General features: G+C 51.1%; 2 protein-coding genes across 2 annotated transcripts; one reads left to right on the top strand and one right to left on the bottom strand.

Annotated features, from left to right (window-relative positions):
- Positions 1-9058: 9058 nt before the first annotated feature.
- On the top strand, positions 9059-45591 carry Zan (zonadhesin). The gene is made up of 45 exons (XM_046427107.2): positions 9059-9135; positions 10818-10981; positions 11174-11445; positions 11655-11742; positions 12457-12609; positions 14948-15112; positions 15457-15548; positions 15938-16016; positions 16118-16246; positions 16727-16998; positions 17217-17301; positions 17864-18276; positions 19958-20086; positions 23248-23389; positions 23559-23675; positions 24294-24418; positions 24646-24791; positions 25360-25491; positions 25804-25911; positions 26014-26183; positions 26790-26992; positions 28332-28473; positions 29221-29468; positions 29683-29863; positions 30236-30347; positions 30661-30755; positions 31116-31292; positions 32752-32957; positions 33125-33269; positions 34096-34346; positions 34446-34610; positions 34796-34920; positions 35216-35637; positions 39747-39958; positions 40767-40905; positions 41293-41543; positions 41744-41879; positions 42074-42245; positions 42502-42675; positions 42906-43045; positions 43466-43665; positions 43762-43900; positions 44262-44402; positions 45198-45300; positions 45407-45591. Exons 1-45 carry the CDS (start codon positions 9059-9061, stop codon positions 45492-45494), a joined length of 7425 nt encoding a protein of 2474 aa, XP_046283063.2. The 3' UTR covers positions 45495-45591.
- A 2301-nt stretch (positions 45592-47892) lies between these two features.
- Positions 47893-65238, bottom strand: Ephb4 (EPH receptor B4). Its single transcript, XM_046427105.2, has 17 exons — positions 64772-65238; positions 62048-62118; positions 61538-61825; positions 60645-61041; positions 58869-59024; positions 58340-58672; positions 57954-58078; positions 57432-57597; positions 55824-55926; positions 55567-55631; positions 55332-55445; positions 54965-55212; positions 51248-51463; positions 50802-50951; positions 50200-50393; positions 49961-50116; positions 47893-48901 (listed from the first exon to the last, which is right to left on the bottom strand). The coding sequence occupies exons 1-17, from the start codon at positions 64821-64823 to the stop codon at positions 48772-48774; spliced, it is 2964 nt and encodes a 987-aa protein (XP_046283061.1). The 5' UTR covers positions 64824-65238; the 3' UTR covers positions 47893-48771.
- Between the last annotated feature and the right edge of the window lie 3766 nt (positions 65239-69004).

Genomic DNA, 69004 nt, shown 5'->3' with positions numbered 1-69004 from the left:
TTGTTCTTAAGCCCGAGGGATTCAGCTAATATATGACAGCTAGGCCCTGAACATGAGATTTAGGACTCAAAACCTCAAAATCTTGGCTACCTTTTAGCCTGATTTGTTGCCTAAGGTACAGATGTCCCATGGGGTAACTGTCTCTTTTTTCTTCCCAGGATTCAGGGATACTAACCTTATTCCTTGACTTCTCTCCAAACGTCTTACTGCTTTCGATTAAAAAAAAAAAAAGCAGTTGAGACCCCAGCTCAATAACAACAATAAACAGTGGCCACTGAACCTGAACTTCCTGACCACTGCTGGGCCAGGTGTGGTGGGGGAGTGTGTTAGGGACAGTTAAAACACCATCCATCATTCCATGTTTATGGAATGCCTACTCTTTGCCAAACCTTTGCCCTAAGTACTAGGAAATGACATGACACTCAGCCCGTGCCACTCATAGTCTAGTGTCCTTGGATTGGACAGTCCCCTGGTAGAAAAGACACAGAAACACATTAACTTAGACACAGCTTGGTATGTGACTGAGTGTTGAGGGGCAGGGTCTCCAGACGCCTTGGTGTCCAGAGCCATGTTAGTGGAGAACCTGGTGGAGTCCAGAGCCCCGGATGAGAGGCACGGGAGGGTGTGACCAGATTTCCGAGTCTCCTAAGGTGCAGGCCAGGAAAGTGAGCTTTCTCTATACTGTGATGGAGGAGGAGGAGGAAGAAGAGGAGGAGGAGCCAGCATTAAATGTGTCAGATCATGACTCCATGAAATAGAGAAATACTGTCACCTGGGGAAACCAGGTTCCACTAAGTAAGTGACCAGACCAGCTGGGATCAGGAGCCTCCAGCACACTGTGGTTCTGAGTCTGCACATCCTTTAATTGTTTAAGGATGTCACCTTCTGTGTAGAGTGAGCTTGGCGACTTACAAGTTGTTTTCCCGGCCCTCCTCTCATTTGCTCTCCCAACCCTATGAGGAGGGCAGGGATGGAAGAGGATCCCCATTTAGCAAAGGAAGAAACTGAAGCATAGGTTCCACTGAGGGACCAGGCCAGAAATTATAAGTCTTGGCCAGGTCGCAAGGCATTGAGAGGAAGGGTCAGGACCAGAGGCCAGGCATTCCCTGACTCCAGCTAGGGTTCATCTTCTGCTGAAGCCCAGGATCACCAGGCAGGGGGAAAGGAGAGGTGAATGGAATGGATGAACCCATCATGGTCAATGAGGCATTAGACTCTCCATCTCTGCTACCAGCTCCTCCCCTGTCTCAGGCTCCCACTCACCCTCTGGAAGGGCAGAGAGGCCTCCTTCCCTCCTCTCCCTCCCTCCCAGCTCTCCATCTCAGCTCCAGCCTGTGACTATGGGTCCTCTCTGGCCCAAGCTTTAGGATGACCAGATGTACCTGGTCACCTTAGCTTTTACTGGAACTTCCCTGTCTACCCATCTCCCCACAGATGGTGATCTTTGCATTAGCTAAATGAGATTTTTCAGACACTGGAATCTAAATTGAATATTAACGACAGTATTTCAAGCTGGTCAATGCTAATTCTACTAAAATTCCATCATAAAAGTGTGACATTTGTGAAGGGACTATTTGCAGCAGAATAACAACTATTTCCAAATTTATGGGGCCCTCTTGGAAAAGAAAGGGAAGAGAAGGAAATTACATGCCCCCCCAAAGTCTATAGATTCCTAATTAAAAAAAAAAAACAAAACGTTGGCTGTGTTAACTTTATCTCCTTACCTGTATCTTATGGATGAAGGCACTAAGGCCGGATGTTATGTCATCTCTCATACCCCTGAGTGAGCTAGGAGGTGACTCCCAGGGCTTTTCTATTTCTCAGCATCTCTCACACTGTATTCCTGCAGCTATGAAGCTTTAAAGCCTGCCAGTCTCTGGAACCTTGCCCATTCCTGGTTCCCCCAAATGCAAAGCCAGTGTGTCACCCTCTAACCTTTCTGTCCTTCCTTGACCTCCCACTCCCCACCTCTTGGCAAATTGGAAGCTATGATCGTCTAGCTCTGTGGTGCCAAAGGAGGTCATCAAAAGCAGCCATCAGAGGACTTATTGCTCAACCTGGAGGGGCTGTGGATCAATGACCTTCTACTGCTCTTCCCTGGGTTAACTATTTCCTTTCCTTGTCCCTTCTGTTGACTACCTACTTTCTCACATGGAGGGAGAGTAGATGGGGCTTGAGATGGGCATCTTTTATATCCTCAGCTTAAACCCAAGGAAGTTGAGGGTGCTGCTCCTGATTGGATTACTGTGTGGCCCTATTGGCATTCCAGGTGTGGCTTTCAGACCTCACTGGGGCAGAAGGGGTCTTTTTGACTTTCCTCATCATTATAGTTTATTTATTTTTTTTTTCAAACAATTTTTTTAATATTTATTTTTTAGTTATTTTTTTATGGCGGACACAACATCTTTGTTTGTATGTGGTGCTGAGGATCGAACCCAGGCCACACGCATGCCAGGCGAGCGCGCTACCGCTTGAGCCACATCCCCAGCCCTCATCATTATAGTTTAGGTGTGGTGTCTGCCAAAAGCTCATGTGTAAAACAATGCAGGACTTTTCAGAGGTGAAATGATTGGGTTATGGGACCCTTAATCTAATCAGTGCATTCATCCACGGACCCAGATTAACTGGGTGGTAACTGTGGGCAGGAAAGTTTCGACTGGAGGAAGTAGGTCACAGGGGGCATGACTTTGAGGTTTAGACTTTGTCCCTGGTGCACGGAGCTTGCTTTCTGCTTCCTGGTTGCCAAGTCCTGAGCTGCTTCAGCCATAATGTTCTGCCTCACCTCAGGCCTAGAGCTATGGAGTCACCTATCCATGGACTGAGACCTCTGAAACCATGAGCCCTGAATAATAACCTTTCCCTCTTCTTTGTTGTTCTTGTCAGGTCCTGTGGTCACAGCGATTAAAAAAAAAAAAAAAACAACCCATGGGGCTGAGAATGTGGCTCAAGTGGTAGTGTGCTCTCCTAGCATGCATGAGGCACTGGGTTCAATTCTCAGCACCACATAAAAATAAAATAAAGATATTAAAAAAAAAACACACAAAACTAGACACAGGCTACAAGACCATATAGTCCCCTCCCTGACAGCTCAGGGGAATGGCTAGAACGAGTATCTTTGTCTCTTTTCCAAGGCAAAGACCAAGCACCCTGAGCCTAGCTTTGATGCTACAAGTGTTGGGGGGCTGCCTCAGGAATACCTGGGGGTTGGGTATCAGAAATCTGGGTTCATGGGGCTACGGCTATAGCTTAAGGGCAGAACCCTTGCCTAGCATGTGTGAGGCACTGGGTTCCATCCTTACACTGCATAAAAATAACAAATAAAATGAAAGCATTCTGTTCATCTACAACCACAAAATAAATAAATAAAAATTTTTAAAAATTATGGGTTGGGGTTGTGGCTCAGTGGTAGAGTGCTCTGCTAGCACGTGTGAGGCGCTGGGTTCAATCCTTAGCACCACATTAAAAAGTAAATCAAATAAAAGTATTGTGTCCATCTACAACTCATATATGTGTGTGTGTGTATATATATATATATATATATATATATATATATATATATATATATATATATATAAAATCTAGGTTCATGATGGCTTAGCACACTGCCCACCCCCACTCTGCAGCCTCCAGCTCTGTGTGTGCCCCAGGAATCAGTGGGCTTGTTTTGTTTTGTTTTTGGTGCTCCAGATGGAACCCAGGGCCCTGGGCATGCTAAGCTCATGCTTTATCACTGAACCACACCCCCCAAGCCTCACTGGGTTTTCCAAAGCAGCTATAAGTGCCCCTCAGGCTGAAATCTAAAGTAGAAATGCCATTTATGAAGCCAATAAAAGGCAGGAAAGTTCTGGCTCGAGTGTATGCCCCATGGACATTTGGATGTCCCCGATAACCCCAGAGGGACAGCTCTCAGAACTGTGGGACTCAGCAGAAGCCAGCATGGGAACCAGGGGCTTTGGAGTCAGCATCATGTTCTGACAATGACGGGGAGTAATTGATGAAATTTCTCTGGAGCTCTGTTCCCCAAACAGAAAATGAGGACAATATATTTGCAGTGAAGAGTTTGGGTTAGGTCACTCCGAAAGAACTGCTGTTTCTGGCTCCTGGAAAGCTCTTGATCCACTCCCTGAACTTGACCCTTGATTGTTAGCAGCCATCTGCACAACTCCCCCTCCTCCGCCAGCCCCTCTGATCCATCCTGCTGCCTGCCGGGGCCGCCATTTGAAAATGCAGGTGGAATCAAGTGAGCTCACTGCTCCTCAAAGCTATGGCGCTCAAGGTCCTCCAGACAGGGCACAGCCTTCTCCCGGTCCTGCTTGTACACTGTGCGCACACACACAACCCCCTTCCCCCAGATTATTCTTGCCATTCTCCAAAAATGTCATGCACTTCTTTGCCCCATGACCATCTCTTTGTCCTTTAGAAAGCCCCTCGGTTGTCATCTACTATGGAAAGTTGACCCTAACTAGTTTTCTTTCCTTCCTGTTACCAGCTACTGGGGTCATGTGTTCCTTCCACGGCTCCCTGCCAAAGCACTGTGTGATAATTGCTTGTTCATATGTCTGTCTGCCTACCCGGGGGGACCAGGCTAATGGAGGGCAGAGAGAAGTCCAGTGGATGTGACGGCCAGGACTGTGGCCTTTGTGCCTGTGGAGATTGCTCTACCCTCTTCCTATTTCACAGATAAAACAGAAGCGGCTAAATGTGCATCATGGCTTGCCTGGCCCAGCCCTCCCCACTCCTGTTAAGAGCCCTCTGTCAGTAGAATGAGGTGGCACATGCCTGTAATCACAGAGGCTCTGGAGGCTGAGGCAGGAGGATCTCAAGTTCAAAGCCCCCCTCAACAACTTGGTGAGGCAATAAGCAATTGCCTGTCTCAAAATTAAAAAAAAAAATTAAAAAGGGCTGGGGATGTAGTTAAGTGTTCCTGGGTTCAATACCTGGTACGAAAAAAAAAAAATTAAGAGCCCTCTTGTTCCTTTTGCTCTGATTTCTGGACTCTTCCATGCACTTTCTCAGAAACCCTTTTCTCCTCTCTGGCTGTTGGACTCATCTCATAAGCTTCAATCACTCCTGCCTTGAGAGGTCCTCACTTTGTCCCCATTTCTACACTTGCTCCCCAGTTACTTCTCCTTTCCAACCAGCTCCAAAACGTGTCCCTGGTCTCCCAAGGAAATCTCCTCAACTTCCACCCCCACCATCCAAACCTTCCAGTCTGGCCCCTCAAATGGCTCTCACGGAGGTCTCTCATAATGTCCTAAATCTGTTATATGGGAGTGGATGGAGACATTCTTCCTATGGAGACTCCCATAATGCCTAAGAGTGGGCATGGTGTGGGAAATCCACCAGCCCCTCCCTAGAGGTGACCACTGTCAGTGGCTCCGTGTGTGAACTTTGGGTCCCACCTCTACACCTCTACCTACCTACAGCCGAGCAGCACTTACAACAAATCATGTCCTGAGACCTGCGTCATTTGGCAAATTCCTGTGGGAACATTGCCAAGTGTATTTACACAAGATGGGTCACTCAATGTGGCCTCTTGATGCAATCAGGGATATGGAAAAGAGGATGTAGAAGGTGGGCCCTGGCATCACAGCACACTCTTAATGGGAAACTTTTTGTTTTTTGTTTTAATAAGCAGGAGTTACAAGCTGGGCGTGGTGACTCAAACCTGTGATCCCAGCAACTATACTTTGATGACTGCAGAGCAGATTTATAGCAGCATCACGGTAATGTGTGGTAATGTGTTATGTTAAGCATTAGGACGTTACCATGGCTACACCATTCCTGGTGACAGGAATTTCTCAGGTCTGTGATAACCTTATAGGATCACCATTCTATATGCTATCCATCATTGTTTGAAGGATCCTTGCATCGGGCATGACTGTGCATGTATATAAACACACACACACACAGGCCCACACAATGATTTGGGATTTTACGTGAGGTTATTCCATACATTTTTTTTTCTGTGACTCTCCTCTTACATTTAATAACACATCCAAGTGCTCTTTATACCTTAGGGCTCTATGGATTTGCTAATGTTCCTTTTTTTTAAGTCAGGAATAGACTTGAATAAACAGTATCATATTATCAAGTAATATTATGAAGCGATGTTTCTTAAAAATTATTTATGAATTTTGGCAAAACACACATGACATAAAATTTAGCACCTTAACCAGTCGCATGGTATTAAGGACATTCACATTGTTCTGCGGCCACCACTGTCATTTTTCATCTTGCAAAACCCATCTCTATGCATCAAACGACAATTCCCCCCCACACTCCAGTTCCTGGAAACCGTTATTCTATTTTCTATATCTATGTATATGGCTACTCTCGGTACCTCATGTAAGTGTTTAGCCTTTGGGGGCTGCCTTATTTCATAAGCATAGTGTCCTCAATGTTATATATATAAAACATGTGTCAGAATTAATTAATTAATTTGTTAATTAATTAGTTGATTTTCAGCTCTGGGGATGGAATCCAGGCCTAGCAAGGACTCTATCATACCCTGAGCCACATCCTAGTCCACATTTTAATTTATTTTTGGGTACCTGATACCCAGGGGTGCTTAACCACTGAGCCTCATTCCCAGCCCTTTTTTCCTTTTAATTTTTTATTTTGAGAAAGGGTCTTGCTAAGTTGTTAGGCCCTCACCAAGTTGCTGAGGCTGGCTTTGAACTTGAGATACTGAGATACTCCTGTCTCAGCCTCCAGAGTCGCTGGGACTATAGGTGTGCCCCACTGCACCTGGCTCTACCTTTCCTTCTTCTTTTTTTTTTTGGGGGGGGGAGAGAGAGGGAGAGAGAGAGAGAGAGAGAGAGAGAGAGAGAATTTTTTAATATTTATTTTTTTACTTTTCGGCGGACACAACATCTTTATTTGTATGTGGTGCTGAAGATCAAACCCAGCGCTGTGCACATGCCAGGCGAGTGTGCTACCGCTTGAGCCACATCCCCAGCCCCTCTACCTTTTCTTTTTAAGGCTAATTATGTTTGAGTGTGTGTGTGTGTGTGTATACACCACATTTAATTTATTCATTTATCTATTGTCGGATCCCTTGTATTCTTTCCACCTTTTGGCTATTATAATTAATGTTGCTAAAAACACACATGTGCAAACATCTGTTACAGATTCTGCTTTCAGTTTCTTTGACTATATATCTAGAAGAATTTCTTTATCATATATCAATATTTTGAGGAACACCTTCCCTTTTTTAATATTTTTATTTTTACATTTATATGGTGCTTAATATCGAACCCAGTGCCTCATGCATGAGAGACAAGCACTTTACCACTGAGCCACAACCCCAGCCCCACCTTTCCTTTTAATACCTGCATTATAATGTCTTAATATGAACCAGTCACATATCTACTGATAAACACTGAAGTCATCTTAATGATATTTTTTTCTCGTTGTAAACAATGCTGCAGTTAATATCTTTAAGGTATGTACGTGTTTGCACAAATGTACATGTGCTTCTGTGGGAAGATTCCTAAAATGGGAATGTTGGGTCAAAGATATGCACACATTTTAAAGAGCATATCTTCACACACCTGTAGGCCCATCTACTCAGGCGGCTGAGGCAGGAGGATCACTTGAACCCAGAAGTTTGTTACAACCTGGACAATATAGCAAGACCCTGCCTCAAAAACAATAAACAAGCTGGATGTGGCTGTGCATGCCTGTAATCCCAGCAGCTCAGGAGGCTGAGGCAGGAGGATTGTGAGTTCAAAGCCAGCCTCAGCAATGGCAAGGCGCTAAGCAACTCAGTGAGATCCTGTCTCTAAATAAAATACAAAATAAGGCTGGGATGTGACTCAGTGGTTGAGTACACCTGAGTTCAATCCTCGGGGACCAAAAAATAAAAATAAAAACAAAATTTTTAAAGGGCTGTGGATGTGGCTCAGTGGTTAAGTGCACCTGGGTTCAATCCCTGGTACCAAACAACAAACAAAAACAACCCACAAACCAAGTTAGGCACATTTTTAAAGTTTAATAGTCATTGTCAAACTATCATCTAAGAAGTTTTCACCAACATACACATTTGTTTGTTTTCTTGCAGTGTGGGGATCAAACCCAAGGTCTTGAACATGTTGGGCAAATAAATGCTCTTCTCACTGAGCTACCCAACCTAGCCCACTGACACCTGGGCTTCTCATCACCATATTTTGCCTGTGTCTGCCTGCACCCTGTCCAATACTCTACACTATCCATTTTTAAAATTTTTATCAGTATGACAGTGGTAGGTTTTTAACTCTCCAGCCTGCCCCTATTCCCACAACAGAAGCAGGCCTTTTCACAGTTGGTAGTTTTGTTCACCATTTCCCTTACTGGTTGTGAAGCAGGACATCTTTTCAAATATCTGTTGGCTGTTTGTATTTCTTCTGTGATTATCTTCTTCGATTCTTTGCCCACAGCCATTCTCCATTCTCCCTTTACAGGACCCTCTGGGGGCCTTCGCCACTGATGCCAGTTATAGAATTTTAGGTTTCAAATGATCTTCTGTGGAATTCTGCAGACAATGTTCAACCAACCGCCTTTTAGAATCCGTGGTTGCTACTGAAAAGCCCCGATGCCATGCTGATTCCTGATCCTTATTCTGTGACCTGTTCTTTTCTAGCTGAAAGTGCTTTGGATCTTCCCTTCACCCCATACTCTGAAATTTCACAATGTACCTCCCCGAGTCTCTGTATTCATCTTACTTAGGCACCTTTTAATCTAGGGACTTGAGTATTTCACTGACGGGACATTGTCTTGGTGTTTTTTCCGTTTTTAAAAATAATTTCTCTTCCTTTGTTCTCTTTGAACTATTTTTATTGGATGATAGACTTCCCAGATTCACCCTCCAAGTCTGTCTTCTCTCTTTCTTCTTTCCCTTGATTTTGATTTATCACTCTGCCATTGGGTTTTCAATTTCAGCTGAGAGCTTTCGGTTCTCAGGGCTTTCTCTTGTTTTCGGATTGATTGGTTTTCAGGGCCAGGGGAGTGGAAGAGTGGCCTGGTCTCCTCACTGTACCCTTTCCCTTTCCCCTGAGGGCCGCCTCTGAGGTCCCTCATGGCTCCTACAGTTTGGACTCTGGTGCTGCTTGTGGGGGCTGCCTGGGGCCAGGCTCCCTTGCCCGCCCCTATCTGGTAAGCTGGGCTCAGAGGTGGGTGATGTACCAAGGGGTGGCAGAGGCCTGGGAGGAAGGCAGGGAGCCTGATGGGCTGGGGAGAAGTTACCTTACAAACAGTAGAGCACTGATCCTTCAGCCCCAGAGCCTGGAATTGGGGAGAAATGAAGGAGGGTACAGAGCTAAGGAGACAGACTGAGGCTGGGAGAGGAGGAGAGGCAGGTCAGACCCTTGGAAAACAGACAAAGCTCACAGTAGGCCCAACTGATAAGTGAGACTTCAAATAGTAGGCATCTAAGAAATGATGGATGTTGCCGGGCGAGGTGGCACACACCTGTAAATAAGCAGATAGGGAGGCTGGGGCAGGAGGATTCTAAATTCAAAGCCAGCCTCTGCAACTTAGTGAGATCCTAAGCAATTTAGCAAGATCCTATCTCAAAATAAAAAAAAAATAAATAAAAAGGGATGGAGATGTGGCTCAGTGTTTAAGCACCCCTGGATTCAATCCCTAGTACCAAAAAGAAAAAGAAAAAAAAAAAGGATGATGTAGTGTCCTGGAGCTTGTGGTGGGGGTGGGGAAGTGGGCTGAACTTGAACAAAGAAAAGAAAGGGCTGTTCTATGTGGGCAAGAGCCTTCTCTGTGGAATTGGTGAGATGAGGAGGAAGGACCAGGGAACATCTTTTTTATAAACATCCATTAATATGTTCAGTCGGGTGTAGCTGGCAAGATATCACCCACTACCCACTAGCAACCTGGGGTCCACACATCTCTACTCTCTGGGCAAAAACTTGGGCTATCTAAAAAAAAAAAAAAAGACCTCAACCCAAAGGAAGGAGACCCCAGTATGAAACCCAGACACTGCATGAGAATTCCCACGCCCAGGAAACCTGGTCTGAGATGGGAGGAGGTAGAGGAGGCCTGCTTTTTAGGAGAGTGGGAAGAACTTTAGGGGAAGAGGCTGAAGGTGACCTTCCTGAAATCCTGAAGAAGACAATGCACGCTGACTGTGTGAACGCTGACATACTCAGGGTAAAAAAGAGAAAAAAAATCATCTGTCCATGACTGCTCAGAGAACTCTCAATCAGAGTCTTCTAATTCTCCGGAATAACAAGAGTGATATTTTTGCTTTTTCCAAACCAATCCCAAGGACACAGAAGCCCCAGGATTTGAAACCTGCTGCTTTCAACCCAAGGGAGAAATGTGAGTTGGAACCCGGATGACTCAGGCCTCCTCTCCCTCCCTAGGACTGAATGCTAATCCCTAGCCCAGGGTGGCCACCTTTAGTTATCCTTGGGGCAGAGTGGTGGCATAAACATAGGACCAATGTGCAAAGGGTGGCCCTTGGACCACAGAGGGCAGAGGGAACAGTGGGGCAGAGCCTCATGTTTATGAGGCAGAGAAAGGAGGGGACAATGGAGCTTTTTCTGAAGGGAGGCAGCTCAGGAAAGGGGTGCAGTCTGGAGTCCGAATTCTTGAGTTCCAATCTCAGTCCTATGATGACAACCTTGTTGTCTGGCCCATTCCATTCCCCAGCCCTGAATTTCTCCCCAAAGATCTGTCTCCCAAATCTCTGCTTTGGATCCCCCAATCTTAGTGACAGCCTTCTCTAAATTTAGTGACCCTGCTGACCTCCATCTTCCAGGGTGGGTCTGTGGTCTTGGCCCCTGCCCTCTGCCCTCTGCCCTCTCTGAACCTCACAGGAGCCCTTTCTTTCCAGCCATTATCTCCCAGTGTGATTTTGACGATAATTCCAAACCCCTCTGTGACTGGTCCCAAGAGTTCACCGATGATGGGGACTGGATCCGAGCCAGTGGTCCCTCCCCATCTGGCACCACTGGGCCCCCTGGGGGGTACCCTAATGGAGGTGAGGGGCCTGTGGGAAGCCTCAGGTTTAGGGAGGGCAGATGGCAGGGGTCAGCAGGGAGCTGGGCACAGGCCAAGGTGTATGAAGGGAGGGGGTGCTGCTGAAGCCTCAGGCACACCTGGGCTCTGAGCAGGGGTGGGAGGGCAGTGTTGGGGACCAAAGGCTCCAGCATCCTGGGCTCTGCCTCCCCAGAGGGCTACTATCTGCACATGGATTCCAACAACTTCCGTCAGGGTGGAGTGGCCCGCCTGCGCAGCCCTGACATATGGGAGCAAGGCCCGTTCTGTGTTCGCTTCGCCTACCACATGTTCGGGCTGTCATGGGGCTCCTGGCTCCGACTGCTGCTATTCATGGGCAAACAGAACAATCGCCCCAAATTGCTCTGGAAACACACAAATACCCAGAGCCTTTCCTGGATACCTACCTCCGTCACTGTGCCCGCAGGACTCAACCTGCCCAGCTGGGTAAGGCCGAGGGAAGAGCCCCAGGGCCATCTGTGTGGGGGGGGGAGGGGATGCCAGGGGTATTGGAGGACCCAGAGGGCTGGGGCAAGGAGGGGGTGTGTGGTCCCTGCCATCTGAATTCAGGAAAATCAGGAGCTAAAGGCAAAGGGACAGGAGGCCTGGCCAGGGGCCTCACAGAATCAGGGATTCCCTTGTCTCCCATCCTGCAGCTGACGTTTGAGGGGATGAGGGGCAACACTCCCTACTTGGACATCTCCCTGGATGCCCTCGCTATCCATCGGGGAACCTGCAATAGGGGTGAGTCCCTCTCCCTCCCTCTCACATGCTTCTCTTTTCCTGGCTCCTGCAAATCTATTTTGGCTCAGCACCCAGGTTTCTCATGAGTCAAGACTACTGGCTTCCTTCTGCTACCTCACCCCACACCTCTGATTCCTGAAGAAGCCATACCCCAAGGAAGGTGCTCTTCCAACATGCAGTTGTGGGGATACCTTGTCTAGAGTGACCAACCAGCCTGGCTTTCCCTGGGCTGTCCCTGTCTCAGCACTGAAAGTCCTGCATCTCAGAAAGCCCTCCCTTCCAAGAAAACCTGGACATTACCACCACAATCCATCTAGTATTAGATGGATCTTTCTAAACTGACCCTAGAGACTGGAAGGGAGAAAATTCAAGGAAAGGAAAATTCCAGAAGCTGGGCGAAAGGAATCAACACTCATTAAGCAAAGGGACTGGACTAAACGCCCCATGCTCATGATCTGACGACCCTAGGAAGCAGAGGGGCACTGTCATTCCCAGTTTATAGATGAGAAAACTGAGGCTTGGGCAGGTCAAGTTACCTGTGTCAGGAACGCGGCCCATAGGCAAGGGGCCAATTCTGGCTGGAAAGCCAGCCACGGCTCATCATAGATCTGAGATTGGAACTCAAGAATTTTCTGGCTCCAGACTACATCCCTATCAGAGCTGCCTCCTTCTCCTTTCAGAAAAAGCTACATTGTCCCCTTTCTCTGCCTTCAGTATGCATGATGCAAATGTGCAGTTTTGACACTATGAATGATCTCTGTGGCTGGAGCTGGATCCCATCTTCCTCTGGGGCCAAGTGGACACAGAAGAAAGGGTCATCGGGGCAGGCAGACGTGGGACCTAATGATGATTTCTCCAGTCCTGGGAGTGAGTACTGGCCATGCTTTTATCCTCGGGGCTTTCCAGGCTCTAGTGACCTCTGCACGCCCTACAATAGCTGCCATGGGTCTGTGTAGGTGAACCAGAACAGATTCAAGCCTTTTTCAGCTCAGGTTTCAAGAAGCATGCTCTGAGCACCCCCAGCTTTCCCACTAGCTCCACCTGGTGGACCCAACACAGCCTGCTCCTTACCTCCTTTCTTGGCATCTTTCCTTCCTTCCTTCCTTCATTTGATATTTACTGAGCACCTACAACATGCCCAGCAGTGTCTTAGGCTTTTGATAATCAGTATGCAAAACAGACAGGGAGTGGTGTTGGTGAGGAACAGGGAGACAGATATCAAAACAAAGAAGGAAATTACAGTAAACAACAAAGTTTTGGTGTGACAAGTGCGTTGGGAAAAATCAGTTGAATAAGGGAAAGGGATTGTGGAAGTGCAGGGGTAGGAAAGTTGTGAATTTTAACTGGAGTGACCCGGATAGGTCTCCTTCAGATCACAGCTGAACACACTTGAGTTGAGGGAATGAAGCATGAAAATATTAGGAGTGTGGAAAAACATTCCAGACAGAGAAGCCTGCCATGCAAAGGCCCTGAGGTATCCCAGGCCAAGGGGGAAGAAGGGATTTGAAGTATAGCCATGGATCTAGAATGAAGAGTCTTAGCTCAGATGATAGGAAAGGCAAATCATATGGAGCCTTGAAGGCCATTGTCAGGACTATGGCATTTATTTTGTGTGAATGGGAGGGGGGCTTTGCAGAATTTGGAAGCGGTGTGACTTGATCTGATTTATTTTTGTAGTGCTGGGGGTGGAACCCAGGACCTCTCACACTCTAGACAAATGCTCTACCATTTTGTTAAGAAGCCACTGAAGGGCCGAGACTGAAGCTCAGTGGTCGAGCACCTGCCTAGCACGTGGGAGGCACTGGGTTTGATCCTCAGTACCACATAAAAGTAAAATAAAGGTATTATGTCTATCTACAATAAAAAGTATTTTAAAAAGCAAAAGAAAGGATTGAATTAAAAAAAAAAAAAAGGAGCCACTGAAGAGAACCCGCAAGAGTAGCCTTTGGAGGATATTTAGGGGGTTTTATTTAGCAGGAATCCAGGCAATACAGTCTTCCTGTTTTTCCACCAAATGCTACATCATGCTTCTTTTCCCACCATCTCTCTGTTCTCTTGCCTGGGGTTTTCCTTCCTCTTCCTGCTGTTCACTCCTTCCCTCTCTCTCCCTTCTCATCTCCTCTCTCAATCTTCTCCACACAGCCCACATTTCCAAGCCTTCAGGGCCCAGCTTTGTAGGTCCAACAGAGCTCACGGGCCCTCATTTCCTTTCTGAGAGTCCACTTCTTGTTTCTTCTCAGGCCTCTCGTCCCTTCCTTTCTGCCAGCTCGCCTTTGCATCTCTCAGCATCGTGTCCCATGCCTAGCAGTTTCAGCAAACGCTGTTTTTCTTTTAGTTTCTCTATTTTTTAGTTTTGTCTATCACATATATAGATATATAAATTTCTTCCTTCCTTCCCTCCCTCCCATCCTCCCTCCTTCCTTGCTTCCTTCCACCTGAGCCACATTAAGGCAGGGTCCAAGTTGCTTAGGACCTCGCTACATTGCTGAGGCTGCCTTTGAACTTGGGATCCTCTCGCCTCGTCTTCCTGAGCCGCTGGGATGGATGACGGGCGTCTCTTTCTTCTCTTCCATTTCTCACGTCTCCTCGCTCTCTCACTCAGTTTTCCCATCCCTTTCCTTCCAATTGTTTCCATTCTCTTCTCTGCTGTCCCTCTCTGGCTTGTTCCCTTATTTTAGCCTCCTTCTCTGCCCGCGCTCACCTAGGGGTACGCAGAGAGAGGCCGGCACCTGAACGGACGCATGCGCGGTCGGCACGTCCGCAGCCCCGTCCCTCTCCCGGCTACTCGTTACGTCACGGAGCGAAGTTCAGGCTGATTGGCTGCCTGAGGGAGCGGGTGCGGGGCGGGGGACCTGCGTGCCCTCGTGCGTCGGTCTGGCCCTTCTAACAATTTGTGCGAATGGCTGTGTAAAAAGAGGGCTCTGAGGGGTCAGCATCCGAAGCACTAGATTTCGGAGGCTGCTTCTGAGAGGATGCTCGTGTTTCCTAGGGCGGCGCCCTCGTCCTTATCTAGTCCAAGCACTGGAGGGAGGGTGGAAGGCCTCAGCCAGTCGTGACTTGGGGTACGCCCACCTCAGCGCTGCCTGATTCTAGGTGGCTGTTGGGGTTCCCTAGGACCAGGTCCCCATCTCAGGTGGGGTCCTACCCCTGCGTAATACCCCCTTCAATTCCAGCCACCCTACTTTATAGGACTTTTCTTTCATAGATGGCCTCTACATGCTCCTGGACCCCAAAAATGCAAGGCCGGGGCAGAAATCTTCCCTCCTGAGTCCCCCGAGCCGCTCCAATGGCTGTCTGACCCTTTCTTTCTACTATATCCTGCGGAACCGGTCTCCTGGAGCAGCCCTCCTGGTCTACGCTTCCACCTTGGGTTAGCCGGGTAGGGGTGGGGGTGGGGGGGTGGGAGGGTGGAGGATGCATTGTATTTCCACTAGCATCTCCCATGGTTGGGTTGATGGGGAAATAAGCGGGAAGGGAGGAGGAATGTCTCAGGGTCTAGGGAAATCTAAGATATGTGGGAGATTTTCCATGAAGTGGAAATGAGGACACTGGATTCTAGAAAAATGGATACATAGAGAGGGAGAGAGAAGACTTGTTTACATTTGGGGCAGCGTGCTTAAATATTTCTTCTGCAACTCACCCTTCTGGGTATAGGTTTGAAGTCATTCCTCAGCTCCTCTAAGCTCACTTCTCTCACCAATTTTTCCATTGTAGGCAGCATCCGGAAACACACTCTTTTTTCAGGACAACCTGGACCCAACTGGCAGTCTACTTCTCTCAATTATACAGGACAGGGACAGATACAGGTACAGAGGATCATGGGGTCAGATCTTTGCACATGGTAGGTACTCCCAAGGCACCAGGAGCAGAGGCCCTGGGTCTCTGAATGGAATAAGGTCAGATCCGGAGCCAAGTTTGGTGGCACAAGCCTGTAATCCCAGAGGCTGGGGAGGCTGGGGCAGGAGGATCTCAAGTTCAAAGCCAGCCTCAACAAAAGCCATGTGCTGAGCAACTCAGTGAGACCCTGTCTCTAAATGAAATTCAAAATAGGGCTGGGGATGTGGCTCAGTGGTCGAGTGCCCCTGAGTTCAATCCCTGGTACCCACCCACTCCCAAAAGAAGGATCAGATTGGGCTTTGGAGGGCTGAGGGTTTGTCCTGTGTACTTACTCCAGGCCCATTCTCTCTCTCTCCAGTTTGCCCTGGTGGGTGTGTTTGGAAGGATCCCAGAGCCAGCGGTAGCAGTGGATGCAGTCAGCCTTGCTCCCTGTGGGGGTGAGAGCAGGGCTCTGGGAGGCCCCCTGGAGTTGGGGATGGTAGGGACAGCAATGGAGAGCACTGCCCCAGTTTCTCAAACCTCCCTCTGGACCTACTAGACAGCTTTCCTCAGTGCAACTTTGAAGACAGAGCCCATCCCTTCTGTGACTGGACCCATAAACCAGAAAGTGGCGGACAGTGGTCCTGGGGAAGTAGAACTATTCTCAACAACATCACAGGCCTTGTGGGTGAGTTCTCTTATCAAGGTGAGGAGATTGAGGACCTCTCAACTCAGTGAATTGCTGAATCTGCAATTGATGGAGGACATTGGAGGTGGTGAAGAGGAGCCAGCAGTGTTTATTGGGAAACTGTTATGGGTCCAGAGCTGAAGAGATGATAGTAGACACAGTTAAGGGTTCTCATGGCTGTAGGATTACTGCAATTCCCTAAGAAAATGAGTCCTCCCACTTCATTAAGTCTAAGCCTTCAAAATTGACAATCTCATATCTCAGCTGAGGCATTGATGGGTACATTTATGGTGTCTAGGTTGCAGGTTTTGTTTTTTTCCCCCATATTCTCCAGTTAGAAATCCAAAGTCAGTAGGAAACAATGCCATCATGTGAGGTGTTTGGTTACTTGCTCAGATGCCCACTTAGAAAGCCAGAAATAGCAAATAGACTTGCTGTTGTGCGGGTGTCTCATCTTGCTGGCTCCCCTCTTTTTCCCAGGGGATCATTTTATCTACTTTGAGGTGGACAAGGTCTCCAAAGCAGGGCAGTCTGTCAAACTGACCAGCCGGCCCTTCTGTGCCTCCGGGGATATCTGCGTGGAATTTTCTTACCACATGAATGGCCCTGGAGAGGGCAGTACACTCATTCTCCTGCTGAGCAGCCCTGCTGGAAGTTCCCCTTCTTCTCTGTGGAACCGTGTTGGGCCCCAGAGCCCTAGCTGGCTCAGTGCTTCTACCACCATCTCTTCAGGACACCGGCAGCCCATGCAGGTGAGAGATGGAGAGTGGGCCCCGTATGTGTCTGCATGGCCTGTGGTGAGGGGGTTCAGGGCTAGGTGGGGGACTGAGAAGGTGGAAAGGGAGCAGAGAAGAGATGAATGAAGGATTCAAGGCCCTGGGTAGGTTGGACCGTTGGGGTGCCAACAGGTAGTGGACACACCTGGCAGAGTTGTTGAGTTGCCATGGAGTCTTTTCATTTCTCTCTTCAGCTGATTTTTGAGGCCATCCGGGGTAGCAACCCCGCTTTTATTGTTGCTGTGGGTTTCATCTTGATCAGTCAAGGTTCTTGTCGAGGTAAGACAAAACCCTGGGCTCTAGGAAGGGTGCTAGGCCCTGGCATGATCACCCTGGCTCCTCTATAGGAGCTGTGTAAAATGCAAGTCCTCTTGTGCCTAGGACTCACATAGCGGATGTGGGTTTTTATGTCCTTCCCACCTCTACTGTCCCTGTACTGCCAGGATGCTTGCTTGAGCGAAGGTGTCTTTGATGCCATGAATCTCTGGAGCAGCATCCAGAACGCTTTCCCTAGTGATCCTATAGGCAAGACCTGTAGACTCGACAGGTCTTTCCCCTCCTCGTCATTTTTGTGTTTCCCATACCTGACACAAAGCAGGTGTATGTGGGGAGTGCTGTTTGTTGAGTGTTTGTTAAGTGAGTGAAGTTGTGGGTTGGGAATGGAAAGAGAGGTGGGTCCTTTGAGCCCACCAACTCCGGCTGGCTGTGAGTGAAAAGTGGGTGATATGATTTTGACTGAATCCCAAGGATTTGTTTTTCTTTGTAGACACAACAGCAGCAGGGCTTTCTACTGCATCTCCAGGTTCACAAACTGAATCATTTGAAACCAGTGTCTCCACAGAAGCACCCACCACTACCACAGAGAAACCCACTGAAACCACTGAGGAAACCACTACCCCCACTACTACCACTACCCCCACTACTACCGCTACCCCCACTACCCCCACTACTACCACTACCCCCACTACCACCACTACCCCCTCTACTACCACTACCCTCACTACTCCTACTACCCCCACTACCCCTACTATCCCCACTACCTCCACTATCCCCACTACCCCTACCACCTCCACCACCTCCACCACCTCCACCACCTCTACCACCTCCACTACCTCCACTACCTTCACTGCCTCCACCATGAGACCCTTTGTCATCACCATCGAGATAACCACCCCCACAGAGAAAGTCACTGATATCACCGAGGAGATCACCACCACCACGGAGGAACCCACTGAATTTGAGGAGACCACCTCGGCCACAGAGGAACCCGCTGAAACCACTGAGGAGATCACTACCACAGAGGAACCCATCGAAACCACCCCGGAGACCACTACCACCACCACAGAGGAACCCACTGAGACCACCCCGAAGACGACGACGACGACCACCACCATCACCACCACCACCACCACTACCACCACCACCACCACTACTACCACCACAGAGGAGCCCATCAAAACCACCCCGGAGACCACCACCACCACCACAGAGGAACCCACTGAAGCCACGGAGGAGACCACCGTAGAGGAACTTCCCGAAGCCACTGAGGAGACCCCCACCCCGGTGGAGGAACTCACTGAAACCACAGAAAAGCCCTCAGCTTGTACTGAAGAATCCTGTCCTAGTACATCGGACCTGCCCACTGGGCCAACAGTCTTGGTGAAGCCTCTACACTTTCACAAGAGCACCACTTCCCTGACTACCACCACCACCTCTATGACCACCATCACCACCACTACCACCACCACCACCCCCAAAACTACCAAAGGTATATGGGGACAGAACTGGGCCAAAGAGCTGAAAGTAAGAGACAGCGAGTAGGACAGAGTCGGGGAGAGGAATTCTTCCAGTGGGAAGTCAGCCTTCTTATGGGAAGATGGCCCAGTCCCGTCCCTCCAAAGATGACAACTTTGGAAGAATACTGCCCAGAGCTGGAGGGACATGGGGCAGGAGTGGGTGGAGGCAGGTGGGCATGAGCTCCAGGCTTTCTTCCTATCCTCCTTATGTTTTATGGAGAGAGTTCATATACCATATAACTCACCTTCCCACCCCACCCACACACCTGGGTCCTCACTGCAGTTTTTTGGGTGCTGGAAATCAAACCTAGGGCTTCATACATGCCAAGCATATGCCCTACTACTGAGCTGCATCCGCAGCCCCCCACCCTTTTAAAGTCTCTAATTTAATGGTTGGAACATATATTCATAAGCTTATGCAACCAATATTCCATTCTTTCTTTTAAAAATTTTTTGGTTGCAATGGAAATAATACCTTTATTTCATTTATTTATTCTTTTTTTAAATATATTTTTTAGTTGTAGGTGGACACAATATCTTTATTTTTATTATTTATTTATGTGATGCTGAAGATTGATCCCAGGGCCTCACACTTGCGAGGCAAGCGCTCTACCACTGAGCCACAACCCCAGCCCCATTTGTTTATTCTTTATGTGGTGCTGAGGATCCAACCCAGGGCCTCACACGTGCTGGCAAGCGCTGTACCACTGAGCCACAACCCCAGCCCCCAGTATTCCATCTTTATTGACATTTTTTTTTTTAATCCCAGAAAGAAACCCCATAAGCTCCTCCTTGCTTCTTCCCAGTCCCTGATGACACTGATCTCCTTTCTGTAACCATGGATTTGCGTGACCTGGACATTTCAGACAAATGGAATCCTATGTGAGCCTTTGTATCTGTCTTTTGTTGCTGAGTACGATGTCATCAGGTCCATCCATGTTGGGCTACATATTCCTTTTGATGGAGGGACAATATGGGCCTACTTCTTAGAGGAGAACTTGAGTTTGGGGATGAGGGAGAGACAGGAAGGCCCTGGGAACAGCTCCAGAGTGAAGGTTTGATGAGATCATGTTTTGCCTTTAGTGAAGTGCTCCCCAAATTCCCACTATGAATCCTGTGCCTGCCCTGCATCCTGCAAGAACCCCAAACCCAACTGCAATATACTCTGCCAGCCAGGCTGTGTCTGCAATCCTGGTTTTTTGTTTAATGACAACAAATGCATCAATGCCTCTTCCTGTGATTGTGTCTACGGCAAAAGCTACTATAAGGTAAGTCCACAGGGATGCTGGTTCCCCTGAGGGAGACTGATGGCGGAACACCTGGGTCCTCACTGCATTTGTGCACTGGGATGAGATGAACTTGGATCATCCCCAGGGGTAAGCTCAAAGCTGTGGCTTCACAGTGACAGAGTCCTCCATTCAGCATGGGTTTTGTTCTTGTTGTTTTGGTTTTGTGGTGCTGGTGATCAAACTCAGGGCCTTGCTCAAGCGACGCAGATGCTTCACCACTGACCTTTACCCCCATCCCTCAGCCTGTGGTGTTTTGATGATTCTCTCTGTTCATACCATATATCTGGGGTACGCGCCTCTTTTGGCACACCGTGATGCTAATCTGTGCTGATGAGCTAGTCACTCATGGTCCCTGGCTCCATCCCCAGCACCGAACCAGCAACAACCAAAATATGTGGAGAGATTTCTAGAATTCTCTTCTGCCAAAGAAACTTGCAAATCCTGAAATCTTGGTAAGCTCAAAAGACAGAAGTCGCTAACTCTCTTTGCCTCCCTGAATTGATGGTCTGCTGGGGAGATTGGATAGAGCACAGCTCCAGAGGGAACAGGCTGTGGGCCAGAGCTGTTTGGTAGGAGTGGCGTGGGGGTCATGTTAGGTTGCCTAATAGCCATGATAAGAAAGCGGAAGGGATGAGGCTGATGGTAGAGCTCTGAGGCAGCACACACAAGGCCCTGGATTTGAGCCCCAGCACCACTGGGAGGAAAAAAAGCACAAGGAAACATTTTTTTAAATAAATAAAAAAAAAACACACAAGGAAATTGGTAAAATTCATTTCAATAATCTATAGTCTTCCCTTGGAATCCAGGAGAGATTTGTTCCAGAACAATCCTCCAAAATCCCAAAATCTGCCCAAGTCAAGTGCCTTATATAAATGGCATAGCATTTACCAACGTATACAGATCCTCCTGGACTGTTTGAATCATCTCTGGGTTATTTATAATACCTGATGCAGTATAAATGCTATGTGAATAGTATTGTTTTAGTAGTTGCTAGAAGGTACATGTTCAGTACAGATGCAATGTTTTAAAAAAAATTACCTTTCATCCTCTGCTAGTTGAATCTGCAGGTGAATCTCTAGCTATGGAGGGCTTACTGTACTCAATTTCAAATATTATCATTTCAGTGTTTAATCAATAAAGAGTTACTAGGGCTGGGTGTGGCTTAATGGTAGGGCACATGCTTTCATGTGCAAGACCCTGATGTTGACTCCCACACTGAGGGTAAAAAAGAGACTAATTGATGAGATGGTTAATTTTAGTTTTTTTTTTCCTCATGCTAAATCTTCAAAATCCAGTGTATATGTTACACCTATAGCATATGTCAGTGTGGACTGGCCATATATCCAGAGCTTAGTAGCATGTGCCTGGTGGCCTGAGTGACGGGGCAGGTCTAGAGCCAGGCCAAGCAGAGCTTGTGCCCAGGCTGGGTTCATTCACTGAGTGACCTTGGGCAAATTTCTTTACCTCTTTAAACCTGTTTCCATATCTATAAAAGTGTGCAAAATAGGATTGTTGTAAGGATGCAATTATATCCTGACACATGCAAATTACTTAGTAAATGTTCATTATTATTATAACAATTTATGATAAATATCATATGCAGCCTATTAATTAAGTGCATTAAGCTATTCATTAGTACCTGGTGCTGCCCCTCAGCTGCAGGTGTTCTGCCCTTTGGCGTCAGAGCTCCTACTTCCCTCTTCAGGGACTGCTTCCTCCTGTGCCCCCTTTAACCAGTCTCCTGGGGCTCCCTAAATGGGTGATAGGTCTAGGTTCAGCAACAGCCTGGGCAGAAGGATCGTTGTGACTATCAGTATCAAGGGTCTCTTCACTGTCCTGGGATGGCATAGAAGCATTCAGCAAATGTCCATTATTTAGTACTTTCTACCCACCTGGTATGGAGTCACCATGAACGTGGCAAGCTCCTTGGCTGTCTTCTTTTTTTTTTTTTTTTATTGGTACTAGAGATTAAACTTGGGGGCACTCAACCAGTGAGCCGCACCTCCAGTTCTATTTTGTATTTTATTTAAAGACAGGGTCTCACTGAGTTGCTTAGCAAGCCTCAGCATGCTAAGGCTGGCTTTGGATTCGTGATACTCCTGTCGCAGCCTACCGAGCCGCTGGGATTATAGACATGCACCACTGCACCCAGCAGCTCCTTGTCCTTCTAATGCTCTCAGATTTAGAGGGGCACACATTGGGCCTTGGTTGACTCTTCTGCTCAGCAATTATTTATTTATTTATTTATTGGTACTGGAGATTTAACCCATGGGCACTTTCCCACTGAGCTACATCTCCAGCCTTTTTTGTTCGTTTTTTTATTTTGAGTCAGGGTCTCACTACATTGCTTAGGGCCTTCCTAAGTTGCTGAGGCAGGCTTTGAACTTGTGATCTCCTCCAGTCTCAGCCTCCTGAGCTTCTGGGATCATAGGCATACACCACCATGCCTGGCTCAGCAAGTACTGATTGAACAAGAGTTTCTATTGTGACATGTTGGGGTCAAGATGGTGTGTGACGACAGACATAATCCCTGCTTGGGACACTTATAATCAATCATAAAAGAAATCTAAAAGTGCAACTGTGGGAAGTCCTTGGAAGGAAGGTCCCCAGAGATGTGAGGATGACCTTGTTAGGGGGTCTGGGCAGTCTTTCTGAGAAAGCTGTCCTTGAGCTGAACTCTATTGGTTGTAGAAGAATGAATTAGAAAGGGAGGGTCGACACAGTGGTCCATGCCTGTAATTCCAGCCACTTGGGAGGCTGGGAGGATCACAAGTTCAATCCAGTCTCAGCAACTTAGCAGGCCCCTATCTCAAAATAAAAAATAAAAGGGCTGGGGATATAGTTCAATGGTTAAGCACCCCTGAGTTCAATCCCCAGTGCTACACACACACACACACACACACACACACACCACAAACACACACACACACACACAAGATGGAGAAGGAGGAGAAAGATGGGAAAGGAAGAGCCTTCTAGGATGGGAGAATAGTACATGCAAATGTCCTGTGGTTGGAAAAGGGAGTGCAAACAAGTTTAGGTGTGCACATTGGGCAGCACCCTCTTCCCTGGGTAAGGTAGAGGAGAAGGTGGAGGCCTCAAGAACTATGGCTCTGTAACTCTAGATCCCTTGCTCCCAGTTTGGGCAAGAATGGTTCAGCCCCAACTGCACAGAACGTTGCCAATGCCTTGCTGGCAGCCGTATGGAGTGCCATATCTCTGAGTGTGGATCACACACAGTGTGCCAGCTGAAGGATGGCGAGTATGGATGCCACCCCTATGGTGAGTACCTCCTTGCATGCTCTCGAAAGGAGTATGACACCAAGATCCCAAGCTGTCTTTGGAGCAGAGGAGCAGGGGTGTGTCACCAGCTGGGAGACTTGGGGTATGGGATCCAGCCTGGCTGGGCAGTGGAAGCAGCTTCCTGGGTCCTCCTTTCTCCCCTCTGTAGGCACTTCCACCTGCATGGTCTATGGTGACCCTCATTATGTCACCTTTGATGAGAGGCACATCAACTTCTCAGGCAAATGCACCTATGTCTTGACTCAGCCCTGCCGAAACTCCTCAAGTAGGTCCTGAGGGCCTGAGGTCAGAGGAGGGGGCTCTGAGGGGCACAGTGGTGGCCAGCAGGACAGGGAACAGAGGAGGGACAGGACAGGGCTGGGAGCAGAGGAAAGGAAGAGGCCATCCTGGAGCAAGGTCCTCTTAAGGTGAGGGTGGAAACCATCCCCTCCCCCTCCAGAGCCAGGAGTCTAGGGCTCAGACTTCTGGGGAAAATGCAGTCTGAGATATCAGTTGTGTCCTCAGCCAGCTCTTATTGAGGGCCCATGTGACACAGTAGCAATCACTGTTAAAGAGACTAGTGAAGGTGCACAGATAGCCTGGAGGGTGTCACTACACACAAGGGGAGATGCAGCGGTGCAGGCTGTTCTGGAGGAGGGTAGACATCCACCCCCTCCTGCTTGTGTCCTGCCTCCTCTCCTAAACTGCAGGGCCTGTGTTTTACCCACAGTGCCAGGCTTCGATCCATGGCACACACTTGAGATAGTATTACTGAGCTGGCGTGTAGCTCAGCAGTAGAATTGCTTGCCTAGCATGTGTGAGGCCCTAGGTCAAATCCCCAACACTGCAAAAAAAAAAAAAAAAAGAAAGAAAAGTTTACTGAATGAGCCCTTCTCCCACCCAGACACATTCTTCAAAGTCTTAGCCAAGAATGAGGAATGGGGACCCAGAGGACTGACCTGCCTGAGCAAGGTTCATGTGATCCTGTCTGAGACTACCATCACCCTGCTCAAGGGCAGACAAACACTGGTGAGCCCCATCCCCCATCCACCCCTGCTGGGGCAGCTAAATGTGACCAAGACCTGCTCCTGGTCAGCCCCAGCCCAGTGGGCACTGATGGTGAGACTCCAAGCCGCTGTGGTGGAAGAGGTTGTTAGGATGCCGTGAAGGATGTTATACCTTGTGGCTGTGGATACGGGAGTCTTGGGGTCTTTCTTGATCCCCCTGATCAGTCTCTCTGCCCCTTCCTCTGCCAGGTTAAGGGTCAGCGAGTCACCCTCCCAGTCAGACCTTCTAAAGGTGTCATCATACGTCCAAGTGGGCGGTTTGTGAAAGTGAAAACAGCATTTGGTTTGCTTATAAAGTGGGACGGCCACCAGCAGCTGTTTGTGACTATGTCCAGGTGAGGGAGCATCCCCGCCAGGCAGCTGAGGCTTCTCCTGACCAGGGCTCCTCCATCCACCTCCCTCTTTTTTCCATTCCAAGCACTAGCGCTCAGTCACTTCTGTTCCTCCCAAAGGGTAGGAAGCACCTAGCTCAAGTGGTCGGCCTTCCCTTGGACGGGGAGACAGAAGGAAATGGTTTCAGCACAGTGGAATAATGGCAGGATGTACACACAATGCCTTGGGAATGTTCTAGAGGAGGAGTTGCTCACGTGCTCTGGGGCTGTCTTCTTGGCTCCCCAGATGGACAGACAAGGGAAAGACGGACTTTTTAGACCCACACACGTAGAGCGAGCCGGAGTGGTGTAGGGCTGGTAAGGTCAGTCATGACCGGATGTTGGGGCTGAAGGGAGACCACACAGCTGGCTCCAGGTCTCGTGTGCCTGGTGTGCCACCCATGTCAGGAGTAGGTCCTTCTCTATCCCCTTTGAGCCTTCTCCTCTGGGCCTGCAGCTCATTATCCCCTCCACTCCAATGACGGAGGCCCCTTCACCCCATTCATGCTCCCCCGTCTCCTGGGCCCCACAGTGTGTTCTCAGGCAAACTCTGTGGTTTCTGTGGAAACTTTGACGGGGACAGCAGCAATGACAACCTGAAGCCAGATGGTGAGCCAGCTGAAGACGATGAGGATCTGGGGAACAGCTGGCAGACCGAGCAGGAGTGAGGAGACCCCACTGGGGGCCCATGGGCTGCTCTCCTTCCCCACTCTCTCACTTTGGGCCCTTTTAAAACCAACCAGAACCAGGTGTGATGGCGCACACCTGTAGTCCCAGCTACTCGGGAGGTGGGAGGATTGCTTGGATCCAGGAGTTCAAAGCCAAACTTGGCAACATAGAGAGACCCCTCTCTCTTTTTCTCCCTGGAGACTCCAGATTTTCCCACCTCCTTTGGGCACAGCCTTGCTGACAAATGGCATAGGGCCCCAATTGGAAGTGAGCCATGGACTTTAGCATTTGACTGGGTCTCTTTTAGGTGCGAGGGTATCGAGACACGTACCCCAACTTGTGGGCGAGCCTTGCAGAGCACTATGTCAGGGTCCAAGTTCTGTGGCCAGCTTGTCAGCTCCAAAGGAGTGTTTGAGTATGGAGGAGGGCAGGCGGGCTGCTGGGCACCAAAGTTCTCCAAGGTGGAGGCTGGGAAATGCCACTCCCTCCTCCCCTCTAACCTGGGCTCTTTCCTCAGGGAGTGCCAGCTTCACGTGAAAGTCTCTTCCTTCTTTGACAACTGCATGAATGACATGTGCAACTTCGAGGGCTTCCATCTCATGCTTTGTATCCATCTTTCGTTCATGACTGCGGCCTGCCAGCACGCTGGCTATGCCGTGAAGCCCTGGAGGAAACCCCAGTTTTGCCGTGAGTTGTGACTGGAAGCCGGGGAGAGGACGCCTCCCTGCAAATGCAGAGAGGCCACTCCCATGGGCTTGGGATGCGTTGAACCTCCCACTTCACCTGAGGTCAGGAAAATGGGCAGAGTTGGGAGCATCCCTGAGATAATCACAGTCACTTGCAAACTCAACAGTAGCCTTGTAACTACTGATGCTGCACAGGGCAAGTACAGGGGTGTTCACATGCCTGGCCAGGTCCTCTGATATGGGCAGACCTGAGCTAGAAGGGCACCAAGCTGCCTTACAGCTCCAGGGATGGCTGGGCTCTCTGGGAAGGTGCTTTAGAGCTGACCTAGCCCCTGGACTTGGCCTGGGGCATGTCTACACAGCAGTACGGATGAGGCTTTTCTTTTGTGGCTCAGTATGCTTCCATGAAAGTCCAAGGTAACATCCAGGTGACCACATCTTAGCACAGACAGCTGGCCCTGTAGGCCCTAGGAGTCAGTGGGCTCCTTTTTAAAGCCTCTCTACTAAAGATTGGCGGGAGCCTTTCTTGCTGGGGACTTCCAAGCACATTCTTCCCTTTTCTGCCTCAGTCTCACCTGTCTCCTTACTTGAGCTTCTCCCTCCACAGCCCTGATCTGTCCAGCCAATAGCAGTTACTCTTTGTGTGCCGATCCATGCCCGGACACCTGCCATTCGGGATTCTCTGACAAGACCTGCCCAGACCACTGTGTGGAGGCCTGCGAGTGTAACCCGGGCTTCATCCTCAGTGGCCTCGAGTGTGTCCCTCCATCCCAGTGTGGGTGCCTTGATGCTTCAGGAACCTACTTCAAAGTGAGTGTCTGGGGTGGGCCTCTCAGCCCTGGAGCCAGGGGGCACTTGCTCCCTGGGCCAGGGTGAGAGGCCAGAGAGAGAAAGCAGGGGAACACAGGAGGGCAGGGGATTTAGGCCTGGGGTTTGGGAAATTCTGACCCTGATCTAATCTCCTTTTGTGTGTGTGTGTGTGGTGCTGGGGATCAAACCCAGGACCTTGAATATGATCTGCCATTGAGCTGCACCATGGAGCCCTCCAAGTTCCTCTCTTTCTTCACCTCTAGTCCTTTCCACACAGGCTGGGATGACATCATGGCCCTCTCTTTCCCATGATACCTCTTAAGAGTCTGAGACCCTCCTTCTGTCCCTTCCCATCATCCCTGCTGCTGCTCTCAGCTGTCATTTTACCGATCATTTTGCCCAGATTTTCCATCCTCTGAAATCCTGAGTAGTTCTGTGTCTCACCTGTGCTGTTTTCAAATCTTGTCTCCTCTGGAGGGTCCCACTCTGCAGAAGGGCCTGTGTCTCTTTCTCTGCACACCTGTTTCACTCTTCTCAGAAGCATCACTGAGAACTAGGCTCTGTGCCCAGCTCTCACCAGAGGTCTGGCAATGACACCAGTCTCCAGAATAACCCTCTGCCATCTGATGTTCACCTGGCCATCCTCCATGGCCCCGCTCCAGGCTGGACCCCCAAATGCTCCCAGTCCAACTCTTGCTGTGGCCACCCACCCCCTCGCACTTGGTGCTGAAGATCGAATCCAGCCCTTTGTGAGCAGAAGCAGGCACTCTACAACAGAACTGCACCCCGTGCCATGCTCTGACCTTTTCCCAGTTCCTTTTATACCCTGCTCTACTTCTCAGCCTCTGCCTGTTGGGACCCTTCCTCTCCCTTGAGGCCCTGTTGAAATGCTCCCTCCTCCTTGAAGCCTTCCTGATAAGCAGAGTCAGGAAACTTCTCTCAGAATTCCCATTATCAGGTGCTTATTGCTGGTGTCCATGGTGAGAAGTGATCTTTGGGTGCCCTGGTGGTTCCACTTGGACGCACATTGGAGATGTGTATCCAAGAGTTGACTTACATTTATTGTCCCCTGTTGGACTGTGAGTTCTGTCGGGACAGAGACATTTTCCATCTGGTTCATTAGTGAATTCCTAACACCTCCCACGATACACAGACAGCTCAGCTGAAATAGTGAGCAAATAAATGATCAAGCGATTCCATCCCTGAGCCAACACCAGAGTTTTACAGCTAAGCATAGAACTTTTGAAAGACGGAATGCCCCGTGAGTAGGCCAGCCCTTGGAGCGGCAGTGGGCTCTTGTGTTAGACCTGGGAAAAGCTGCTTTCTTTTCTTTCTCCAGCTAGGGGAACAGTGGTACAAACCAGGCTGCAAGGAGTTCTGTGTCTGTGAAAAGAACAACAAAATTCACTGCCAGCCCTGGAAATGTAAGGCCCAGGAGGCCTGTATGCTGCAAGATGGCACCTATGGCTGCCGTGCCCGAGGTGAGAGGTCAGGAGAGCAGGTGAGCAGGGGGCCTCAAGCAAGGGGAAGATCCTGCCCAAATCTTCTTCCCCAGAGAGCTGGGACCCCAGAGGCTGTGAATTAGCTTGAAATTACTGTAACATACACCCCTGAGATAAATAAACTTATAAAGAAAAAGGGTTTTTTTTTTTTTTTTTTTAGTCCCTAGACTAGAGAATAAACCTCCCAAACTGTGAGCCAAAAAAACCCTTTGGCTCATTGGCTTCTGGGCCTTTGGTGAGGCAGCTAGTCACGGTGGGGAGTATGTGGCTGAACACAGCACTGCTCCCCTCAGGGCTGGGATAAGAGGAAAAGAAAATGAAGACACCAGGGTCCCTCAAATCCCCTGCAAGAGCATCCCCCAATGACCTAAAACCTCCCACTAGGCTCCACCTCTTAACATTTATACCACCTCCCAAGAGCACCAAGCCAAAGACCAAGTCTGTAACATGGGCCTTTGGGGAATATTCCAGATGGAAACCATCCCAGGCTGGGAGGGGATTTCCTAGGTCAGGAGCAGTATCTTCCCAGGTTCAGAGTGGAGTTGGAGAGGGTTGTCTCCCTCCTTGGCATCCCAAGCCAAGCCAACTTTATCTCCTAGAGAAACGCCAAGTTCAAGGATGGGCTGTAGGTACCATACCAATGTGGGCTCACCAAGGTGGCAGCCCTGGATCAGGGCTTCCTGGGCATGGTGCAACAAGACTCCAAGCCCTGTCATCTCTTCCCAGGGGCGGCCACCTGCAGTGCCTCAGGCGACCCCCACTACTTGACCTTTGACGGAGCTCTGCACAACTTCATGGGCACCTGTGCCTACGTCATGGTCCGCCCTTGCAAGGTCAGTTCCCGAGAGAACAACTTTCTTGTCACCACCACCAACGAGATCCGCGATGGGAACTTGGAGCTCTCCTACATCAAGTCTGTCAACGTGCAGATCTTTAACCTCAGAATCTCACTGATTAAAGGTCGAAGGGTCGTGGTGAGTACCGCTTCTTCCTCCCAGGCCCTCCCCAACCCAGCCCGCTGGTCCCTCTTCTCCTGAGCCCCTGGGGGTACCAGGCAGCCCCCTCCTCCTTGGACTCCCTCCTCTCTCCCTGAAACATCCGTCGCTCCTTCCTGCTCCCAAGATTTTGCCTTCCTTTGATCTTAGTCCCCAGTTCCCGACTCCTCTACTGCATCCCCCACCTCTGCAGGTGAATGGCTTTCGGATATCCCTTCCCATGGGGCCTCTGGCAGGCCAGGTGATCGTTAGGCTCAGTGGCTCTTTTATTGTGCTCTACACGAACTTTGGGCTTCAGGTTCGCTACGATGGGAAGCACCTGGTGGAGGTGACAGTACCCTCCTCCTATGCTGGCCAGCTCTGTGGGCTGTGTGGTGAGCTCCCTGGGAAACTGAGGGGAAAGCTGGGACAGGGTTGGGCTCTGCAGTGAGGTCTTGGCCTCCCCACACATCTCCATTAGATGTCCTGAGTGTTGGTCAACCGACAAATCCCTTGAGGACACTGGGCCACAAGAAGGAATAAGTCTAGATGTTGGGGGGGACTTCCCACGTGGACTCGTAAAAGGGGTCATTGAGCATGGGTGAAATCAGCTGGTGTTCGCAAGCTGGAGATGGGGAAGAAAGGGTTAGCTTTGATGTGCAGAGTGGGCAAAAAGTGAGGGGGCCCCCTTCTGGTTGGGAAAGTGGTGGCCTGGGCTGGGGTAAGCCTGTGCCTCTGTTGCCTCCGCTAACTGCCTCTTCCTTCAGGGAACTACAACAACAACAGCCTAGATGACAACCTACGCCCAGATAAGAAGCCCATAGGCAGCTCGGTGTATCTGGGGGCCTCCTGGAAGCACTCAGATGACTCAGAACCCGGGTGAGTATGGGGCCGGGGGCAGGGGTGCTGATACTGGGGGAAAACCTCAGAAGGCCTCCTGGAGGCCTTTGTCCCCTGGGTATCCCTGTTCCCTCTGTGCTGTCCTGCCTGCCCTGACACCGCTCCATTTCTCCTCTTAGGAAGTCCTCCTGGCCAGCTTGCCTTATTCCTTCCTGCTGTAGCTCTTGGCCTTCTTGAGGGTGCCATGTAATTCTCTTCTCCTGAGCCTCTTCCTGTTTCTCATTCACATGTGCTTCAGTTTGGAGGACATTTTCTCAGTCCTGAGTGTCTGTCCTTTCCTCCCTTTATTCAGCTGCTTCCTGAGGGGTGGCATATCCTCCAACTGCCAATATAACAGCACGTCGGACAGCTGGAATAAGAGCTGTGCCATCTTGGTGGACCCTCAGGGTAAGACACACCCCCTGCTGGCCCTTTGCCCTCCTCTCCACCCCAGGGGCTGGACACCGAGGAGGAAGACTATAAGGCAAGAAACCAGAGTAAGATCAGAAACACTGGAGTCCGGAAGCACAGGTGGCAAGAAACCAGAGTAAGATCAGAAACACTGGAGTCTGGAAGCACAGGTGGCCTGGCCAGCATCACCCCCTTCGGAGCCAAGGCTGACCAGACCCCTTCTGTGTCTTAGCCAGTATTTCCCAATAAACCCAGGTTTTGATGGAAAGGAATGTCCAGTGAGCCCCGCAGAAGACACAGGTCCTACTCGTTCCCCAGGCTCACCCTCTGCTCTCCCCACCTTGTGTCTTCCTCCAGGGCCCTTCTCCATGTGCCACGACGTGGTGCCCCCGCAGGCCAGCTTCTACAGTTGTGTGTATGGCCAGTGTGGGACCAAGGGCAGCACTGTGGCCCTGTGCCACTCCCTGCAGGCCTATGCGTCCCTGTGTGCTCTGGCTGGCCATGCCCTTGCCTGGCGCAACAGCAGTTTCTGCCGTGAGTGACCTTACCACCTGCTCCCACAGCCCCCACACCCTGATCTCCCTCTCCCCCACACTCTGCCTTTTGACCTGCAAAGAGCACTCCCGCCCACCTGGAGCCTTCCTCTGTGGTCCACTCCACCTCTCCAGCCCAGCACCGGAGCCTCCTGCATCTGACTCTCTTCTCATGAAAAATTTCTGCCTTGCCAAGTGTGGTGGCACACACCTGTAATCCCAGTGGCTCTAGAGGCTTGAGGCAGGAGGAACACCAAATTCAAAGCCAGCCTCAGCAACTTAATGAGGCCCTAAGCAACTTAGTGAAACCCTGTTTCTAAATAAAAATGTAAAAAAAAGAGCTGGGGATGTGGCTCAGTGGTTAAGCACCCCTGGGTTCAATCCTTGGTACCAAAAAAAAAGAAAGAAAGAAAAAAAGAAATTATCCAGTGGAAACAGCCTCCTTCCTTTTTCCCTGGGCTCTTCCCTTTCTTTTCTTTCCCCCCCTTCTTTCTCCCTTCTTATGGTACTGGGGATTGAATTCAGGGCTTCCTACAGGCTAGGTGAGTTCTCTACCACTCAGCTACACCCCCAGCCTTTTTCATTTTATTTTGAAACAGGGTCTCACTGAATTGCCCAGGCTGGCCTTGAACTTGTGATCTTCCTGCCTCAGCCTTCCCAGTAGCTGGGATTACAAGCTCTGTTCCCTTTCTTTCTTTCTTTCTTTCTTTCTTTCAGAAAAGTTCTTAAAAAAAAAAAAAAATTGAAGCCAGCCATACATGTGGTGTGCAGGCCTGAAATCCCAGTAGCTCTGGAGGCTGAGGCAGGAGGATCTCAAGTTCAAAGCCAGTCCTCAGCAAAAGAAAAGTTGCTGAGCAACTCAATGAGACCCTGTCTCTAAATAAAATACAAAATAGGGCTGGGGATGGGGCTCAGTGGTTGAGTGCCCCTGAGTTCAATCTCTGGTACCCCCACCCCTCCAAAAAAAAATTGTGAGAAAATGTACATAACATAAAATTTACTATTTTGGCCTTTTTTGTTTTTTCTTTTGTGTTGCTGAGAATGGAACCCAGGGCCTGTTGCACGCTGGGCTGGCACTCTACCACTGAGCCACACCCTCAGCCTCATTGTAACACTTTTGAAGTGTGTAATGCAGAACATTCATGCTGGTGGGCAGCCATTTCCAGAGCTGGTTCTCCCCAGCTGAAATTCAGACCACACTAAACAGCTGCCCATTCTTTTCTTGCCCCTGGCAACCACAATTCGGCTTCCTGTCTCTATGAATTGAGCTCCTTTAGGATCTCCACATCGAAGGAATCATGCAGTGGGTGTCTTGGTACCTGGCTTATTTCTCTCCTGTGGATAGGCCACTTGGCTTGTGGGTCTGTGTATCTGTCAACAGATAGTCCCAGGGACTCCCAGTGCTCCAAGGCTGGAAGCTGTAAATGCCACTCTTTTCCTAACACTCATGTCCTTCGTAGCTATGCGGTGTCCTTCTGGCAGTCACTATAACTACTGTACCAGCCCCTGCCCAGCCACCTGCCTTAGCCTGAGGATCCCCATGAAGTGCCCTTCTATGCCCTGTGTGGAGGGTTGTGAGTGCCACGGAGACTTCATCCTGAGTGGGACGTCCTGTGTGCCTCTCAGCCTGTGTGGCTGCACTGACTCAAAGGGCTTCTACCACACGGTGAGAGGCCAATCCTGCCTGTTTCCACAAAGCAGAGGGTGGGGTGGCCCAGAAAAAGCTCAGGACAGGTGGCAAGCAAAGGCAGAAAGTGTCCCAGGGGTGGGGTGCACTCCCCTATCTCCAGCTTCCAGATTTCTGCTGGCTGTGCCAACCCCCATGCCCCACAGTTGGGGGAGAGCTGGTACCTGGAGAACACCTGCACCACCCTCTGCACCTGCTCCATCCAAAACAACATTACCTGCCAGAAGACCACCTGCAAGTCCCAGCAGACCTGCAGGGCCCTGGATGGGCTGTTTCGCTGCAGGGCCTCAGGTAGGAGGGCCAGCATGATACCTAGAGCAGTTCCCCCACTCCCTCCACATTCTCCCTACCTGCCCCTGTAGCATTCAGGTTCACATTCACAGCTCAACTCTACCAAATAGTTCTTGGCTCTTCTGAGGATAGATGGTCTTCCCACTGCCTAGAAGGGCATCTCGGGCTTCAGTTCCCTGCATTCTGATATAGCAACAGAAAACAGGTAACCTGTTACCCATTTTCTATTATGTCAGAATGCAGGAGTCTAGATAATTTATAAAGAAAAGAAATGTCTTATTTCCTGCCTTCCCTTCTTTTGGTGCTGGGGATGGAATGCAGGGTCTTGCCCATGCTAACCAAGAGCTCTACCACTGAGCTACACCCCACCCAGGAAATGCACTTCTTATTTTGGAGGCTGGGAAGTCCAAATTTGAAGGGCTGCATCTGGAGAGGGCCTTCTTGCTGGTGGGGACTCTGCAGCATCTCAGGGTAGCATCAAGCACCACCTCCAAATACCACTAGCATATGACTTTGGAAGTTAAGTTTCCAATGCATGAATTCTGGGGAACAAACATTCTAACAAAGCAACTATGTTCTCCTGCAGCAGCCGTGAACTTGGGTTACATATAATAAGTCCCTTCCTGGTAGAATTACACTCCCCTCTACCTCAAAGAGTCATACCAGTCTGGGGCCTTGGGCCTTGATTTTTTTCTTGAACAAAGTCCTCCTTCCTTCTTGGGGCTCCCTGGCCTTCCCAGGCAGGAAGAGTACAGGATCATTTCCCTTGGGACAGTGTTCTTATCAGAGATGGGGTGATGTCTCAACCACCTCTCTTTCCCTCCAGATGTGGGCGTGTGCCGGGTCTCAGGGGGTTCCCAGTTTGTGAGCTTTGATGGCGTTAGCCATAAAGCCATTGTGGACATCTGCACTCAAGTCTTAGTCAAAGTGTGCCACCCCAACATGAACCTACCTTTCTTCAAGATCAGTGCCAAGAGTTATAACCAACAAGACAGTACCAGTCCCATCTCCTTCCCTGAGCTCTACATCAACATCTTCAATTCTAAGATCATCCTGAAAAAGAAACACCAAGTGCTGGTGAGCTGGGCACGATGATATGACCCAGAAGGAGGAGCAAGCTCTGGGGAGGGGACTCTGGTCCTTCCTCCCACTCACAGGTGCCACCCTCCTCTTCAGATCAATGATGCAACAATTACACTTCCTGCCACATCCCAGATCCCTGGGGTCAGCATCACTTCTAGTGGCACCAACACCCTCGTCGATGTTGATAATGGACTACAAGTCCGTTTTGATGGCAACCAGTTCTTAGAGGTCAAAGTCCCTGTAGCCTATTATGACAAGGTGAGGGTATGGCCTGACCTTGTTGGTGGGGAGCGGGGGAGCAACATCCCCATCCCCCACGAGAGATCAGTGGCCAGTAGGAGGAGGGCTGCCCACTGCACCTCTCTGTGGTTTTCTGGGCAGGATGCTCCAGAGAAAACTCCCCTTAAGCTTCCCCTGCACTGAAAAGCCCTCTGCCCGCCCAGGTGTGCGGTGTGTGTGGCAACTTCAATGGTGAGGTGGACGACGAGCACATGATGCCCAGTGAAGAGTTTGCCCAGAACAACTCTGAGTTCATGAACAGCTGGACGGACAAAGGCATTGAGCAAACGTAATTGTTCCCTAAGACCATTTTCAGAAAATGGTCTTAACCAGACCCTGCAAGGCCAGCCTGCGATAGGGAGACCAGAATGTTCCTTCATGTGTGTGATTTGGAGGGGGGGGTACTTGCTGAGTCTCACAGGCTGCCGGAACCTATTTGGGGAAATGCAGCAATGTTCCCTTAGAAAGCTGGGAGGCTTGGGAGTCCCAGAGACTCTCTCAGGTGCATTGGGAGTGCCAGATCATCATCTTCACAGAGAGGGTAGTGGTTGCCCCTCTGTTGATCCATTTTTTTCCCTTCCCAGTTGCCAGAAGCCCTCAGAGCAACCTCAGAACAAAGTGGAAAGTCAAGGCAACAAGGAGGAACCCAAAACGGAAAGCGAGGGCCACAAGGAGGAACACAGGACGGAAAGCGAGGGCCACAAGGAGGGCCACAGAACGGAAAGCCAGGGCCACAAGGAGGAATCCAAGGGCAAAGTGAAAGCCCTTTGCAAGCAAGTCGACTTCCAAACAGCCCAGAGAAATTGCCAAGCAGCCCTTGAGGCCCCTGCCTGGGCCCAGTGTGCTGCCCGGGTGGACATCCAGCCCTACCTGCAGCTCTGTAGGGACAAGTTCTGTGACTCTGGAATCCTGACGGGAGCCCTCTGCCTGGTTTTCCAGGACTTTGGGGCCGCCTGCAAGACCCAGGGGCTCAAGCCCCCCATCTGGAGGAACAGCAGCTTTTGCCGTAAGTATCCCCTTCTGTCACCCCTAGTCTGCTCCCACACCCTGTTTCTCCCCTCCTGTTCCTTAGAGCTCCCTCATGCTCCCTCTGATTGCTCCTGACCTACTTCTGAACTTGTCATCTCTGACAAGGACTGGTTACAGTCCCCTCCCAACCAGAGGCCCTCGTATCAGAGCAGCTGCTTTTCGGCTCCTTTACTGATGACATTTTCCCAAGCAAAGGAAGTGTGACTACTCTCCTGCTGCAGGGTTAAGTCCAAGCATGGCACAGTGGTGTCCGAGACCACCATCCTGGCCTCTCCCTTCTCTCCAACTCCCTTCCCACACAGGCCTGTTTTTTCACACACTCAGGTGTCTGGAAGGATCTGTCTTTTCACCCTCTGGAGGCTGGGCATCTTCTGTAGCTCTGTAAAAACAGTAATTATAACTGAGCTTATTCATATAGCATGATATTCAACACTTTTAAAGTGTTCTTTTAGTATCTTTGTAAAATTGTACAACCATCACCACTATCTAAAAGAAGAACCCTCTGAAATTTAAAGCAGCAATTCATTACTTTTTTTAGTAAGTACAGTTATTCTCTGGTATGCACAGGAGATGGATTGGTTTCAGGACCCCTCTGAATACCAAAATCTGAGGATGCTTCAGTTCCTTTATATAAAATGGCATAGTATTTGTGTATAACCTGCACACATCCTCCCATATATTTTTTTTTTGTTTATGTTTTTATGGTGCTGGAGATTGAACCCAGGGCACTTTACCACTGACCTACATCCCCAGCCCTTTTTGGTTTTTGGTTTTTGGTTTTTTTTGTGTGTTTTTTATATTTATTTTTTTTTAATTGTAGTTGGACACAGTACCTTTATTTCACTTATTTATTTTTATGTGGTGCTGAGGATTGAACCCAGGGTCTCACATGGGCAAGGCGAGTGCTCTACCGCTGAGCCACAACCCCAGCCCCCCTTTTGGTTTTGAAACAGGGTCTCAATAAGTGATTAGCCTAGCATTGAACTTGTGATCCTCCTACCTCAACCTCCCAAATCACTGGGATTACAGGGTGTACCACTGTTCCAGGCAACACACACAAACACACACACACCTTTAAAGTATTAGGCATGGTGGTACATACCAGTAGTCCGAGCACTTGAGACACGGGCAGGAGGATCCCTTGAGCCCATGAGTTTTGATTCCAGCCTGGACAACATAGTAAGATCCTGTTTCAAAAATGAACAAACAAAAACAGATACCCAGAGAGAAGTCTCACCACTCCCTGACCCTGTGGGATCAGTTCACATCTCAGTATTTTTCCAAAGACCTTTTACTGTATAAACAAATTCAAATTATTATACCTCATTTTCTCCTTTTGTCTTATATATAGTACCATACTAGTTGCAGTAATTTGTACTTTATTTTTGATAATCTAGAGATCTTTCCATGTCATGTATGTAAAGAGCTTCCTCATTACCTTCTGCAGCTGCATAATAGTCTATTATTATATAGGTATTTCTTTTTTCTTTTTTCCTTCTTGTTTTCTTTTTTCTTTTTTTTTTTTTTTTGGTACTGAGGATTGAACCCAGGGGTGCTTTACTACTGATCTATATTCCAAGTCCTTTTTTTTTTTTTATCTTGAGACAGTGTCTTACTAAATTGCTGAGGCTGGTCTCGAACTTTCAATCATCCTCCCTCAGCCTCACAAGTCACTTGGATTACAGGTCTACGCCACTGCACCTGACTATCATATAGTATTTTCTTTTTGCAGTCCTGGGGATGGAACCCAGTACCTCACACTTGCTCGGCAAGCTCTATACCACTGAGCCACACCCTCAGCCCTGTCCTAATTTATCTAATTGCTCTTCTTTGAGGGACTTTCTGGTTGTTCCCACCATTTTGCTTTTGCAATCAGTGTTGCCGGGGAATAACACACGTATGGTGTTCTATGTATGTGACTCTATGTGTAAGAAAAATTCCTGGAACTAGAATTGTTGGGACCAGAACTGTATGCATTTGTACTTTGGAGAGGTGTTGCCAATGGCCTTCCCAAGGAGTTGAAGAATTTACATTTCCACAAGCAATAAACGAGAGTGCCTGTCTCCACTCCCTCTATCCTCACCAAGCCAGTGTGCCACCAACCTTTTGGATTCTTGACAATCTAATATGTGAAAAATAATGAACCTTAACTTGCATTTTTCTTATTGTGAGCAAGACTGTACATTCTTTCATATGTTTAAGAGCCAATTGAATTTCCCTTCCTATAAGCTCTCTGATCTTGTTCATTCCAATTTTCCCACTAAGTTGTTGGTCTTTATCAAACTATTTTAGAGAAGTCCTTTATCTATTATGGAAGGTAGCCCTTTATTAGTGCTCCAAGTTACACAAATTTTTTTCCAGTTCCTTTTTAAAAAATCTTTTTTACTTTTCTTGCCATGCAGAAGAAAAAATATTTTTATGGAATTGAAGTTTTTTTTTTTTCTTTCTTGTGGTGCTAGGGATTGAATCCAGGGTCTTGCACATGCTAGAGGAGCACTTTACCATGAAGCTACATCCCCAACCCTAAAAAATATTAATCCCTGTTTCATGGTTTCTGTATCTGAGACCTTTGTTACAGATGCTGTCCCCACCAAAGTTAGATTTTAAAAATTTTTTTGGCTCATGCTGTGCTCTAGGATTTTTATGGTTTCTTTTTTATGTTTAAATTTTTGACCCATGAGGAATTAGCCTGGCATGTAGAATGAGATATGGCAACTTTGTTTAATTTTTTCCAGAAGGCTAACAAGTTGTTTCTGCACTATTAAATAACTAGACTAGCTTTCCCTGCCAACTGAGATGCTACAATTTATCAAATACTAAATTTTCATATATGCTTGGATCTGTATCTGGTTTTTAAATTTTTAAATTTTATTCATTAATTTTGCTACTGGGGATAGAACACAGGTGTGCCACATCCCCAGCCCTTTTTATTTTTATTTTTTTATGTTGAGACAGGGTCTAATTAAGCTGCTTAGGGCCTCACTAAGTTGCTGAGGCTGGCTTTAAACTTGTAATCAGTTTCCCAAGTCATTGGGATTACAGTGTGCACCATCATGCCCAGTTGTATATTTTATCTCTTGCTTCAAAGGTTCATCTGTATCTTCATGTACCAGTAACATGCTGTGATCATTGGGAATCTAAAATGTGTTTTAATTTTGGGTAGGGACCTTCACTAATCATTGCTATTTAAAAGTTGTCCTGGTACAGGGCACAGAGGTGCACTCCTGTAATCCTAGGGACTCGGAGGCAGAGATGGGAAGATCACAAGTTTAAGGTCAACCTAGGCAATGTGTTGAGGCCCTAAGCAACTTAGTGAGACCCTGTCTTAAAAAAAATAAAAAGACTGGGATGTGACTCAGTAGTAAAGCATACCTGGGTTCAATCCCCATGATCCTCACACACACACACACACACACACACACACACACACAAAGAAAAAAAAGTTTTCCTGGCCTTTCTAGTTTGCTTATTCTTTTTTTTTTTTTTCAGTTTGCTTGTATCTTTATCTCAGTTTTAAAACCACTTTGTCTACACAAACGTACACACACAACCTGGTTGGTCTTTTTTATTGGGGTCACATTAAATTTATAAATTCACTGGGGGAGAAATGACATCTGCATGTTGCTGGCTCTTCCTGTCCATGAACATGGTATACATTTCCCTTTGTTCACACTTTCTTCTAGAGTCCTTTCTTGAGCTCCCTGACAGAGTTGATACCTCCCTGCTCTATGCCACCAATATGCCTGGTACACATCTGCTAGTCACATACATACCATGCACATCAAGGTTGTGCTGCTATTGCGGGGGACCTCAGTCTCCCACACAGACTCCGGAGAGCCATTCTTTGACTTTAATGGTGCTGGGCATAGAACCCAGGCCCTTGCACAGCCTGGAGGAGTGCTTCTAACTTTTTTTCCCCTCAGGTCCTGGCATACAACCCACACTCAGTAAATGTTTGATGAATGAATAAGGAGAGAAACCCCAAGCCTTGTTGGTCATTACCCCTAGCCTGGTTTCTAGAGGCCCTGACCTCTTAGACAACCTCTGGTCCCTTCCACTTACCCAAGTCTCTTTTCCACCCTACAGCTCTGGAGTGCCCGGCCCATTCCAGCTACAGTAACTGCCTTCCCTCCTGCCCATCTTCCTGCTTGAACCCGGATGGCCACTGCAAGAATAGCAGAGGCCCTTCCAGCTGCGCTGAAGGTTGCCTCTGTCAGTCCGGCTATGTGCTGAATGGGGACAACTGTATGCCCAAAAGTAGTTGTAGCTGCAAGGACGCCCAGGGTGGCACCATTCCTGTGAGTGGGCTGAGGAAATGGGAGTGTGTGGGGGGGTCACAAACCTTGAGGATTGTACTTTTTCTTTCCTCAGCCTCTCAGCCTAGGGCATCCTTGTCTCTGTGGCTGGCCCCGGAGTGTGAAGGCAGGTGGAATATGGTTTGGGTTTGGGAGGTAAGGAATCCATACAACTGGGCACAGAAGTTTATAGCAGAAAGAGCATGGCCTTTGTGTGGGATGATCTGTGTTTGAATCCTGTTTAGACCTATGATGAGTCAGATGACCTCTGATGCCTCAGTTTTCTCTTCTGTAAAATGGGTCCTGAAGAGCATACGTAAGACAACAAGAACAATGCCTTTGGGGAAGATATAGGGACATAAAGATCCAAATGGCACTGTAACTGCTTCTCCCCAGGGTTAATGCATTAGTTCCTGTATATCCATGAGAACAATTGATCCAGGACTCCCAACGATACCAAAATCTGTGGACATTCAAGTCCCTTCCATAAAATAGCATAGTATTTGCATAGAACATTTGCACATCTTTCTTGTAGAGTTTACATCATCTCTAGACAACATGTAATAGCTAGTATATATAATGTTAATGTCATGTAAATATTGTCATGCCATATTCTTTAGGGAATAATGACAAATTTGGCGCAAATGCAATTTTTTTTTCAAATATTTCTATCCAAGTCTGGTTGGATCCAACCCATAGATACAGAGGCTGACTGTGAGCTCTTGAGACAGTGGGCTTAGACTGAAGGAGTGAGAGGAGGAGAACTCACCCTTCCCTCCTCCCTTTTTTTCTTTTCTGGTGGTTTCTACAGATAGGCAAGACCTGGATCTCCACAGGCTGTACGCAGACTTGTTCCTGCGTAGGAGGAAGCATTCGGTGCAAGACCTTCCGCTGTCCCGCTCAGTCTCACTGCCAACACAAGGAAGGAATCAACAATTGTGTCCCTGACAGTAGGGAGCTGCTGGGGAAGGGGGAAAGGGGTGCACCTGGGACCCAGGAGGAGTGAGGGGCCAAGCAGGAACTTAGCCTGGATAAGGTGCCAAGCACGGTAGTCACGGGGTGGGCAATAGGATCAGGAGGCCTGGCTTCTGCCAACTCTGGTCACAGGCAAGTTATAGATCCTCTCAGGACCCCCTACATTAAGGTCAAAAAGAGAGAGGAGGGTGAGAAGATCCAGATGAAGGTTGCAATGGAGCTAGAGAGGGAAGAAGTTGAAGGTCAAGTATCCAGGGAGCCCAGGGCCCAAGAGAGAGGTGACAGGAGGTGCCATGGTAGGAGGGATTCCCAGGACTCATATCTGGGTAGGGTCCCTTCTCAGTGTTTGCCTTTCTTGGCAGAATCGGATCAATGCTCCATCTACGGGGACCCCCATTACCGCACATTTGATAGGTTCAGCTACCTCTTCCAGGGTCGCATGACCTACATCCTGGTAAAGACAGTGGACAAGCTCCCTGAAGGGCTGGAGAAGCTGGTTGTGGAGGGACGTAACAAGGTGTATTCCTCGGCCCCGGGCCTGATCTTCTTGCATGAAGTGATCACCTTCGTCTATGGCTATAAAGTCCAGTTCCAGGCTGGACTGACGCTTCTGGTTAGTAGGAGTCAGGCTGAGACCACCTAAAGCTGGTGAAGAAGGCACCCTGCTTCTGGGAGGTTCCTGGATGATTGAACCACTGAATGACGTACAGAGAGAGGGAGAATATGGGCAAAGCCAGGCACAGGCCAGAGCAGCAGAGGGCAAGCTTGCTCCAACATGCCCCGCAGTGCCTGTCCACCTTTCCTCCCCCCCAGGTCAACAACCAGAAGATGGCCTACCCCTACAGTCCCAATGAGCACCTGCAGGTCACCATGCAGGGCCAGCGGCTCTTTCTGATCACCGACTTTGAGCTGGTCGTCAGCTTGGGTGGTGGTGCAAGGATCAACGCAGGTACCAGAGAGAGGGGGACAGAGAGCGGAGGGCACAGTTCTGGGGTAGGGGTGAGAATGCCCTGCATAAACGGGCTCATCGTGAGGAGAGAAGCCTTGCCTGGGAATGGGGCCCCCAGCTCAAGTTGGGGACCCAGGAGGAGGTGGGGGGCCAGCATGGGGGGCTCACTGCAGGGCACCCTCTTGCTCCCACAGTGATCACCCTGCCCAGCATGTACCAGGGGCTGGTGCGTGGCATGTGTGGGAACTATGACGGGAACCGCACCAATGAGTTCATACTGCCGGATGGCAGGCTCACCCAGAACCTCTATGTCTTTGGCAACAGCTGGGAGGCAAATGCGGATGAGCCCCTCTCACGTTCCCCAAGGTGAGTGCTGGGGCTCAGGAGGACCAGGTTCTGACTATGGCTGCTACCCTCACATTCTGGTTTTCAGTTCTAGTGGACAGAGGCCTCACTACTTCACCTTCTACCACTTCTCCTCGTACTGACATTGAGGGGCGGGCACCTGCTCAATGGAAATCCCAGTGGGTCCTGCCCTTCCCTTAGCCTCTGTCCCCAGTTGTTCCTCCCCAAGTTCACCTTCTTCCAGGGCCTCACCTGGTCCTTGGCTTCTCCCTTCCAGGGCCATAAGCAAGGAGGAAGAGAGACAACAAGCAGATTCCAGCTCCCTAGGGTTGGCCTGCAGCTTGGAGCAGCTGGCACTCATCAATAGCACCCAGGCCTGTAGTGTACTGGTGGACCCCGAGGGTCCCTTTGCTGCCTGTCACCAGACTGTGGCCCCAGAGCCTTTCCAGGAGTGAGTCAAGGGCCCAGGACTTGCAAGCATGGCCTCAGTTCCTGCTCCAGCCTTTCACTGGGTCCTGCTGTCTGACCTCGCCTCCCTTCCTTCTCCCTGTGGCCTCACTTCTTGGTGACCCTCCCTTGACACTGCCCAATGTCTTCTGTGAGGGGCTTCAAGCCCTCTTCTGCAGGGGTCCTTGCCTCCCTGTCTGTGACAGCCCCCTCTCCCCTCCCTCTCGACTCCAGGCACTGTGTGGTTGATCTGTGTACAGCCCAGGACCCCAATGACCAAGAGGAGCTGCGCTGCCAGGTTTTCAGCGGGTACGCCATCACTTGTCAAGAGGCGGGCGCCAGCCTAACCAGCTGGCGGGACCACACCCGCTGTGGTGAGGCACTGCCCCTGCCTGGCAGCTGACCTTGACTCCTCTGCCAGCCATTCCCTGCCCGACCCTTCGCCTACCACAGTCCTCACCTCGGGCTTCCTGTCTTGGTTCCTCTGCCCCTCAGTTCTCAGCAAGCTGAAAGCAGCTGTCTTTTCCACCTGACCCTTTCCCACCCCCCAGGGAGCCTCCTTCTCCCATCACTGCATCCCCTTCCTCCTCTCCTGTGCACCCGCCTCTATCCGTTGTGCTCCTTCACTGTGCTCATGTTCCAGATGAACCCCTCAGATGGGGTACCTGTTCCTCTGGTTTTCCTGCCTCCAGGCAGCCATCTTGCACCCCCTCTTCCACCTTCAGCCCCACTGTCCCATAGCCCCATGCCTTTTTGGCTGGCCCCAACTCTTGGCCATGTCTCTGTCCCCTCAGCCATGACATGTCCAGCCAATACCGTGTATCAGAGCTGCATGATGCCCTGCCCGGTGTCCTGTGCCAACCTGGTGACCCTTGGGGACTGTGAGGGCCCCTGCGTGGAAGGCTGCGCCAACCTCCCAGGCTACGCCTATAGTGGTGCCCAGAGCCTCCCGATAGCTGACTGCGGCTGCACCAGAGACGGTGCCTATTACCAGGTTGGGGCTGGCAGCGGGTGGCCCACGGAAGCCAAGGTGCACAGAGCCAGACCCAGCATGAAACCAGAACCCCAACTCTGCCCTTCTCCTTTCCAGCTGGGTGACAGCTTTGTGACTGAGGATTGCTCTGAGCGCTGTACCTGTGCCAGCTCAGGGGTCCTGATGTGTGAGCCCTTCGGCTGCAGCTCCGAGGAGATCTGCACCCTAGGCAACTTCACCCGCGGCTGCTTTCGAGGTGAGCCTGGATCTCTCTGCTCCAAGTTGCTCCCCGCCCCATCCTCTGCTCAGAGTTCCCACGTGGCTGTCAGGAAGTCCTGCCTCTCTTTTTAAGAAAGAAAAAAGGAAAAGGACCTCTCCCTCCCTGAGCATCTGTTACCTACAAAGCCCTGTCCCTTTAGTCCTTTTCTACAGCACCTGATGGCAAGCACAGCGCACCCATCTTGTGGGTATGAAGAAAGGTTAAGCATTTCCCCAGAGCCCAGGCTGGGGCTAGCGCCGGGCTCTGGAGGCGCTGCTGCCTTCCTGGGTCCAGCCTCCAGCCTTGCCTCCCCTGCACTGAGAATCACCTGGCCCCTCACAGCCCTCCAATCTTGCAGAAACTCCGTGTCTTCCGAACCCCTGTCAGAACGATGGTCAGTGTCTGGAGCAGGGGGCCAGCTTCATCTGTGAATGTGAGGTCGGCTATGGGGGAGCCCTGTGCACGGAGCCGCGGGACATCCCTCCCCCTAAAAAGCCAGGTGAGGGGAGAGCCCAGGCCCCAGGCCCAACCAACAGCCCCCATAGAATTGTTTTAAATGCATAATATTAACACATATCTATTATAGGTATAGATTACAGATATAATATTTATCAATAGATATAATAGGTAATAAATTATTACAGCATATATATAATAATATATATATATCAAGTATAATAGGGATTATAGCATAATGATCCCTAGAGATTAGCAAGATAGGGGGTCCTCAACTAGCCCCTGTGCCCACCTCCTATTCCCATGCTCTGGAATCTGCTCTTCAAGCCCTAACTTTCCATTTCCTCCCTCCCCTATGGGATTTGCCTCACCCCATTATTTCCCCCATCTGGGTCCCTTTAGGCCTTTCTGGACTTTTTACTATTTTTTCCTACCCAAAGCTCAAATTCCACTGTGCCACTGGGGTTCTCCCCAAGTTTGTTCTACACAAGACTGGGAGCGGGTAACTTGTTTAACATGTTCCAGGACTTACACCCAGAGATTTAGGTTCAGTAGGTCTGAAGTGGGCCCAGAAATCTGCTTTTGTAACAAGCAGCCAGATCCTGGCTGGTGGAAGTGTTTCTGGGGATGTTTTGAGAAACCCTGGCAGGGATGATACCTGAGACTCTGGGGACCTACTGTCAAGGCTTCTGGGAGTTGTCTGGAACCAGAAAGGGCTGCTGGGCTGGGGGCAGGAGGGAGAACCAGCCACGCCCAGATATTTAGGGAGATGAGGTCCCTCAGACCAACAGGACTGCCTTCTTCCCACCCACATTCCTGTTTCTCTTCCTGTATCCAGAAGCATCCAACTTTGTGGCCATCCTACTGGGTATGCTGGTGCCCGCGGTGGTCATAGTGTCAGCAGCGATCAGAGAGTGTGTTTACAGGATGAGGAGGAGGAGGTGAGTCCTGGGCAGGGGTGAGGAGAGCCAGGTGGGATAGGTCAACAGGGGTGTGGGGAAGGACAGGCCTCACTGTAGGCCACACCTGCTCTCCACTGCCTCCTAGGGAGAAAATGAAGGACCAGAACAGAGGCCAGTTGGGGGACACAGGTGAGAGCCCACTCTGGGGCCAGCACCTGCACCTCCAGAGCTGAGTCCTCTTTGGAGGCCGGTTTTCTCCATTTTCCGCAGTGTTCCTCAGGCTGCCTTCAGAGCCACTCGGTTCTGAGTTGTTGTCAGACGTGGACATTAAAAAAAAAATTATTTTTGAGTTCTGAATTTCTGTGATTATGGCAGAAGCAGTGGTCTGTGAGATGGGTCTTTGGAGTTGAAACTGGAGGGAGAGTGGTGGGGGCCAAGGCCTGGGTGCTACTGGGCTGGGATGTGGCCCATTAGGAGAGCTTAGCATGCATGAGGCACTGGGTTCAATCCCCAGCAGGAGGAGTGGCAGGGTGGCTAGATCTGAGGAGGAAAGCAGCTTGTCCCTTAGAAGAAGCCATGGGAATAGCCATTCAGCTCTGGGAGACACCATCAACAGGAAAGGCAGAAGGCAGGGAAATAGGTAGAATGAAGCCTGTGGCCTGGGGTACAGGAGAAAAGGCGCCACAAGTCCATCTTTACTCAGGAACCCTGCTTCTTGGAGGACAGGCCTCTGAGATCCCTGCTAAAGGGAATAAAAAGTCATTTGAGGAGCCCTCTCGCAGGGAAAGGGGGGGGGTACTGGGGATTGAACTCCGAGGTGCTTTACCACTAAGCCAAATCCCCAGTGCTTTTTAATTTTTACAGGGTCTTGCTAAATTGCTTAGGGCCTTGCTCAATTGCTGAGGTTGGCCTGGAACTTGTAGTCCTCCTGCCTCCGCCTCCAGGCACCACCCCCTGGCATGATCTCTATGTTTCTAATGATGAAACTCACCCCTGAGTGAAGGCTAAGGATGGGGTTGTGGCTCTTTCGTGAAGTGAATGACCCTCAGGGAAGGAGCTCACCATCCCCATTTCTCCATCCCCCCAAAAGGCCTGGGAGTTACTTTGGGAACTGAGGATGGGGTTGGGGCCAGTTTTGAAGTAGGAGTGGGGCAACCCCCAGCCCAGGGTGAGATTGAGGGACTTACTTTCTGCCCCTCCCTTGTGGGTGGGGGGCTCCGTCCTCACATCAGGTAGCCTGGGAAGACAGGCTGGCCCATCCTGCTTGGGCTCTAGGGGAGACAGGGAGGCCGGGGGAGGGTTGGGGTGTAGGTTCCTGACAGTCTGGAACCTGGGTCTGGGTCTGTTGGAGCAGGATAGACTGAGATACTCCAAAGATGTGACTCTGTGCTTACCCTAGAAGACCAGCCCTTCAGCAACCTAATGGGGAAAGGGCCCAGGAAAGAAGGGGTGCCCTGGGCTGGCCACCCTGCCTGGCATGGCTCTCACTCCCTTGGTGGAGGAGCTCCACACATGGGGCAGCAGGGCAGCCTCTGGAACGGAGCGGAGCATCGTGGGTTCCTGCTGCTGCCTGCCCCCAGCTCCACTCCTGCACCTGGACTTCATCTTTGCCTGGGCTCCATTTCTGCCCTACAGCCTTAACCTTTATTCCTTCTCCCAGCAGCCCTGGAAGGTTACCTTATCTAGCCTGGAAGTCTGTTTGGCAGGGGCAGGGGGTTGGGGGTGCTGGCCTCTGGGTGGACCCACTCCCTCAAGCAGGACAGAATCCCTTCCACCCCATCTTGGGGAATCAAAATACATCGCCAAGGGAGAGAAGGGGCAGAGGACTGTGGAGGTGGAACCAGCTCACTGTCCTGGGCCCAACCTGCACTGACCCCAACATGACAACAGGGGGCGATGGGAGGCAGAAGTGGAAAAAAGCTGCTTCAGGTAGTGGGGCTGGCCAGAGCCTGCCTGCTGGTGTCCTGCTGGGAGAGGAGGCAGAGCAGAGCAGGAGTGGGGGTAGACCCCAGCCTCATCTTCCAGTGTGGGGAGGACAAGTGGGGGATGGGGGTGGGCAGACACTCAGTTGGTCCCTTGCTCCCCAGGCTGGGAGAACCTGCCTGGGCGGCATACTGAATGAGGGAATTGTCCTCCAACTGCCCGCCATCCGCCATCCAGCACACACGTGGGGGGCCCCTTCAGCCACTCCCACCTCTTCCCTTACCCCACAGCCAGTACCTTCTCTCCCCTGTGGCCTCTCAGCCAACCCCAGCTGTCAACATCTGGCCCACATCTGTCTCCCCCTCCAGCCATGCCCCCTCCCTTTCAGAGGGCTGCAGGGCAGGGCTGTGGGCTCAAGGCCTCCCTCCCTCACAGCCCCCTGCCAGGGCTAAGAGGAACCAGGCAAGGGTGGGAGGGGGCAGCCCCACCCCGGAGATGCCCCAGGCTCTTGGCACAGCTAGCTGGAGCGGTTAGAAGCAGCTGCCAGTGACTCATCTCCCAAGGCCCCCACCCCACCATCTCAAACACACCCTGAGCTGGGAGCTGGGAACCAAGTACTCAGGCCCCCACAGCTCCGCTGCCTGACCCAGACCCCACTGTCCTTGGAAATCTAGTCCATCCTGGCTTGCAATCACCCCCAGAACTGGGACATGTCCCATTTTCTTTTATTTATACAAAAAAAGTTTCTTTTTAAATATAATTTAAGGACCCCTCCAAGCACCAGCGTCTGTCTCTGGTTTCCACCACAGCCCCCCTTCCCCACACTTCCCTCACTGACACAGCTTGGGGGGATTTGGGGGGCAGGGAACCATCTGGGACTGTGGTGTGACCAAGGCACTGCTCTGGAAATAAGACACTTCGAAGGGTCCCTGTTTCAACCTTGGGCAAAGGAGGAGAGGAGAAACAGGTGCCCTCCAAAACAAAAAAATAAGGACTGGGATGGCAGAAAAACAAAACAGAAAGAGGGGAGGGAGGGAATGAAGACCAAGAACAAAAAAATAAAACTCAAGAACCTTCAATATGAAGGCAGCAGATGGGGGAGGGGCATTTACAAGGAAGAATGATTTGAGTTCGGTGGCAACAGCAGCAAGTCGGGGCATCAAAGATCAATGACTGTGTCATTGCATGACACCCCTTCCTGCCTCCTGGGACAGCGCTCCACTCCCAGCTGGCAGGCTGGTCACCCTCTCTTTGGTCTGCAAGAACATGCCCATGGAGGTGAGGGAGCACCTGGGGAGCCCTCTGGGGAAGCTGGGAGATTATGGGTGCTTCCTTTCCCTCTGGTCACACCCAGTTCTGAGGGAAAGGTGCCCTCACCCTGGGGTTTGGGGTTTCCCGCCCGGAGGGGATGGGATGTGATATAGCACAAACCCCAAGTCCTGTCTCTCCAAATTGCCAACTCTCCACACCTATGGGTTCAAAGTGCAATCCAGTGGGGCTAAGGATGGGGGCCTCTGTGAGACCCCCCCACACTTTACCCCAGGAAAAAGGGGAGGCCATGCCCCTGGGGTGAGGAATTCCTGGAGATCAGTACTGAGGGGCTTGTCCTCCTGTCCCACCCGGAGCTCCAGGCTTGGCTTGGGACTTCATATGCTGGACACTGGCCAAGATTTTCTTCTGGTGTCCAGCCAGAGTGACTCCAATTCGGAGCAGATCCCTGTGGAATAATAGGACTAAGTGAGCCATAGGGCTGGGGGGGCACCCTTCTTGCTTAGTTCCAGGCCCCCCACCCTTTCTCAGCTTTGGAATTGTCAGCCAATCAGGAAGGCCAGCGGGGCAGACGGGTAATAGGTCATTAGTTATAGGGCAGTTTCTATGTAGGTGCGGGTCGGGGGTGGGGGGGGTGGCCTTGTGTGCAGCTGCAGTAGGTGGTGGGGCTGGGTCTCAGCTCGGTCTCTCCAAGGCAGGGCCCATCAGAAGCCCAAAGTGGCAGGGGAGAAAAGGCCGCACAAACTGCTTTAGAGGGGAAAGGAGAAGTGAGAATAAATAGGCCAGGAAGAGAGAAAGGAAGAACTGGGTGGAGGGGAAGGGGAAGCTCCTGGTTCCCGGAGTCTGAGATAAGGGACAAAGGAGGTGAGACTGGATAGGACCCCGAGACAGGAGAAGCTGTAGCAGGTTGGGGAAGTGAGACCCCGGCCCAGCAGGGCAGGTGGGCAAGGGACTGGCCTTGCCAGGGTCCCTCTGACTCCAGACTTCTATTGCTATTACTCAAACCTGGGTAAGTAGAGGCCTTGGGAGAGAAATGGGAAGGCAGAAAGGAGGAGTCCCAGGGGCCAACCCAGGGAGAAGAGTTGTTTGGGAGGCCGTGGAATCATAAAACCATTTAACATTAAGGCCGGGAAGGATCTCCAAAACCTTCTCCTTTTATGGGTGGGAAAAGAGAAGCGGAGTTGACACGTTAGGGTGAGAGTTGGGTCTGGAATGTAGATAGAAGCACAAAGATAGATACAAACTGGGAGCGGAAGGGCTGACCCGGGCTGAGGCGGCTCCAGGAGATGAGTGGGGTGTGCTGATCCCCGAGGCCCCTGCGGGCAGCCCCAGTAGTACTACTTGGGGGGTTGCTCTAGGGGCGCTCTGGAGTCCTTAGCTCTGCTCCACGGAGGGGACACTGGCCCTGGAGGTTAACCCCAAAGACCCCTGCTGAACCTGAGGGCCTGGCTCTGGCCCCCTCGTTCGCTGCCCCAGGTGCCCTCTGCTTTCGGTCCCTTCCACTTACTCGGCGGAGATCTGGCTGACCAGCTCGAAAGAGCCAAACCCAGCTGCTGCAAAACTTTCTTCGTATCTCCCCATCTTGATGGCTCGAAGCCACTCGCCCACAGAGCCAAAAGCTGAGTAGTGAGGCTGCCGCTGATCCAGGAGAGGGTGCGAGGCACTGCAGGGGGGAGGTGGGGAATGCTGACCTCTGCTCTGGGGGGGGATGGGGGAAGGAGGAGGGCTCTTCTTTGGGGTCCTCACCCGCCATTCTCCCTGGTCACGATTTTGAGGCTGGCAGGGTTCCGGATCATCTTGTCGAGGGCGCTGACCACCTGGGGGAAGCGGGGCCGGGCATTCCGATCCTTCTGCCAACAGTCCAGCATGAGCTGGTGGAGGGAGGTGGGGCAGTCTGGGGGCGGGGGCAGCCGATAGTCCTGCTCAATGGCATTGATCACCTGGGTGATGGGAAGAAACGCAGAGTGAGGCTGTCTCGCTGTCCCGGGAGAAGGGAGATGCCAAAGGGCATCCAGGAATGACAACATAGCCCATGCCAGGACGGGAGCTACAGCCCCCAGAATCACACATCTGGGAGTCCTTCTGGCTATTCTTGAGGCTGGCTGTGGTTGGACACCCCAGAAGTTCTTGGGCTTTGATCTGGATGTGTAACCTCTCAATCCTGCCCTCCACACCTGTATCCCTCTGTGACCCAAATATACTAGATCAGACTCTTCTGGGCAGATCACCTCTTCTTTGTGCCACGCCCCCCCCAACTGCCTGTAAGGAGTCTGGAAACTTCCACCCCCACCCCATATTCCAGGTGAGAGAACACCCCAGAATGCTTGGTAGGACCCAGGGTCACTTACGTCCTGATTGCTCATGTCCCAGTAGGGCCGTTCCCCAAAAGACATCACCTCCCACATCACAATCCCATAGCTCCAGGCGTCGCTGGCAGATGTGAACTTTCGGAAGGCAATGGCCTCAGGGGCCGTCCAACGGATGGGAATCTTTCCTCCCTGCAGGAGGAGGAGGAAAAGATGGACTCAGGGACACCCAGGACCCAGGCACACAGCACCCGGCCTCCTGACTTTGCTCTTTTCCCCCTAGCTCAGGCCTTCTTTGTTTCTGGGACCTAAGTCCTCCCCTCCCCAACTCTGTTCTTTCCTTAAATATCCAGAAATTGATTCTCCTTCAGTCTGAACACGAATCCTGTCCTGGTCCAGAGCTGCAATTCCTCAGCCTCCTACCTTTCCAACCCGCCCTCCCCACGTAGCCCTGGGAATCTGGTTCATCCCCTGGTCCCCAGACTCACCAGAGAGCTAGTATAGGTGGGATCAGAAGAGTTCTCCTCCAGGAATCGGGAAAGGCCAAAGTCAGAGACCTTGCAGACTAGGTTGCTGTTGACCAGGATGTTGCGGGCAGCCAGGTCTCGGTGGACATAGCTCATCTCAGCAAGGTACCGCATGCCAGAGGCAATGCCCCGCAACATGCCCACCAGCTGGATGACTGTAAACTGCCCATCGTTCAGCTAGAGAACCAACAAGAAAGAGGAGCTTGGTTAGGACCGCTCTGCCCACTCTTCTCCCTCTCTGTGTTTCCTAAACCCTATCTGTCATTTGCAGATCGGTCTCTCAACTCACCTGTAGGGAAGCCCACCAGCTTCCCCAGGTGAGCCCTCCTCCTCTCTCATCTTGCCTTCGCTCAGCTCTTACTATGACATCATCATACAATGCCTATCCTCATTCCTGTTTCAAAGATCTGCATTCAGGTCTCTCTTGATAAGACTATAGGGAGATAAGCCAGGCACAGAGGTGCACGCCTATAATCCCAGTGGTTCGGGAAGCCGAGGCAGGAGGATCATGAGTTCAATGCCAGCCTCAGCAATTTAGCAAGGACCTAAGCAACTCAGTGAAACCGTCTCTAAATAAAATATAAAAAAGGATTGAGGGACTGGGGTTGTGGCTCAGTGGTGGAGCACTCGCCTCGCATGTGTGAGGCCCTGGGTTCGATCCTCAGCACCATATAAAAATAAATAAAGTATCGTGTCCATATACAAAAAAAGATTAAAAAAAAAAAAAAAGGATTGGGGATGTGGCTCAGTGGTTCAGTGCCCCTGTTAATCCCTGACACCAAAAAGAAAAAAGACAAGGAGATGATTTAAATTTTCTTTTCTTCCATTTAACTTAGTACAGTGCTTTACACTCAGAAAATAACTAGTGCTTTTAATCTAACATGTTCCTTAGGTGACAGCCAGAGTCCGGCCAGTTAGAAGTGTGCTCTGGGCTGCGTGTCTACTGGTAGAAATGTCTTCATCCTGATCCAGCCTCAAACTTCAGCACACTGTATGACTATGCAAGAGAACAGTGAGAAACTGGGGCACACAGCACCAAAGCCGAGGTCTAAAGCCCAACCTTGACTTTTTCAGAGTCTGCTCTCTGGCTGGGGATGTGGTAGAATGAGCGCTTGCCTGGCATGCACAGGCCCTGGGTTCAATCCCTGCCCTGCAAAAACCAGAAACAAAACCCTCCAGAGTGTCCATCAGGTAAACTGACCAGGCATACGGAATTAACTGATCCTGTCTTCTGGTTCTGCTGGGTTACAAGGAACCCTCTGTAGCCCTGCAGGTTCAGGGACCCAGAGGCCAAGAATCAAATTCTGAATTCATCCTCCAGCCCCGCACCCACATGCCCTATGCTCCCCATCTCAGTTTATGAAAACGCCACTTGGCAGTGGTCAGGCAGGAGATCTGAGTTTCCTGGGATTCCTCCACACTCACCTGCCACTTGCAATCCTCAGGAATCTTCTGGCCCTGATTCCTAAATGTATCCAAAGTCCAACCACTTCGCCCCACCCCTAAAGGGCTGCAGCAGTCTATTCACTGGCTGCTTGTGGTGGCACTGGCTCCCCAGCACCCTAAAGGGACCTCCTTCAATCATCTCACTCTCCAGCCTAAATTCCTCCAAAGGCGTCTCCTCCCACCCCCATTGCAAGACCTACTACTGCTCCTCTGCTCAACCTCACTAGCCTTTTTCTTTTTTCTTTTTGTATCAGGGATGGAACCCAGGGGTGCTCAACCACTGAGCCACAACCCCACCCCTTTTTATATTTTATTTAGAGACAGAGTCTTGCTGAATTGCTGAGGCTGGCTTTGAACTCGTGATCCTCCTGCCTCAGCCTCCCCAGCCACTGGGATGACAGGCGTGTAACACCACACCCTGCTACTAGCCTGTTTGTTAAACATGCAGAGTTCCTTCCGGCCTACTGTGGGTGTCCACTCTCATCCCACACCTCGTCCCTGTCTTCTCATGACTGGCTCTTTCTCGTCTACCCAAATGTCATCTCTTCTCCCTTCTACCTCCTCACCTCCCTGCAACACGACCTCTGTAGAGTCCCAACATCACATCACAGACTCCTATGACCACAGGGAGGGGTAAGGCTGTCCTCTCGACACTCTAGGATCTGTCCCAGCAACACTTATATAGAGGGGGCCAAAGTGACTGTCCACCCATGGGACCAGTGTGAAATACAGGGCAGCCATAAATGTTTTATTTCCAACTTATCAAAACATCAGAAAGAGCTTTGCTTACAGGAAATACAAGAGAAATGAGCTAAATGACCCCAGTAGGAGCTGGGTGCAGAGACACACATCTATGATCCCAGTGACTCTGGAGGCTGAGGCAGGAGATCACAAGTTCAAGGTCAGCCTGGGCAACTTAATAGGATCCTGTCTCAAAGTAAAAAATAAAAATGGCTAGGGGAAAAAAAAAAAAAAAGCTCAGTGGTAGAGCACCGCTGAGTTCAATCCCCAGGAAAGCAAAACCAAATAAATAAATAGCCCCACAAAGATGAAGCCATATATTCAGAAGGTGGGACATTCATGGGGACAAGAAGCCCAGGTCCTCAGAATTTCAGTGTCATGACAAGCTCAGGTGCAATGTCTGGTCCTGAATTGGATCCTGGGTTTGAAATAACCAACAATAAAGGACATTTTGGGAACAAGTGGGAAAATGTGAATATCAACTGGATGTTCATTAGATGGTACTAAAGAATCATTGTAATTCTGTGAAATGCACTATCATTTTGCTCTGCAGAAAAACATTTTGATTTTTATTTATTTTTATCTATTTTTAAATATTTATTTTTCAGTTACAGGTGGACACAATGTCTTTATTTTACTTTATGTGGTGCTGAGGATCGAACCCAGTGCCTCACACATGCTAGGAGAGCACTTTACCTCTGAGCCATAACCCTAGCCCTGATTTATTTTTAAAAGACACCCAGTAAAGCTTAAAATTCAGAAGTGACAAAAATAAAATAAGTGCTTCCCGCCTCATCTCCCGCCGTCGTTCCAAGATCCCTCTGATTTTCTTTCTTTTTACACTGCAATGGTTTGTTTACTTATTTGAAAAGCTCGTTTGTTTACTTGTTAACTGCCATGAGACTGTCTGCTCTCCAAGAGCAGAAAACCCAGCTGCTGTACTCATGGCATTGTTCCCGGGGCCTGGGATAGGGGCCGGTGCATAGCAGGTGCTCAGTAAATATTTGTCAAAAGAGCCAGGCGCGGTGGCGCACGCCTTTAATCCCAGCAGCTAGGAAGGCTGAGGCAGGAGGGTTGCGAGTTCAAAGCAGCCTCAGTAACTTAGTGAGGCACTAAGCGAGACGGTGTCTCTAAATAAAATACAAAAAGGGGCTAGAAATATGGCTCACTGGTTAAATGCTCAAGTTCAATCCCCAGTACCAAAAAATGTTTGTCAAAAGAATGACCACTTCTCAGCTGGTCTTGCTCACTGCTCTTGTCCCTAGCCCCTACCTGTGTGAGGTCAGCTGGCCCCACACAGGTCCAAGGAAAGGCTAGTCTCAGGAACTTGAACTTTCCTGAAGGAACAACCAAGCCAGAGCGTGGCCCGAGGAGAGAGCTGGCAGCTGATCTGGGCTCTGCTGTGCTGGGCTCTGATCCCCACTGGCCCCTGCTGTTTGGCTGCCCTGGGAGGGTACAGGGTGGGTGTGGGTAGCGAGTGGGGTGTCTTACCCGCAGGAAAGAGTCCAGGGCTCCGTTCTCCATGAACTCAGTGAGGATCATGACGGGCACGCTGTTGGTGACCACGCCCTCCAGGCGGATGATGTTGGGGTGCTCAAACTGGCCCATGATGGAGGCCTCGCTCAGGAACTCGCGCCGCTGCCGTTCGGTGTAGCCCCCCTTCAGGGTCTTGATGGCCACACAGCTCTCCTTCTTCCCAGGGGCCTTTAGTCGCCCCCGGCACACCTCACCAAACTCGCCTTCAAGGGGGACACCAAGAATTGGCTCCCCTCCTGCCTGGGTGCAGCCCTGCCATCCCTCCTGCCCCACCCCTGCCCCCGGCCCCCCGGGCCCACTCCCAGGTGCGCCCTCCTCTCACCTGCACCTATCACCTCCTCAATCTTCACATAGGAGACGTCGATCTCTTTGGCGAACTCCCTCACAGCCTCATTGGGGTCTTCATATGTGAAGGGGTCAATGTAAACCTTCGTACCTGAGGGGTCACACAGGGGACCCTGTTAGCCAAGATTGACTGCCATGGGACTCGGACACCCTGACTCGTGCTCACTGCTCTGGTCCCCAGCCCCGACCTCCCTTAGCAGAGGCCCACCTACCATGCCCGATGAGATACTGCCCATGTTTGTCTGAGTATTCGGCCTCCCTCCCGTTGCTCTGCTTCCTGCAGCCAATGGGGAACAAAAGGTAAACAGAGTCACATCTCTGCAGAAGGAGCAGGGGTCAGAGAAGACTTCAAAGGAAAACAGCCCAGTGGGGCAGACAGAAAGGCTGGCCCTGGAGCCCAAGGACAGGTGGCCATTCACCCAGGGCTTCCAGGGACCTCCAGGACCCTCCAGATACCCAAAACCCTTACCTGAGGCAGAGGACAGCAATGACAATGACCACCAGGACCAGGACCACACCAACAACCGCTGTGCCTGCTATCAGGGCCAGCTGCTCCCTCCAGCTCTCACTCTCTAGGGGAGGAGAGGCCCCAGTCAGTGGACCCCAAGGGCCCTGCAGCCCCAAGTCCCAGCCTCAAGCAATGAGCTGAGGTCTCCTGAGGACAGGCTCCAGCCCAGCAGCACAGGTCGGGGAGAGAACAATGCCCTTCAAACTGCTTTCCACATCCCATAGGCTCCTCGGAAGTCCCCCAGGACAAGGCGGGACATTTTTCAACTTTCTAACTGCCAGACCGTTTTTTTTTTTTTTTAAAAGAGAGTGAAAGAGGAGAGAGAGAATTTTTAATATTTTTATTTTTTAGTTATCGGCGGACACAACATCTTTGTTTGTATGTGGTGCTGAGGATCGAACCCGGGCCGCATGCATGCCAGGCGAGCGCGCTACCTCTTGAGCCACATCCCCAGCCCCAGAGCGGTTTTAATTTTGTTTTGATCAGATTGGGATCCACAAAAAGTCTCATTTGAGTGAAAGATCGAAGATAAAAATTAAGATTTCTAACCAAAAAATGGAGACCCAAATGTCTACCAACCAATGAACGAATAAAGAAAATGTGCTATATTCACAAATTTCATACAATGCTTTTGTTTCGGTGGTACTGGGAATTGAATCCAGGGGTGCTTTACCACTGAGCTACATCCACAGTGCCCCCTTTTTTGGGGGGGTACCAGGGATTGAACTCAGGGGCACTCAACCACTGAGCCACATCCCCAGCCCTATTTTGTATTTTATTTAGAGACAGGGTCTCACTGAGTTGCTTAGCACCTCGAAGTTACTGAGGCTGGCTTTGAACTTGCATTTCTCCTGTCTCAGCCTCCCAAGCCTCTGAGATTACAGGCATGCGCCACCGCACCCGGCCCACAGCCCTTTTTATTTTTTATTTTGAGACAGGGTCTCACTAATTTGTACAGACTGGCCTTCAACTTGCAATCCTCCTGCCTCAGCCTCCCCTCACCACCTTGCCCAGCTCATACAATGGATTACTAGGATTAAAATTCAGCTGCAAAGATGTTGGTCCCCTAGGTATGCAGCTGTAATCCCAGTGATTCAAAAGGCTGAGGCAGGAGGATTGAAAGTTCAAGGCCAGCTTCAAAACTTAGTGAGACTTTGTCTTAAAGTAAAAGAAAGAAAACGGGGCTGGGGATGAGGCTCAGAGGCAGAGCAGCCCTGGATTCAACCCCCATTACCACAAAATATATAAAGAAATAAAACCAACACGTTACCTCATTTGATCCTCAAAGCCCCATGTAATAAAGTCTTCATGATTTTCCCATTTACTGGATGGGGAATCATGAGTCAAGGGCTGTTAAAGGTCACATGGCTGGTAAGCCACCAAGCCAACCTCACACCCAGATGTTGGTGTAGCTTGTTACGCCCTAGACGCTCCCTCTGCACTTGGCTGTTCCTCATGGGTTGAAAGAGGAAAATGAGGCTGTGACCCAAGATCATCATGGGACAGAGGCACGGCCTCCCCCTGTGGCAGGGGCAGCACCCCAACCCTGGTCCGGCTCCCCGGGCTCACCATCCAGCTGGGTCTGACTGTGATGTTCCTGGCCAAAGGGCCCGTAGCCGGCCTCAGAGCGTGCCCGCACCTGGACCAGGTAGCTGGCTCCCCGCTTCAGCCCCCGAAGCTCAGCGCGGTTTTCTGAGGTCTTTAAAAACCGTACACTGCTTGGGCCCTCTGCACCCTGCTCAGGAGGAAGAGGCTGTAAGACAATCTCCAGCTGCCACCATTCTTCCTGCCCCACCTCCACCCCTGTGCCCACTGGCCCTGTGAGTGGCGGGACCACCCACTTAAGAGCTCACCCAACCTCTGTGTTGCGTGTTTTGCACTCATTATGTCAACCTAACCCTTGCAGCAATTCTCTGATGCTGATACTGTTGTCACTAGTTCACAGATGAGAATACTGAGGCTCAGAGAGGCCAAAGGGCTGGCCTAAGGTCACACAGCAAATGCCACCCGATGCCTGCAATTCAGGTGGCACCGCCACGAATGCCAGATCCACAAATCACCACCACCACCAGGGCCAGAGCCTGGTCTCACCTTCTCATGGTACTTGACCTCGTAGTCCAGAACAGCCCCACTGGGCGCTCGTGGCACAGCCCATGCCAAGCTCAAACTGCTGGGTGATGACCGTGTCACACGGATGTCAGACACTGCAGGGGGCACTGTGAGAGACAGGCAGCCATGGGCCCCGGCTGCGAGGCAGACCTAGCCCTCATATTGCTCTGCAAGGCTACACCTGATTCAGTCCTCCAGCTGTTTTAAGAACGTCTTTGGACCGCCTCTGCCCCTAGCCTTCTCCGGAGCCCGACTTGTCCTTAACTCTCCAGCCTCCCTTCTCCATTTCTGGTCCCACAAGCCTTGGCCCTCCATACCTCCCAGGGACCCCACTCCCACTCCTGCCTCCTACCCCCGCCAAGTCTCACCCTCCCGGTCGGTAGTGACGTTGACAGGCTCAAATGGGACAGGCCCTGTGGCTAAAGAGGACACGCCATTCAAGGCAGTGACCTCAAAAGTATAGGTGAAGTCAGGACGCAGCCCTCGAATAGCCACCCAGGGCTCGACCAGGTCCCGGGGGCCGGGGTCAAAGGTCAGGTCTCCCCCACAGGGCAGGCAGGAGCCCCCTGGACGACACTCTCGGCAGCGAAGCGCGTAGGTGAGGTCATCCCGGCCGCCAGACTCGAGGGGCGCACTCCATTCCAGGTGCAGGGAGGAGCCATTCAGATGGGGAACCACACTTCTTGGAGCAGAAGGAGGGGCTGCAGGAAATCAGGGGGTCAGACAGAGAGGGGGAGGAGGAGGCAGGCAGAGAGGGGGAGGGCAGCCAGGGAGCATTAGGCATCGAGAGGGCAAGGGGCCATGGGGAAGCTGGGAAGGATGAGGGCTGTGATAGGGTCCACCCCAGAAGTTCACACTCCCTCCCTGATAAATGGTACTGGGCTGATGGTCACTTACTGGTGCAGGGTGCGCCTTGCGGGTCCGCACGGGCCCGGTAGTACCCAATGCGGCACTGGCAGATAGGGGACCCGATGGTGTTAGAATGGCTGTTGGCCGGACATGGCTGGCAGGACCCTTCTCCTGACTCGGGCTTGAAGGTGCCCTGGCCACAGGCTGAGAAAGAAGAAGAGGAGAGAGTGAGTGGGTTGTCAAAAACATGTCGGACGCAGACACTGTGGTGCACACCTGTGATCCCAGCAATCCAGGAGGGCAAGACAGGAGGATCAAAAGTTCAAGGGCAACTTCAGGAACTTAGGGAGACCCTGTCTTAAAATAGGAAATAAAAAAAGGACTGGGGCCAGGTGCTGTAGCATATGCCTGTAATCCTAGAGGCTCAGGAGGCTGAGGCAGGAGGAGTGCAAGTTCAAAGCCAGCCTCAGCAACTCAGCAAGGCACTTGCAACTCAGTAAGACCCTGTCTCTAAATAAAATACAAAATAGGGTTGGGGTGTGGCTCAGTGGTTGAGTGCCCCTGAGTTCAATCCCCAGTACCAAAAAAAAAAGTCCAGCTACCTCTAAGGTTGCATGTAATGCTAAGGTGGAATGGCAGACATCAGAAACCTCTCCTGCTAGAGAAACCGAAACCTCCTTTTGGAGAAGTGGTTGTAACCTTTTCTAACCCCGACCTTGGCGGCAGTCTAGTACAGCCCTCAGACCCCTGCTCGGAATAACGATGTGAAATGCACAACACGAAACACACAGGATTACCAAGGAAACCAAGTAAGCTACAACACAATGATCAAAGGATTAAAGGAAACAAATTTGTGATGTAGCAACCAGTGTATTTCTTGGTTAGCAAGAAACAGGGGCAGGCTGGGTGCGGTGGCACACGCCTATAATCCCAGCAGTTTGGGAGGCTGAGGCAGGAGGATCATGAGTTCAAAGCCAGCCTCAGCAAAAGAGAGGTGCTAAGCAACTCAGTGAGACCCTGTCTCTAAATAAAATACAAAATAGGGCTGGGGAAGTGGCTCACTGGTCAACTGCCCTTGAGTTCAATCCCTGGTACCAAAAAAAAAAAAAAAAAAAAAAAAAATACAGGGCAGGTCTCAACCTCGTAACACTGAGGTCATGATGAGCAATGACAATATTCTGAGATCCTGTGGCACCTGGAATGGGCTGTAAAACCTATGAAGTAGATAATGCATCAGCCTCAAATCCTACTTCAAATACTGCAGCTCACATCCCATAGGGCACGAGTGGCTAATTTTAGGTGAAAATAAAGTCTTTTCCCCCTCCACCACAGTTTACAGGTGCCCTCCATTCTACCTACAAAGCCCAGGTTAGGAAGACCTGCCCTAGCCAGACACAGTAGCCAACTCAGGAGGCTGAGGCAGGAGGATCTCCTGAGCTCAGGAGTTCGGGGCTAGCCTGGGGAAAAGAGTGAGACTCCATCTCAGAAAAGCAAACAGAGAAGTTCTGCTCGAAAGAAAGGACAAGTAAGAACTTACTGAGTCCAAGAAAACCCACAAGGAACCAGAATGGAAACTATATGTCCTGAACCCAACAAGGTGTCCCCCTTACTCAAGAACAGTCCTGCCTTCCAGGCCAGCTTCCAGAAAGCAACCAAAAGAAGATGAGTTGGACAGAGTAAGGGAGAAGTCTTGGAATCAAGAAGAGCTCAAAACTTAGCTGGAGGCTTTGAAAACTAAGTGGTCAGAGAGTAAAGAATGTGGAAAAGTTTAAGATTGGGGTGCAGGACCCTCTCGCAAAGCACAGGCAAGCTTCTAGTCCTCACCTCGGCACTTTGTGTTTCCCTCGGTGGCCTCAAACCCCGGGTTACAGTTGCAGCCGATGACCGGCTGCTCGGCCCACTGGCCATCCTCCCGACAGTAGAGGCTGGGGCTGGGGCCAGGGGCAGGGATAGCGTCTGCTACACAGCTCCCAGCCACAGGCACCACAAGCTCCCGAGGCACAGTCTCTGGGAAGTGGGTCAGGTTCACCGTCAGTGGGGGGCACTTCTTGTAAAAGAGGTGCAGTGACAGCAGGGCCATGCAGGCGCCCTGGTCCTGGAAGGCCAGGTAGAAGCCGGCCTTGCTGAGCGGGCCCAGACGCAGCGTCTTGACGTTCACCTTCCCAGTCGCCTCAGCCCCGGGGCGCTTCCTTGTGAGATGCTCCGCAGCCACTGTGTCCACCTGCAGGGTGGAGGGAGACTTACTGCCATTGTCCCCAGCTCCTCTGATTTTCTGGAAGACTGACTTCATCCCAGCTCCGCGTTCCTTGACCTCCTTGGTTCCTATTCTGGAACATTCCCTCTGCCTTCCCCAATATGAACGTTTCTGCAGGTCCCAAAGCTGTCCATTCATCCTTGCTCAGTTCCTATGATGTGTCCAACCACCCAAAACCCCCTTTCCAGTCATTCACATGTTCTACAAACATTTATGGACACACAGGCCATGCCAGGGCCTGACCCCCAGCCAAGGAGACAGAAATGAATGAACCACAGTAGTGACAGGCACGTGCACAGACTGATATAGGACCCAGGGCAGGAAGAATCAATCGGTCCCAATAGGATGAGTGGGACCTGAGTGCTGGAACTTAAAAAGACAAGTTGCTTCCAGAAACTAGCAAGTGCCCCTGCCAAAGGCCTTGGAAGTTCATCCATGGTGCTTGCGGCCCCGGGCTAGGTACCTTGATGTAGGGGTTCTCCATCCAGGCCGGCGTGAGGGCTGTGGCTGTGTCCGCATCGCTCTCATAGTAGAAGACGGTGAAAGTCTCCTTGCAGGTGCGGCCAGCCCGCGGCAGAGACAGGCACTCGAGCATAGTGAAGCGCAGTGTGGCGTACACGTGCACGGCGCCGCGACGAGGGACCCAGCCCGTCCGCAGCCAGTGAGCCAGGCCTGGGGCGCGCTGCAGGTCGCACACCTCATACGTGCGCACGCTGTGCTGCTCCTCGTCCAGGCCGCTCAGCTCCTCCCACTGTGCGAAGGGCAAGAGCTGGGCTCAGGGGTGTCCCTCCCAGGGTGAGGAGGGATGATGGACAGATGGTCGCAGGGGCTGAGGGAGCTAGAAGCGGCTTGGAGGAACCCCAGTTCAACCTGCCTCCAGCTAGGGGTGGGGGTGGCATGGGAAGCAAGTGGCTTGGAGCTCCCCCTCCCTCAGTTTCCTTCCTGGGCCCCAGTTCCTAGTTCCGGCTCTTACCTGGCCCTCCACCTGAGGGAATGTCACCCACTTCAGATCGGCAGTTTCCAATTTTGTGTTCAGTAAAGTCTCTAAGAGAGACAGAGAGACCAAGTCAGCATTTGCAGAGTGGAGGTGGGGGACCCAAAGACCAGATCTCTTAGGCAGGAGATTCTGTGTAGCTCCAAGCTGGAGTCAGGCGACAGGAGGAGGGGGCAAGCCATCCCCTCTGCTCCCCTTCCGACATCATGCCTCTGGTTTTCGTGCCAACCCCATCCGCGGCAGCTGGCAGTAACCATGCTGATCTCAGGACTGGAAGAAGGAGGGTTCCAATGCTTGAAGGGGAAAAGGTCCATGGCTCACAAAGTGTTAAGAGAACTCTGCTCTGGCACGGACCCCACGTGGGCAGGGGGGCTGCTGGTGCCCACCATGGTCCCTATAGAATAGCCTCAAGCTCCACTTCCCCTTGCCAAAGTCCCAGAGTTGGCCTCCCTGCCATTCCAACTCCACTCCTCTTCCAAGTCCCCACCCCCTTTCACACCAAACACTCCAGCCCTTCCCTCCTTCAAGGTGGTGCTGTGCCCCTGAAGCACAGCTGCCCCCCCCCACCCACTTTACTGCCATCAGAAGAGGAAGTGCTGGAGGCCAGGACGCTTGGGTTCCCACCCTGGCTCCTGCCAGAGTTCTCACATCTGGATTTGGTTACGGGAAGGAAAAGGGAAGAGATTTTAGGGGTGTGGGGTAGGGGTGAACACACCTGGTTGGGCTCCGGCATCATGGAGGGGAGGGGGCAGGGCACTGGCGGAAGGAGGGGGATTAGGAGAAACTTGCAGCCTCTGGCAGCAGAAGGTGGAGGGAAGGTGGGGGAATCCCCACAGAGGCCAGGGCAACGTGGGGGGCAAGAGACTGGGGACCTGGGAGAAGCAGACAGAGCCTTCCCAGGGGAGCCAGCAACACACCTGGAACAGGGACCGCCCACCCCCATAGGGGTTGCAGGGGAGAAAGGGTGGGGCAGCCACCAGATGATGTCCAGTGGGCAGGGGGCAGGCAGGAACCTGACCAGCTCAAGGTGAGGCCCAGGGCCCTCATGGGTGGCAGGAGACAGCCCAGCATGTTGGGGACAGGATGCCCCGGTTCTGGGAAGCGGGTGGATAGAGGCTGCCGTCTCCACCCTCCATTGTTCCAGCGTGGATAGTGTTTTCCTGTCTCCAATTTACACACTGTCTCTGCTTCAGGGCTGTCCTAGGTGCTTGGAGAGCTGGCTCACTTTCTCTCCCTTCTCAGACCTGCCGCCTCCAACTCTGATCAGTTAGTTCATTTGCCTCTCTTCTCTTTCCCCCACTCTCTGCTCATCTCCATTTTTCTGTCACCCTCTCCTTCCTCGGCTATCTCCCACCTTACAACTTCCCTAGGGGCACACGGGCGGTGCTGGGCAAATTACTTAACATTTCTAAGCCTCAGTCTCCTCATCTGAACAATGGCGGCAACAGGACCTCCCTCTCCCAGGGTTGCAGAAAGTGAAGATAAAAGATAAGGTGTGTAAAGCAAATTCGCTCCTCATAGTCATGGGGCTTGGAAAGCACCAGGGTAACAGGCATGAAATTAGGCATTTCCTCTTTGCATCTCCCCACCATGCTTCATCCTGAAGGTTTCTCAGCCCCCTTGGCCGCCTCTTCCCCTGGCCCACAGTTCTCTTCTGGTGTCTCTGAGCAGGGCGTCTCTGCTCATTCCCTCCCATGCTCAGCCTTTGATCCCCAGCCCAGAGCAGCACACTGCCCAGCCAGGGGAGAAGGGTTTTCCAACTGCCTTTGATTCCTCGAGTCAGCAGCCCCCCATGGCCCACTCCCCAGAGACCCTTTGATTCTCAGCAGTGAAAGGGAGGGGGCCTCACCGAAAGGAGATTAGGGATGCAAGAAGAGGGTTTAGAGGACTCCTGGCTGCCCCTCCGGAGGAGGGGGAGGAGGGGAGAGAGTCTCATGGACTTTGAAGAAATATTTGGACAGGAATACAGCAAAAAATTAGAAACCTGTTGTCTAGAGGCTTAGGTAGCTGGGCTGAGTGGGGATGACTTAGGGCCATCTAGGGCAGCTTCTGCTGGCACTCAGAGGTGGAGGGAAGCCGAGGACTCAAGCAGAGAAGGGGGCCAGATGGCATTTGAACGGATTCGGGTACAGCCTGGGGAAATGCAGGAGGAGCCCCCTGGGTAAAGGCAGTGGCCTGGCAAGCCATTTGGGGGTCTGGAGTGTGACTCTGGAGAGTGTCCATACTGACGGGGTTGAGGAGTTGTAGGATCCAGGTGTGAAAGCTGAGGAATTGTCGGTGGGGGTCGTTTTATGGCCTAGCACATAGTTCTGCTGGTCTGCAGTTGTTCCTGCAGGAACGTCCCTCCCTCATGTCTGGCCCGAGGTGGGAAGTGGGTTAGAAACTTTGGGGATAGTTTTGAAGACTGGGGTGTGGAGGAAAGGCAAAGCTGCCAGGGGCCTCTGGCGTTAGGAGTAGGAGTTTGGGGAGCCTGGGGTAGGGGAACGTCCGGGTCGGAGCTCGACTCCATCTCTTTCCCAAACAAAAGAAAACTCCACTCCCCGCCGGGCCGCCTCCTCCCCGCCCCCTCCCGCTCCAGCACTATTGGTCCGAAGCGTTTGGGGTCCGGGTGCCCCGGTAGGTACAGGGAGAGGTCAGCCCCTCCAATCCGAGGCCCAACTTTGGGGGCCCCAGAAATGGCGGGGTGCCCCGAAGGAAACTCACCTTCTAAGGCGGCGGTGAGCGAAGCCCAGCAGAGCAGCGCCCGGAGCTCCATGGCGCCGCCTCACTCGGGTTGGATCCGATCCGAGTTTGGGGGGCCCTAGCCCCCCCAGGTCTGACCCTCCCCTGGGCGGGTGGACGCCAACTCCCCGCGCGGGACTCTCGATCGGGGCCCTCAGCGCTGGCCCATGCGGGCGCGCGGGGCACCCGGCGACGGCGCCCAGGTGTGGCCCGGTGTCCCTGCCGCGCGCGCAGGAGGCGTCCTGGGGGCGTCCTGGCAGTGGGAGCGCTGGGCGGGCGCAGTTCGAGACGTGGCTGGAGTCGGGGTCCCTTCGGGGCCTCGGGGTCCCGCCCCGGCTGGCTGGAGGTGGGCCGGCCGCTCGCGGTCTCCCCCCCTCCCTGGAGTGGCGCTGCTCGCGCCGCCGGGCCGTGTGCGCTCCGCGCGGGCGGGGAGGGTGGGAGCCCGAGCTGGGACCAAGCGGGAGGGAGGGAGACTGCGGCGCGGGGCCGGGCGGGCCGGGCCGGGGCTGGGACTGGGCCGGGCGGCGCCTGCCCGGGAGGGAGGGGCGTGCAGGGGGCGGGGGCAGCTCCCCCCAGCCGGGGCTCGACGAGGGGGCCAGGCGGGCTGATTGGCTCGCAAGCTGCTGAATAATTCATGAGCGAAGCGGAGCGGGGAGTCCAATGGAGCAGGTCGGGAAGTTGAGAGAAAGTTTGGAGAAGGGGGAGGGGCAGCGGGCGGGGAGCCTGAGGACCGCCCAGACGTGCGCTGTGGCCGTGCGCCCTGCTTGGGACCGCGCGTGTTGGGGCCAGGGCCCTGGGACCCTCGGGACAGGCCCGAACCCAGCAGGCACCAAAGAGAAACACACGCAGCAACGCGAAGAGCCACACCGAGGTGCGAGTAAATGTGCATACGAAGCTCGTTCTGACCTTGCTGTGCACTTGAGATTCCAGTCCTGGATGTGCCTCTATCCCCGAATTGGTGCAGGAGACTGCATTTGGGGGAAAGGGGAGGGAGAAAGGGGTAGAGGCTTTTGTGAATGGAGGGCCTCCCAGAAATCCCCAGGCAATAATTACAGCTGACGTTCTGTGACGTTCAATTTCATGCACATTAAGTATTGAGGTCCTACTGTGCGTGCAACCCAGAGCTGAAATGTGCAGAGAGGGCAGGGGAATTGGGCTGAGATGAAGAGGAATCTAGAAAAAACAAGGAAGCAAGGGTAAATAAAAGGTAGGCGTGACCGATGGTGATGGTCCGGATAGCTCCAAATCACTCTTCTCACTCTCACTCTTGTGTGGGCGCTGGGCGGGTGTGGGGAGGGTGTCCCTGCCGCCCGCAGCCACGACCCAGAGGACTGGGGCTGGAGGGGCTGCTGCTGCTGTCTTTCCTGAGGCTGTTTCCTGTCCGTCTCCTGGGGGCCCTCAGGATGACAGGGAGGGGCCCTTCCTCTCATTGCCAACTCCCCCTATCCATCAGTTAGAGGGGAAGATCCAGGAAAGCCATGTTCCTCCCACCAATCTCCCTTCTACTTCGGGTGTCTATAGTGGAGGTTCCAGGGTGCTGCTGTCAGAGTCCGGCCCCCAAGGGCTGGAAGGAAAGAGCTTAGACTGAAGATAATTAAGGAGGACAGTATCTGGAGGCACTGAGGAGCCAAGTCACAGGGAAGGAGGCATCCGGGACACCTGGGGGCTGTCAAGAGCCCTAAGCCCCCAGAGACTACAGCCGGCCCTGGATAACCTCTTGTCCCTGTGCACTTATCTTCCTGACACAAGTGGTGTTCCACACACCCCTGCCCTTCCTCGCTGCCCAGCCTAGGTCCTGCTCGGGGTGGGGGGTCACAGAGGGCAGGAAACAGCCGGCTTGGCTGGAGCCAGGCAGACCGGCTGGGGCTGGGAATTCCCTCCTCCCTCCCCATCCAGACTCAGTCTTCCCTGCTTGTATCCAGCTCCTCACTCCTGTTTATCCACACCCACACTGCCTCTGCACCAGGATTTGCACCTCTCACTTTTGTCTTCAACCTCTGGGTGGGCTCTGCCCTCCATGCACCCGCTGAACCAGGCCTTGGATTGCTTAATTTTTCTCATTTAGTGGGAGATAAAGTTCACTATGCAGAGAGGAGTCAGCCTGAGTGGTGAGGAGACAGGGCCTCTGCACAGGGAAATGAGGCCTGGTAACTCTGAGGGATGAAGAGGTAATACAGCTTTAGTCAGACCAGGACCCTATGTACTTCCCCCCTGGGGATCAGTGCCCCTCATCTAGAGGGAAGACAAAGAAAGCCCCAGTAAGAAAACACCAGGGCTGGTGGTGTAGCTCAGTGGTAGAGCTCCTGCCTAGCAATCTCCAGTACTGAAAAGAGAAGAAAAGAAAACACAACCTATCCCTTATCAGGTCTTCAAATCCCATCCCCAGCCTATAATCCAATTCTTAGTATCTAGTGTTTATCAATAAAAGAATGAATAAATGAAGCTCTTCTTGAACAACTACCATGTGCCAAATGATCATTGTTTACAAGGTTAGTAAAACATGGCTCCCAGCCAAAAAAAGAAAGAAAGAAATTTTAAAAACCTGGTGGAAATTAATGATTTAATATATATGATCCAGTGAATTATTAGCTAATAGTAACAATCCCATGATTTCCCCTTTCCATGGAGATGACGCCTGAGATTTTTACTCGAATGCTCTGGAGTCACCCTAGGTCTATCCTGTGGGTGTGAGATCATTTCCTCCACCCTCAGACCACCAGAATCACTTTCCAGGCAAGCTAAGTATCCACAGAATTGTCCCACACAGGTTGGCATTCCTGTCACTACCTGAATCAATGCTTATCCCAGAGACCTGAACAAATCTCAAGCCCTCCTTTCTTTTTTTTAAGGTTTTTTTTTTTTTTTTGAGAGAGAGAGAATTTTTTTTAATATTTATTTTTTAGTTCTTGGCAGACACAACATCTTTGTTTGTATGTGGTGCTGAGGATTGAACCCGGGCCGCACGAACGCCAGGCGAGCGCGCTACTGCTTGAGCCACATCCCCAGGCTCAAACCCTGCTTTCTTCATTATCAGGATACTTGACTCTTGGCAAATCCCAAATGTTAGACTGTCACTCTTTTTTTTTTGGAGGGGTACTGAAGATTGAAATCAGGAACACACAACCACTGAGCCACATCCCCAGCCCTATTTTGTATTTTATTTAGAGACAGGGTCTCACTGAGTTGCTTAGCAAGCCTCCATTTTGCTGAGGCTGGTTTTGAACTCATGACCCTCCTGGGTCAGCCTCTCCAGCTGCTGGGATTACAGGTGTGCACCACTGCACCTGGCTAGGCTGTCACTCCAGTTCCCCTCTTGGAGCCATAGCTGTTATCCCACATTGCCAGGCCAATAGTTATATGGAGCATCCATGACTAGAAGTAGGGTTCCAGGCTGGGTGTGGTGGCACACACCTGTAATCCCAGCAGCTTGAGTGACTGAGCCAGGAGGATTGAGAGTTCAAAGCCAGCCTCAGCAATTTAGCCAGGCCCTAAGCAATTTAGCGAGACCTTGTCTCTAAATAAAATATATAAAAAGGGCTGGAGATGTGGCTCAGTGGTTAAGTGGCCCTAGGTTCAATCCCCAGTACAAAGAGAGAAAGAAGTAGGATTCTCTTTTTTTATCTACCCTGTGATAATTGTTTTGCACAATCTTGGAGTTGTGACTTTTCCTATATGTAATTAAAAAACCAACAACTAATCATGCCTTTTCACCATAAATTATTGAAGTTGTCACTTTGCTTCTTATATCTCAACCTCCCCTCTCTTGGTCTATCTAGCCCATTTAGGTCCAAAGTTCAAGTTTACTTCAAAGCTCATGAAGTTTAAACTTCAGCATGCCTCACCTGCTTGACTCTTTTCATGGCTCTGGTTAATGAGTGCCATCAATTTAAACAGTTCTTAAGGTAAGCCACAGCACACAACACTTAAATGGCCAGAAATCTTATAGCCCTTATACAAAAGAAATTTAATAGAGGTACTGACATTATCAAAAGTAAAGTGTAGCTCGGGGCAGTAGCACACACCTGGAATCCCAGTGACTAGGGAGGCTGAGGCAGGAGAATTGCAAGTTTAAAGCCAACCTCAGCAATTTAGGGAGGTCCGAGGAAACTTAGTGAGACCCTGTCTCAAAATTGTAAAAAATAAAATGGAGGCTGGGGATACAGCTCAGTTGCTAGAGTGCTTGCCTTGCACACACAAGGCCTTGGGTTCAATCCC

The sequence above is a fragment of the Marmota monax genome, unplaced genomic scaffold (assembly GCF_021218885.2).
Source record: "Marmota monax isolate L192 unplaced genomic scaffold, Marmota_monax_Labrador192_F-V1.1 WCK01_AAM20220418_F8-fsc00341, whole genome shotgun sequence".
Classification (NCBI taxonomy): domain Eukaryota; kingdom Metazoa; phylum Chordata; class Mammalia; order Rodentia; family Sciuridae; genus Marmota; species Marmota monax.
This window is presented reverse-complemented; position numbering and strand designations above follow the sequence as displayed.

What these genes read in the sequence shown, in the direction of transcription:
- Zan (XM_046427107.2), top strand. Translation starts at nt 9,059, where the DNA reads ATGGCTCCTACAGTTTGGACTCTGGTGCTGCTTGTGGGGGCTGCCTGG. An exon ending in AATTTGAGGAGACCACCTCG is followed by an intron (nt 18,277 to 19,957) that starts GCCACAGAGGAA and finishes GCATCCTGCAAG; the next exon opens with AACCCCAAACCCAACTGCAA. An exon ending in CTTCAGGAACCTACTTCAAA is followed by an intron (nt 26,993 to 28,331) that starts GTGAGTGTCTGG and finishes TTCTTTCTCCAG; the next exon opens with CTAGGGGAACAGTGGTACAA.
- Ephb4 (XM_046427105.2), bottom strand. Translation starts at nt 64,823, where the DNA reads ATGGAGCTCCGGGCGCTGCTCTGCTGGGCTTCGCTCACCGCCGCCTTA. An exon ending in GGGAAACACAAAGTGCCGAG is followed by an intron (nt 59,025 to 60,644) that starts GTGAGGACTAGA and finishes CTTCTTTCTCAG; the next exon opens with CCTGTGGCCAGGGCACCTTC. An exon ending in GTGACCAGGGAGAATGGCGG is followed by an intron (nt 50,117 to 50,199) that starts GTGAGGACCCCA and finishes TCCCCCCTGCAG; the next exon opens with TGCCTCGCACCCTCTCCTGG.